We start from the raw sequence: 70,316 nt of genomic DNA on the forward strand, positions 1-70,316 counted from the left end.
CCGGCCGGCTCTGGGAGGCACTGAGGATGTGAGAGCTTTCGGAGGCCTCTGAGAATCTGTTTACTGTCTGGTCTGCTCCAGCTTCCTCAGCCTACTCTTCCGTGTTGTCCCACCTCTGTTTCCTGCCAGAAGATCTTCCTGAGGATTGCTGCTCTCTAGCTGGACAGCAATCGTGGGGAAGGTGACTCGCTGGGTCTCAGCCTGCAGCCTGCCGGGCCACCCCCCCCCCCCTTCTCCTGGGGCTTCCCACTGCCAGAGAGGAGCTACGTTTTGCAGGGTTCCTCTGAGCCCCCCACCCAGCCACCAGATTGTTCTTCACCTTTCCTCCTGGTCTTTCTTTGATCTCATCGCGGCAGGCAGGGACATGTCACCGCTGGAAGCCTGGTGTGAGCAATCACGCGCACACAGACACACGCACGCCCCTTTCCCTGTCTCTGAGCCACTGCCTGGCCCTCTGGCCCTGGGCCTGGCCCATCTCTGCACGACCCGGGCCTTCCTCTCCGGGGATGCCCAGTGTGGCCTCTGACACAAGCGAGCTGGGCACTTGGCACGTCTGCAGTGTTGGCCTCCCTCGGGGGCTGAAGGAAGCCCACCCAGAAGGCAGGACCTTCCAGAAAGACGCGAAACCAGGGGCCTGACCTCATGATGCCCCCAGCGGCTGGCAAGGGGGGGTACCAGCTCAGCTGTCCTGGCTCCAGCCCAGTTCTCTCTTCTAGATTCTACCCCTTCCCTGGATCCCCTCCAGGATAAGCATGGCATGGCGATAGAGGATGGCAGGGGAGGGAGGGGGTCTCTCTCCCAGGACCTTGCTCAGGTCATTCCCTGGTTCGGTGCCTCAGTTTCCCCCTTGAGAAATGATGCCCATGCTTCCAGGGTTAGGAAGGTGCTCAGCTTTTGGAAGTTTCCTGAGCAAACGGGAAGAAACCCAGTCACGTTGAGTTCCCTTGCGGCCAGAAGCTGTCCGCCCCGCCCCACCCCAGGAGGCCTTGCTAGTAGGTGAAGCCGGGCCAGCAAGGCAGGGTCCTGCAGGATGAAAGCTCAGAGAAGCCAGGGCAGGAATAATAATGATAATCATCAGCCTGGCGTCCTAACCGTCCAGGAATGCGAGGCCCCACGCCCTGCGCGCCTCACACCCCAGGACACTCCACGGCTCCTCTCCCTTCCTTTTATTGCTTCGATCCCACCCTCTGCCATTCCCAGCCCAACCCATCTGGGTTCCCAAGGACGGCAGCCCATCCACCACCCAGTTCCCTGGGAAGATTCAGCCCAACCAGGCCCGAGCCAGCGGCCGGGCAGGCTCCAGGCTTTCCCAGAGAAGCAGGGTGCCTGCCCCTGGCCTGGGGCGCTTTCCCACAGACCCATCTCTGTCTGGCCAGTGTGAGGTCCAGGAGCTTGGCCCGTGCCAGTACAAATCTGAATCCAGGTCCTGGCTGGGCCACAGACTAACTCGTCGTCGTCGGGCCCTGAGTAAGTTTTGTTTTGAATTGCTCTGGGTTCACCGCCTCACCTGCCTCACACTTTCCAGGCTTCTCGTCACTCACTGAAGATAAACTCTGGACCGCGAAGTTTCTTTTCTTTCTTTAAAAAAGTATATGTTTTTATTGATTTCAGAGAGGAAGAGAATGAGAAAGAGAGAGGGAAGGAGAGAAAGAGAGAGAGAGAGAGAGAGAAACATCAATAATAAGAATCATTGATTGGCAACCCTGGGCATGTGCCCCAACCAGGAATCGAACCGTGACCTCCTGGTTCATAGGCTGACGCTCAACCACTGAGCCACGCCGGCCGGGCAAGTCTGTTTCTAGCCCACCTTCCCGACCCCACTCTTCTTCTTCGCCTTCTGCACGCCAGCCGGAAGTGTTTCTCACTGACGGTCCTACATCTCCCGTGCTTTTCCATTCTGGGGCTTCAATCCTTCCCTGGGAGGCCATTGCCTCCATCTCCACCTGGCCAGGCTCCCCGCCTCCAAGGCCCCGGCCAGAGGTCAGCACCTCCATGACTGCCTGACCCTCATCCTTGGAACGTCGGCGTCTCTTGGTCTGGATCTCTCAAGCCCACATGCGGTGCTTATGAGCATAGTTCTCCTTGCCCACTGCACCACCAGCGCGCCGCCAGGCCTTGTTCATGGCTGTGTCTCCATGGCGCCTAGTTTAGCATCTGTACACGGGGCACGTGCTCAACAAATTCGTGTTGGACATAAATTGTGGCATCCTATTAACTTCCCCACATACGTGTGCTTTGAAAAAGTAAAAATAAAAACAATTACTTTTTAATTTGTCCAATTCTTTTTTGTGGTTGTTGTAAATCCTCACTCGAGGATATTTTTTCCATTGATCTTTTTTTTTTTTAGAGAGAGAGAGTGGGAGAGAGAGGGAAAGACAGAGAGAAACATTGATGTGGGAGAAACACATCGATTGGTTGCCTCCTGCACCCACTCAGGCCAGGGAGGAGCCTGCAACCAAGGTACTTGTCCTTGACTGGAATCGAATCCCAGGCCCATGCTCTATCCATTGAGCCAAACTGGCTGGGGCAAAAAGAAAATAATTATTTTAATGTAAAATGTTATGTGTGTGTGTTTTCCCCAGCTTCTGCGGTAGCGGGTGAAGGTGGCAAAGTTTCCGGTGAAGGCGTGCCCCCACGGCATGGCCCCTGGGCTGACACGTGGAATGCTCTCCTCACTCGTCCCTGGTCCAGTCTGACCTTGGGCTCTGTCTAGCAGGAGGTGCGCTCTGTCCTCCTCAGAGCATGGCAGTCCCACCCTTGGGGGCTTCAGTTTGTTTAAGCTCCAGCAGCCTCCAGGCCCCCTAGGACGCACCCCCCAGAAGGCCCCTGGGTTCCTGTGGGGGCAGAGACGAACGGTGGATGTGTTTAGAACCTCGCACCTGGCTCCTTGTGAGAACCCTGTGGAGCGGCATTCTCCACTGCTGCCTGAGAGTGTTTTTAATAATAGTAACAATAACTTTGGCAACGCCCTGTATTTACTTAATACTTTTCTCCAAGGAGCCCAGCTCTCCATTCCCTCATTTCCAGAAGGAAGAGAAGGACCAAGGCGATGAAAGAGAGCCATTGCGGCCACACTCTAGAATACAAGCATCCTTTGTTTGAGGAGGGAACTGCAGTACATGGTATTTCAGATGCAGAGGCCTGATAAAGTAGGAAACCAGTTCCTTCCCTGGGACCCAAAGCCTGTGACTAAAGAATGTTTTGCCCAAATCAAATCCTGCGTGAGATGAGAGCTCCCATCCTGAGCAGTTACATCTCATCAGTCATAAAAGTTGAGCAGGCCCCCTTAATATATTATTTACAAATTGTGTGCATGGCCTACTGTCATCAGTATCTCAAGCACAGTGTACACTCTGGGTGAGGTTTACTTTTTAAGAATGATGGAAGTGCAAGTTCACGTTTCAGATAGTTGCCTTGGTCATTAAAAATGACAAAAAAAAGGTTGTGGTCGTCTTCATGTGAGACCTGATCAGATGGCCACTGTTTAGACCTCAGGGTGGGGCTGATGAAGAGCTCGTGTGAGAAGCCAGAGCAGGAATTGCCCTTTTTTCATGAACTAATGCTTGCTGAATTTGGGTGACCCTTAATCTGCAGTTTTCTATGCAGGAATCTTCATATATATACATATATATATACATATACATATACATATACACACATATATGTATATATATAAAAGCCAAGCGACCAGAATGACAGAGCGACTAGAATGACTGGTCACTATGACATGCACTGCAGCAGGCAACTGGCCCGATAGCCCCCCCAACCTCCCACAGCATCTTTCCCCAGCTGGCCTGGCCCCCGATCGGCCCCCCACCCCAGTCGGGAGCGGGGCTGGCCAGTCAACCTCCCACGGCCCTTCCTCTGGCCAGCCGGTCCCCAATAACCCCCCATCAGGGCAGGCCAGCAGGACCCCACCCATGCACGAATTCGTGCACCAGGCCTCTAGTATATAAATATATATTTTATTGATTTCAGAGAGGAAGAGAGAGGGAGAGAGAAATAGGAACATCAATGATGAGAGAGAATGATTGGTCAGCTACCTTCTGCACGCCCCCTACCAGGGATCGAGCCCACAACCTGGAATGTGTTCTTGACTGGAATCGAACCCAGAACCCTTCAGTCTGCAGGCTGATGCTCTATCTACTGAGCCAAACCAGGTAGGGCATGCAGGAATCTTCTTAACCCCATTATTCATTTCGTGAAGGTGAATTTAGGTCAAGTTAGATAATATCCTGTATAATAAAAGCATAGTATGCAAATTGTCCCCTCGACCGGGAGTTGTCTGGGAGTTCGACCAGGGGCGGGGCTGGCTGGGAGAAGGGAGGGAGGCCCTGGCCGGCAGCCGCTAGGGACCCTACCAGTGAACGAATTTCGTGCACTGGGCCTCTAGTCCTATATAATAGAAGGCTAATATGCAAATAGACTGAACGGCAGAACGACCATTCGCTATGACATGCACTGACCACCAGGGGGCAGACACAACGCAGGAGCTGCCCCTGGTGATTAGTGCGTTCCCACAGGGGGAGCGCTGCTCAGCCAGAAGCCGGGCTCACAGCTGGCGAGCGCAGCGGAGGTGGCGGGAACCTCTCCTGCCTCCGCAGCAGGAGAACATCCCCCAAGGGGTCCCGGACTGCGAGGAGGTGCAGGCTGGGCTGAGGGCCCCCCTCCCAATGCACGAATGTCGTGCACCGGGCCTCTAGCGGTCCATAATGTCATTGTACCAGGCAACGTATATTGTGACACTTTGCAATTTTCTAGCCATAAACAGAAGAGGGAGGGAGCCCTGTCCACCCTCTGGGGCACGTCCAGGCGCCCCTCCAGGACACTCCACCTGCCACACGTGGCCCACGTCTCAGCGTCCATCCACAGGTTAAAATCAGAGGACGCTTCCTTGACTCATCCAAAAGGAGTCCTCATTTCCATCACGGTACCTACCATTTCTGACATCTGCAGGGCCCCCCTGGCTCTCTCAGCCACCTCACCTCACCTCTAAAACCCTCTCTATAAGGTCCACTGACCTCCCTCCATTCTCTGTTTCCATGAGAGACACCGCTACGTGCTCCATTACCCAGACCAGAAGCCACAGAGTCCGTCTCGCTCCTTCCTCCCTTCGCGGCCTGCGGAGTCCTGGGACAACCCCTAAGCCCAGTTTCCCTGGCGCCTTCCAAACGCTGAAGGCAGAGAAAGTTGCTCCATCCCTCTGCACCCCGGCGCTGGGTGTGGGACTCGCCTCTGTTCCGCTGACATGGGATTGTTTAGTTGTTGGGATCCTCCTTAAGATCCTGGCTCCTGAACGCGTGAGCCGGTGTCTTATTTCTCTCTGTACCCTCCTTCCTCCGCGCCCTCCTAGTCTGGGGGCAGGTGGGGAGGGGGGCACACTCTCTGTGAAGGACGGTTGATTGACCCGAGGGGTTAGGAGCTTCTTTCCCACCCACCACCTGCCCTGGCCCCTACTCCACCCCCACTAGCTAACAGTTAAAAAGCGACTGGAAGTAACAGCTACTGGATGTATTCACTCGCTGAATCCTCACCACAGGCCATGAGCTCAGCGCTCCTGGCATCTCCACTTTACAGATGGGGAAACCGAGGCACAGGGGAGTTGTGTGATGGTCCAAGGTCGTGCAACTCGTAAGCGACAGCGTCAGGAGTCAGACTGGGCGTCTTGGACCCAGAGCCCGGATGCTAACCTGTGACAGGGTCAGTGCTGTGCCCCCGCCTTCAGCCTTCTCGCTGCTCTCCCTTCCACCCCGGGGTGGCTGCTGTTCCCAAGACCAGCTGAAACCCTTCCACCCTGCCCAGGGCTGAGGGTCTGCTGGCTTAGGACTCTCCCCACCCCCTCGCTCAGAGAGAGCGGCAGGCTCCCTTCGGTCGCCCGCACCTCACTGTCCTGGAGGGAGGCCCTCTGACTGCACACTTCATTCCTGGGCCAGGATGCCTCGAGGGGATGGGAATCGGGGCTCAGTGGGCCCGAGTCATTTCTCTGGGAGGACCCGCCTGAACCATGCCCATGACCCCACTCCCGGCCCAGCAGCCCCTCAGGCACCTGGAGGCCGCTCCCTACCTGGTCTACCTGCTCAGCTTCCGGCCATTACTAACATCTCCTCCTTCTCAGAGGCTTTCTGTCTAGTCTGCCTTGCCTCCCCACACTTCCTTCCTGTTCTGTCTCTTTACACCCCAACTGGGTATTTTTAACCTGAGGTTTCCACTCCTCTCGCTGTCCAGTTGGACCTGGGTGGGGCTGCGTGTGCGCTGGAAGGGCTGGGAGCGGCTGGCCAGCCTCGAGGCTACAATTTGTGTCTCTCGCTGCTGGGCCCAGCCTGGCCCTCACCCTTACCCGTCTGTTAAGCTGGCCCTTCTCTGCTTCTGGAATAAATGCCCTAAAGCAGCTGTGGGCTGAGGCTTTGGAAACGGCCTGTAGGGAGCTGAAGCCCACCTGCCCCTCCCCAGGTGATTGGACCTGGAACCAGGTGAAAATCAAGGAGTCCCTGGAACAGCCCGGGGCCATCTCTCGGTCCACCGTGCGGCCCGCATCACTGATGCCCTTTGGAGCATTGGGGGGCTCCCAGGGCTGCTGCTTCCTGGTCTGCAGTCTTCTCTCAGCTCCGGAGCTGAGGCTCAGAGAGCTGGGCACTGCCCCCCCCCCCCCCCCACCTGCCTTACCTTCCCGGAGGTCTCTGCTACCGGGGCCTCCTCCCCGGAACCCGGCCCACCGGCTCTCCACTCCGCCCTCACCTGCTGCTCTCTCACCTCCACGAGGCTCAGCTTTGCCGCCTCCCAGGTGCTTCTCAGAGAAACTTGTGTATGAAGCTGCAGACGGGCCTTTTAGAGCTTCCGAGTTCTGATGGTTTGTGTTTAGGTGGTTTTTTTTTGTTTGTTTGTTTGTTTTTGTGCCCAGCTTTCTGAACAGTAGCAACTAAAGAAGTTGATATCCGAGATTTTTCTTTTTCCAGCAACTGACAGTGACTCAAGGCGGCTGCTGGGCCCGGGGCTAATGTTCCCTAAAGTCATTGATGATCCTAATGATCTCCCCAGGCCGGGAGGGAGGCGCCTGCCGCGCTGAGTCACCGCAGAGGATTCAATATGCTCAGCGTTGTTTTTATGTTGACTGTGTTTTCAAAAAAATTCTAATTCCTTAAACAACGGGCGAACCCTGTGTAATGTATTTAGTAACTAACTGATGGGAGAGCAGGGACCTGATTTCCCATGGGCCTCGGGGGCCTTCAGGACTCGTGGCCCAGACAGAACATCTGCAGCTCTCACCTCCACCTCCGCCCCAGCCACACCTCGGCTTCACCCTTGTGACTGTCCCCACCCCTCCCGCCTGGCTCAGCTGCCAGTGTCCCAAGTAGCATGCCTTCTGGCCCCACTGTGAGCTGTGACTGCAGCCCTGTCCATCTCCCTTGGCCCCTGGCACTCCTTTTATTTTTTTAAAATATATTTTTATTGATTTTATTTTATTTTTTAAATTACTTTATTGATTAAGGTATCACATATTTGTCATCAACCCCCCTATTTTTATTGATTTCATAGATGAAGGGAGAGGGAGAGAGAAAGAAACATCAACAATGAGAGAGAATCATTGATCAGCTGCCCCCTGCATGCCCCCCACTGGGGATTGAGCCCTTAACCCAGGCATGTGTCCTTAACGGGAATCGAACCTGGGACCCTTCAGTCCGCAGGCTGATGCTCTATCCACTGAGCCAAACCAGCTAGGGCCCTGGCACTCCTTTTGGAGTTGGTCAGCCCTTCAGTCTACAAACACTTATTGGGTGTTCCCAGGAGCAGAGAGCAGCCTGCTGGGCGGGTGCTGGCTCAGGGGCAAAGGCTCCCACCACAGACACCCAGAGAGCGACACGACAGCGTCAGGGCTCCATCTCAGAAGCGAAGGAGGAAGGGGCCCCACCCAGGGTGGGGTTTATCAGAACAGGTTCCCCCCACGAGAGAGACCTGGGCCTCCCTGTGCTTGTCAGGAAGGCTGTCCAGCTGGGCAAATAGGGGCAGAGAGCTGGGGAGTCTACCCAGGGTGGGGCCCCAGAATTCCCCCGCCACCTCTGCCAGGAAGCTGCCTTGTGAATCCTGGGCTAACTGGGCGACCAGCCCCAGCAAGGAGGAAGTGGACTGGCTTCCTGTTTGTTTGTAAATCTCAGAGCAGCATTGTGTGGCCATGAACACCAGCTACTCAGAGCACCCTTGGGCTGAGGCAAGAGCCCCCGAGAGCCCGTCCGTCCGCCCACCCAGTGAGCCCTCAGCCAGCTGGGAGATGCAGGGACTCCATCCCAGGGCAGCCACGCTGGGGGCGCTAGCCTGGGGGAAGCCAGGCCAGCTGGGCAGGGACAGGAGGTGGAGGGATGACTTCCCCAAAGATGCCAGAGCCACACATCCACAATAGGAAGCCTCCGGGCAGCTCCGGGGGCTCAAGCATTGCCCCCTCCCCACCCCGAGGGCTATTTCCTAGACCCCTGGGTCCCCCTGTTTTGCCTTGGAGGGCAATCTCGTGCAGAGATCACTGGGCCCCTTGAACAATCGGGCAGCATGCATTGTGGTTTTGTTTGCAACAGCGAACTACATGAAAACCACCAACAGGTTTGCAGAAGCCGACCGGTGATAACAAAACATGATAGCTCCATCCCAGGGAAAGGGTGTAGCCATTAAAAAGAATGGGGTGGGCCCGCCGGCGTGGCTCAGTGGTTGAACCAAGAGGTCACACGGTTCGACTCCTGGTCAGGGAACATGCGTGGGTTTCAGGCTCGATCCCCAATGTGGGGCGTGAAGGAGGCAGCCGATCAATGATTCTCTCTCAGCATTGATGTTTCTACCTCTTTCCCTCTTCCTTCCTCTCTGAAATCAATAAAAATATAGTTATAAAAAAAAATGGGGTGTCCCTGGCCGGTAAGGCTCAGTTGGTTGAGCGTTGTCCCATGCACCAAGAGGTTGTGGGTTTGATTCCCAGTCATGGCACATGCCTGGGTTGCAGGCTCCATCCCCAGTAGGGGGCGCATCCATGTTTCTCTCTATCTATCTATCCTTCTCCCTTCCGCTCTCACTAAAAATCAATAAAAACATCATATATATATATATATATATATATATATATATATATATTTTTAAGAATGGGATGGAGCCCTAGCCAGTTAGGCTCAGTGGATAGAGTGTCGGCCTGTGAACTGAAAGGTTCCAGGTTCAATTCCGGTCAAGAGCACATGCCCGGGTTGTGGGCTCGATTTCCAGTGGGGGATGTGCAGGAGGTAGGTGATCCATGATTCTCTCTTATCATGGACTAGAGGCCCGGTGCACAAAATTCGTGCACAGGGGTCCCTCAGCTCAACCTGCACCCTCTACAATCCAGGAGCTCTCAGGGGATGTCCTACTGATGGCTTAGGCCCACTCCCTGTGGTTCTCTGCTCTCTGCGGAGCCTAGGGGTTTCGCTGCAGCCATGGAGATGAAGCCCCCATGCCCTGCTGTCTGCTCTCTGCCTGCCGCCGCCATGCGAAGGAAGCCCCAATGCCCTGCAGTGTGCTCTGTCTGCTGGGCCGGGGGGTGTTCCCACCACCTCTGCGCTAAGGAAGCCCCCAAACCCTGCTGTCTGGGCTCTGTCTGCCGTGTCTGGAGGCAGATCCAGCTTCGCCCAACCACTGCAGCACCCGTGGAGTGGGAAGGCTGGATCCGCCCCCTCTGGTGGACAGGCCGACACTCCAGCAGCAGGGCTGAGGGGACTGGGCGCTGCCATCTTGTGGCTATGGGGGCCGCCATTTTTGTCGCAGAGTGATGGTTAATTTGCATATTACTCTTTTATTAGATAGGATGTTTCTATCTTTCTCTTGCTCTTCCTTCCTCTCTGAAATCAATTTAAAAAAAAAAAGAATGGGATGGATTTGTATGTGTCATTGTGGCGACATGTCCAAGATGTTTTGGTCAGTGAAAACAGCACGGTGCAGAACAGTGCAATCCCTTTGGTGTCAGTGATCAGAAGAGTGGGGGAATGTTCACAGAGGCGGAGAGATGCATGGACTGCGGAACGCCTCACTTTTTTCTGGAAGGAAATTTACGCAACCTAACAGCGGCTCCTCTGGGGGAGAGGAACCGTGGGAGAAAGCGGTGAGAAGGCTTTCACTTTTCATTGTTTATCTTTTTGTACTATTTGCATTTTTTTTAGTGATGTTTATATACTTAAAAAATAGTACCTGTGGGCAATGGCATTATGATTCACTCTGTTCTACTCTTTACATGTCCCCATTATTTACAAGAAAAAAGCATTAGATCACAAAGTGTTATTTTTAAGGCTTAACGAATCGGGCAGCGTGCATTGGCAGGATGAAACAGGGTAGAGAGAGGCTCACGCCTTCTCCAGGAAAACTGATGGGAGGAGACCGGGAGAATGCTTTGCTTTAAGGTCTGTGCACGTCGGTAACAGACAGAATAGCCAGTTCTACGCTCCAGTTTGCGGACTCCTTATGGCAAGCGTTTGAGCTGTCTCTGGCTTCCTTCCAACCACGCCTTTCTCTGTCTCTCTCTCCATTTCACAGCCTCGTCATTTACGTTTAGACTCGAACCAAACAACAAGGAGCAGAAATCTGAAGGAGGAAGGAAAACAATGCACTTCAATACACGGGACCTGCTCACCTGGCATTGGGACTAAGTTGTTCTGGCCTCTTTACGAAGGCCCTGCGTCTGACTCATCTTCTAACGCCCTGAAGCACATACCCCAGGACTGCACACAGTAGGGACTCAGTAACCAATCACTGGATGAATGAATGGACCAGCTTGTTTACACAACACTTGTCTTTCTAGGTCTGTTCATTCGTCAAGAACATCCACAAGATGCCCGGCCAGCGTTGCTCGGTGGTTGAGCTTCAACCTTTGAACCAGGAAGTTGAGGTTCAGTTCCCAGTCAGGACACATGCCCAGTGGGGGGCATACAGGAAGCAGCTGATCAATAATTCTTCTCATTATTGATGCTTCTATCTCTCTCTCTCCCTCTTCCTTCCTCCCTGAAATCAATTTTTAAAAAAAGGATGTTTATATCTCTCTCTCCCTTCCTCTCTGAAATCAATAAAAAAATATATTTTTTAAAAAAGAGCATTCATAAGATGCAAGGTCAAGTCTCCCCCAACTGCCTGGCAGCCTCTTCCATTTAATTTTGTTCCTCCTAAATGTTATTTTTAAAAATATATATTTTATTGATTTTTACAGAGAGGAAGGGAGAGGAATAGAGAGTTAGAAACATCAATGAGAGAGAAATATCGATCAGCTGCCTCCTGCACACTCTCCACTGGGGATGTGCCCGCAACCAAGGTACATGCCCTTGACCGGAATCGAACCTGGGACCCTTCAGTCTGCAGGCCGATGCTCTATCCACTGAGCCAAAACCGGTTAGGGCCTCCTAAATGTTTTAAAGAAATTAGAAAAAAAACCTCATGGGGCTTTAGAAAGAGAATCTAAAGTCTCCTCTGCGTCTTATTAATTCACTAACAAGTGGGTGAGCTCCACAAACTGACCTCAGGTCTGCCAAAGCCGAGGACCCAGTGCCCTGGGGTAAGGAGGCGTTTAAAGCTACACTGGGTGGCAATCTCCCTTGCGAAGCGAGTGGTTAGCACCAGTTTGGCTGGTGCTTGGGCCAGGACAGTGGTGTATTTACAGCCACCGATGCCCAAGGGGTTCTATATCAGGAAGTCACCCCGACCTGTTATCCTAGCGCTGGCTGCTGACCTCCAAGTCCCTTCCCTGGGATCTTTTTCTGAACATCCTGTGCTTGTTGACGGCCTGGCACCGGCAGCGGCAGGCAGGCTGCTGCCACCTGGTGGAGAAGTGAGGCACAGCCTTGCGGGGCTCAGTCTGAGACTCGAGAGAGAACAGGAACCTTGGAGCACAGCTCCCAGGACAGCTCTGCAGCCCTTCCTTCCGTTGACAGCTGTGACCAAGGTCCTCAGGTAAGACGGATACACTCCCCGCTGCTCTGGCTGTAGCAGGGGAGGGAGGGACTCCCCGCTGGACCTGTTCGCACCCCTCCGAGATCAACTGGCAAATAGCTGGTAGACCTACCCCCTCCATGGAAGGATGGGGAGCTGGGGACCTAGAGAAGTAAAGGGACTCGTGTAAACAGTGACACAACAAAGGCTGACGCGCAAACCCCTTGTACAAAAAATCACTTCGGGGTGATCGGCCAGTCCGTACCCTGGACCTCAAATAATGACTGAACACAGCTTACGGAATGCCAGGTCAAGCTACCTCCCTCGAGACATCGGGGCTCCTGGGGAGGGGACCCCAGAGCACAACCCCTCCTGCATCTTCTCGTATGAATGAGACCAGGTTCAGACCCTTGATGGGCCTTATGTTTCTTCTCAATAGCTGGCATGGTATCAGGGACACACAGATGCCCACTGCCATCTCAGGATGCCCGAGAACTTTTCTGGTCCCTGACACTGGGGAGAGGCAGGCCGCTCCCTGGGACACAATAGGGAAGAGAGTGAGAATATTGGAGCATCTACGTGCTAAGCCCTGTGCTAAGCATTTTCACATCTGTCATGTCATGTACTCAACAACACTGCGACGTGGGTATTCACGTCCTTAGTTTTTTGAGAAGAAGAAGAAGAAAAAAAAGATGTTTGAAGTATTTAAGGAATTTACCCAAGTTCTCCCAAGCTAGTAAGTAGCAGGGGGCAGGGTCAGAATCCAAACCCCAATCTTTCTAACTCTAGAACCCGTATCCTTTCCACTAAACGGAGGTGCTTTATGGAGCGAGAAATATGGGACGTCCATCCCAACTTGGTGTTGCACAATGTCAGCAAGGAGAGCTGTTGTCCTGGCTCATAGGTCGATGCTCAACCACTGAGCCATGCCGGCCGGGCTTATTCTTCTTTTATTTTCCCAACCATTTAAAAGGGTAAAAGCCGCCCTAACTGGTTTGGCTCAGTGGATAGAGCGTCGGCCTTCGGACTCAAGGGTCCCAGGTTCGATTCCAGTCAAGGGCATGTACCTTGGTTGCGGGCACATCCCCAGTAGGGGGTGTGCAGGAGGCAGCTGATTGATGTTTCTCTCTCATCGATGTTTCTAACTCTCTCTCCCTCTTCCTTCCTCTCTGTAAAAAAATCAATAAAATATATTAAAAATAAATAAATAAATAAAAGGGTAAAAGCCATTGTCAGCTATATAAAAACGAGCGGAGGGATGTACGGGGCCTACAGCTCACGTAGTTGGCCAATCCCTGACCGAAGCGTTTGCAGCTCATTCAGCCAAACATAGACAGTCCACGCCTTTCCCCGGTCCTGGCTTTTCTGGCTAACCCAGGTGGTTTGCCCTATCCTCCACGGAGGACTCGAGTGGAGGGTGCTGGGAAAACACCCTCCTCCCTAACCACCCGTGTCGCAGGCGAAGGCGTTCTTCCAGCTGTACGCTGGCTTCCCCAGGCCCAGTACATTTCCGTCCTTCTCTCTCCAGCTCCGTGCACCGGGCCTTGCCAAAGCTCCCAGCCTCCGCCGGCCGGGGCGGGCCTCATCGCTCCTTTTCTGTTCAGTTCTCAGACCCAGTGTTGCCAGAGTTCCAGAGCCCATGTCCTTCTCACAAAGGGAGACTTATAGGCATGGAAAGCGAGGAGGAGGTCAGCCAGAGGTGAGTTCCTGGAGAGGAGGGATTCTCAGTTGGGCCTGGGACAGGGATGGAAAAAAGGGAAGAGAGATTGTAGCAAGTATGTGTGGTGCCAGGTGGGTACTGGACTTATTGGGGTGACCACTTGGTAAGGTAGACAGATGTCTAATCACGGTATACCTGCAACCGACACAATGTTGTATGTCAACTATAACTGAAAAAAAAGTTCCTAAAGAGGGGGCGGAGAGCCCTGGCCAGGGTGGCTCCCTTGGTTGGAGCGTTGTCCCGTGCACTGAAAGGTCTCCGGTTCGATTCCTGGTCGGGGAACATGCACAGGTGGCGGGTTTGATCCTCGGGAGAGGTGCATGCCAGAGGCAAGCGATCGATGTTTCTCTCTCACATTGATGTCTCTCTCTCTCTCCCCCCGCCCCTTACTCTCTCTCTCTCAAATCAATAAAATATATGTATTTTAAAAGTGTGTGTGGCCCTGTCCGGCTTGGCTCAGTGGATAGAGCGTCAGCCCGTGGACCGAGAGGTCCCAGGTTCGATTCTGGCCAAGGGCACATGCCTGGGTTGCGGGCTCGGTCCCCAGTAGGGGGTGTGCAGGAGGCAGCCGATCAATGATTCTCTCTCATCATTGATGTTTCTATCTCTCTCTCCTTCTCCCTTCCTCTCTGAAATCAATAAAGAAATATATTTTAAAAAAAAAGTGTGTGTGTGTGTTGGGGGGTGGGAGAGGGGGTGTTCAGGCAAAAGCAGGAGAGACTGAGCTGTGGGCAGCTGACAGTGAGGGGCCAGTCCACACGCAGAGCCCATGTGAAGGGAGAGAGTGATGAGACTGGGGTCAGGGTGGGACTTTAGTGGAGGGTTGGCCTGCTAGACCCTGAGAACCCAGATTCTGAGTAGGTTGAGGTAACTTCATGCAATGGCCTTGACTTCCAGCCCTCATTTGTAACCTCAGTCCTGTACTCTCTAGTCCTTCATCTATTCATTCGACAAACATTCAGTAATCCCCCATCGAGAGCCAGGCATGTTTGGCGTGTTAGGGGAAAGAAGAGAAACGGGGAATGAATGTTGAATCGCATACGTGTCCTGCACTCCGGAAATGTAGAGTAGGGGAGAGAACACACACATACCTACAACCCAAAGAAGATAGCGCCTAGTGCTTCATGGGACTGTGGTCAAGGAGTTCAGGCGCGGGAGAAGCAATGGACAGGGGAGCAGGGGACGCCAGAGGGAGTTCTGTGGACAGAAAGGATTTGAGCTAGGACTTAAAGGGGAGGGGACATTGGAGTCTGTGCACCTGGGGGAAGGGCTGTCCAGGATGAAGTGACAATGAGCGAAGGCGGTGCAGACAAGGGCAAGGCACTCATTTTGGTGCTTGTTTTCAGTGGGGGTGTCATTGGCATTATTTGGGGGCGACTTTTCATTGTATGAGTCTGCCCCATACCAAGGAGGTCTTTTAGCATCCCCGCCACCTCCCGTCCCCTCACCTGATGCCGGAAGCCACAGCCTCTTTCCACTTGCATTTTCCAACAACACTCCCCACTCTGAGGGAAGCGTTCGATAGGTTTGTGAAGGCAAGCAGTGACATGGAAAGTTCGACTGGAAAATTAGCAGCCCGGCCGCGGAGGGCCTCAAGTGCCAGGACAAGACATTTGCGCTTTATTAAGCAAGGAGTGTCCGCTGAGACCCTGCAGAGGGAGGGACCACGATCTGCTTTAGAAAATGAAGTTCGGAGCAGGATGAACGGGAGGCCTCCAGCAACCTCTCACCCAGGCCCCTTTCAATCGGGGCGGGCTGCCTTACCCACAATTACTGGCGGAGGGCAAAGGTCAAGGGAGGTCCCATCTGCACATCCCTGCAGATTGCTGGAATGTCCTATTAGAACTGTATTTGCTACGTTGGGATTTGACTCATATCTCCTTGTCTCTCCCTGTCTTTCGGATCAAGCCACTTGGCAGTGACCACGATACAAACCCCCCCCCCTCCCCCACCATTGGTCCACACGGGGAGAATGTGTGTAAAACGAGAAGAAAAAGGGCAACCCTCTGAGGGTTTTCTCTTCCCTCCCTGTCCAGGGTCCACTGCCTGCTTAGGAAGCAACCCGGTGGTGCCTGAACAAGGGAACCATTCAGCCTGACCAAAGGAGAGGGGAAGACCCTCCCTGCCCGCCCCTTCCCTGGCCAGGGCAGGACAGGGATTCTGATCCCCGGCCCAGAGGATCCCCAGCTGATAAAGGCTCATTGTGGCAGCTTCTGGAGAAACCCAGAGGCCGTTGGGGGACTCTGGGGCTGAGCAGCCAGTTAAGTGCCCTCGAACATTTGTGAAAAGAATTACTACTTAGGAAGTCAAAGCAGAATGAGGCCCCCGGGGCCGCCGCTGGCACCACCCATGGCAAGGAGACTAACAGCAAAACCGGCAGGAGCCGGCCTGACTGCCAGGAGGCCAACCAGAGGCAGCAGGAGCCCAGGAGCTGCGGAGGGCTCCCCTGCGGACACCTGCAGCATGAAACCCAATCGCCCGCCAAATGCAAGAAACACAACTGCTCTTTGACAACGGTCACAGGGAAGAGGGGAGCCTCCTGCACCCCCTCCCTCCAGCCAAGAGTGTCCAAAGCCATAAACGGCAGGAAAGAAAGAAGAACGGCTGCAGAATGGAAGTCGGCCGGGATCCGCTTTAGGAATTACGCTCTTTCTGCTCCAGTCTTGAATGCGTTGAGTCCAGGCACCTCATCATTCCCAGGCCTCGCTGTTCTTACAGCAAAAAACACAAAGTAAGAAGGAAGATCCTGAGATAAACGATGCCGGGGAGGTGGCAGGGAGACGGGCTACATGGGAGGCTGGTGGGAGTATCAGCAGAATGCAGCTTGGGTGGGAGGTTTGCGGTTCAGCCGAGGGTCAGCAGCCCAGAGCACACTTGTCATGGGGGGGGGGGGTGCCTGGGAAGGGTTTCAATCCCTGCTGAGAGGCCCAGGGCGGGGAGCGGGGTGCGAGGATGGGAGAACTCCGCCCCGAGAACTCCCTCTGTGCATGGTCTCCGCCTTGCTCAGCGGACAGCTGGCCCTATCCCTTGGGAGAGGAAATGCAGAATGGAGGTCAGAGACCCCTCGCCTTGGCCAGGTGCAGGACCTGGGGTTAACCTGCGAGCAGAGGTTAGAGCAGTCAGAGCACGCGCCCACTGCACGTCCTCGCTTCCGCTTTATTCCTAACGGGATCGGCAGGGCTTGTCTCTCAGTCGTAGCTCTTTCCCTCCCCACCACCCCAGATGCAAAAACGTGGCCCTCTCAAATGTCATTTCTACATCAAAGCAAAGCAGAACAAGCAACCTCACCTCAGCAGAGCGCCCGAGGCCACCTCACGTACATAAAAACCAAGGCAGAGACGGAGGGCTGTCACACTCATGCGTTTTAGGTCCCGTCAGGGGACTGACGCTGACAGTTGCCGGGCAGACCCCCAACTCCCTGTTAACAGCGGCACCGACGCCTCAGAGGAGGGTCAATGACCCTGTACTCACTGGTGCCTCAGAGCCCATCTCATGCCACACCTCACCTAACACCAGAGATTCCCTTCCGGTTGGGGATGGATGTAGAAGGCAGCCGCGTTTTCTGAAACGCCAGCATTTTCTGCCTTGCTGGCGATTCTGTCCCAGCTGGCCGTCCCAACATGTGCACACAAAAACTGCGGGAACACTCTGTTCAGACGGCATGGCTCCCACCAACAGAAAAACAATCCCAGGAGACGGAGCTGCGAGGCCTGAATGTCATTTATTGACAGCAGTTTACACACATGGGCTTTCTCCCCGAGGCCGTTCCTTCAGAGCGCAGGCACCGAGCCCTGGACGAGGGCGGTCTCGGAGCAGAGCCAGGAGCGCAGCACGCACGTCCCTGGCAGGCACGCCCAGCCCTGCCCGGCAGGATGCAATCCTTCAGATGGAATCCCGCCGGCATGTGAGACCCACGGTGGGGGTGGAGAGGAAGTCTTCCACGGGACTCACAGCTCGGTCCAGGCCTCCTCTCCCCCGAGCCGAGTCCCTCTCAGCTGCAGCAGCCCCAGGGGCAGCGCATCCAGCCCACCCACCTGCACAGGGCGGATCCTTCCATCCACGCCGTGCGCACACCTGCTTCCGCTGGCCTGAGTGAGAGAGAATCAGCCTGATGGTAAGAGACAGACCGCTTCCTCTCTGACCCGCCCGGCACCTCTTCAGCTGGGTCTGCGCAGGAACGGCTGGAAAACGGAGGCCTTGTGCTGGGTTCAGCCGTGTGGCGTCTTCAAACCCTGGTCAACGTAGGGCTGCAGGCTACCGGCTTACTCGGGCTGCCCACTGCGCTTCCCCAGCCCATCGCGCACACGACCCCGCCTTCCTTCTGCCAACTGCCGCTGCCACGGCTGGAGCTCCCGCAGCCCCAAGACAGGAGTCACGCTCGTCTGCACGGGCACTTGGCAACGGTGGGGAGGGAGGTGGATGAAGCAAGTGGGTGCGAATGAGAACAAAAGAGTTTCGTCTGATAAGAGTAATTAGAGATCTGAAGTGATTTTACTTTTATTTCCTTCACGTTAAGCCAATCATGAAATCTCACAGTGATTCTGGGGCAGGGGCAGAAGGAAGGCGATGTTAAGAATCCTCGGGGCTGGGGCCCACGGGGCCGAGCAGGTGCGGGCAGGGCAGGCCTCACTGGGGAAGCTGCAGGAGCACGGACTGCCCGGCCGGCAGGTAGGTGATGTTCCGAGAGCGGGAGAGCTGGTAGGCGATGTCCTCCGCGGCTTCCAGCTTGCGCAGCTCTATCAGGCCGTCGCCCGCAGTAGCGAGCGAGTTTGCGATCAGCTCGGCAGCTTTGGAGTCGCCCTCCGCAGAGATGATGGCTGCCTTCTTCTGCTGCTCGGCCTGAGACAGGGAGGAGGGGAGAGACCAAGGTCACACCTCAGGGCGCTGGAGGGCAGGCCATAGCCTTGAAGGCCCGGGTTGGGCACCCTCACTGATTCCCCAAGGAACTCTGGGTATTTGCCGCCTCCTCCTCCGGATGGAGTCAACAAGCACTGTGAGCCACCCAATCCTCTCCTGTCCTGGACCACCTACTTCTCATCACTTTAGGGATACACTGTCGGCTGCATGAACAACTGTCTTTTTCCAAAGTCTTCATTATTAATAGCAATCTAGTCCGGCCACGCTACTCTGAGCCGGAGCATCCCAGGCCCAGGAAACAGGAGAGAACGTTAGAATCAATGCGCAGGCTCCTCTTTCCCTCCAGTCCCAGGCCAAAGTGGCTTTCTCCAAAACCAGCGTCACTAAGCTGGAGAAGCAGGCGTGTGGCGCTCCTTTGAGCTGCCAGGAACCCAGGCACCCAGGATGAGGTCTCCTAGGCCCGCCATACTCCTATCAATAGGACTGCTATTTGCAATGCACGACCAATAAAATGAACACAATTTGGAAACTGCTAGGCTCTGTGACTACTCACTCAACAAATGTTTACGGAGCACCTAGTATCTCCAGGCACATGTCTAAGACTCTGGAGATAGGCTGTTTATATAAGTAAAAAAAAAGTTCCTGCTCACAGAGTTTACATTCTCTGAAATTAAATGCTTGCCACCCATATGTCCCTCTTCTCCCTCATTTCCAGGCCTAAGGGGTGTTGGATTAGAACAATTTTCAACCTTTTTCATCTCATGACACACATAAACTAACCACTCAAATTCTATGGCACACCTAAAAACGTATTTTTTGGTGATCTGACAAAAAAAAAGAAAAAAAAGAAAGTATAATTTTGATTCATTCACACCAGATGGCTATTGTGTTGGCTGTCATCATTTTCTTATTTGACAATCTAAGGGAAAAGGGGTCAGGGCCCCGACTAAACAGCCAGGCATTGCGTGTTTTAGACTCTGCGGTCCGCTGCTCGGAGATCGCTGGTTTAGAATGCCAATGCCAGAGAACGAGTGGTGGGAAGAAATAAATACACCTTTGCAGAGACCAGGAAGACCGGGCTGTTATGCAAATACACTGTGTCCCATCACACTCTGACACATCTGGATGGACTTAGCGTTTAAACAAACCCGGTGACGATAGAGCATCTGGTGCAACATTTGATCCTTTTCGCTGTCAGCTTTCACTGTGTAACTATGGTTAAAAATGACCTCTCAGCGAAGCTGAAAATATTCCAGGAGAAAAACCTTTTTATTTGTAGAAAGTGTTTTTGATCTTAGGGAAGTGGAGGAAAAAATGGCCCTTCGGTGACTGGGGAGCATAACTTGACTTATCCCTGACGAGCCCCCAAAGACTCTGGAACCAATTGCGGGAGCTCGGTCCCTTCCATCCCTTCCCGTGGTCCCGGAAGGAGAGATGACAGGTGATGAATTTCCAGGCCACCCAGCAAACGGGGAGGCCGAGCGCAGGAGAAAGGGGGAGAGGCTCCTGCCATCTGGCCGAACGCTCACCTTTTCCACCACAAATCTGGCCCTTTCCGCTTCCTGCTGGGCCACCTGTTTGGCTTCTACTGCTTCTGTGAACTCCTTCCCGAAGGTCAGATGCGTCTAGAGGGAGGGAGGGAGCGCCAGATGAGGCGGTGTAATTGCTCAGACAGCGTGGCTGCGAGGCCCTGCGGCCGCCGGAGGGAAAGGCCGGGAATGGCTCTAGCAGCTGGAGGCTTCGCGAGCCAGATCCCCCTTCCCCCTCCATCGCTGCGTCCAAGCTACGTCACACCCCGAACCCTCGGCTGCCCACTGCTCCCGTACATCACGCTGCCACCCTCAGTGCGGCCCTCTCCAGTGGAAAACGGCCCACAGGCACGGACGGGATCTACTCAACGGACCACCTCCCTAGAGAAGGAGACCTGTGGGCCCCAGGACCCCCACCATGACCAGTGCCCTTCGAAGGCCCTTTGAAGCCCCCGGGGAGGCCAGGTGGAGCCCGAGAGGGAGGATGCGGCTGGTTCTCAGGGATCCGAGGGCCTGCTGCTCCGCGCTTATGGGCTAACCAGCCCCCTTCCGTCTCACAGCACCTCCACCACCGAACAGGAAGAGGATGGGAGACCGTGGAACGCACATCAGGGTGTTCCCTGTGTGAGCGCTCTGGGGAAGGGTTTAAAAGAGAGGGAAGGCAGCTAAAGCCATTGCTTAGGAAGAAGGTTTAACGTTCGGATTATCCAGATATTCCCTAAGAACATAAATAACCGAGACTTGGCTGAAGTGACTGTCTCTACTGATGGTGCAAACAGAGGGAACAGATCTCAGACTGCCTAGTGACGAGGCTAGAAATGACTTATTTATCAACTTTTTTATGAAAAAGGAAGAAATCAAGGGAAAAGTAGCATTGGTTTTGCTATCAAATTCTACTGGTTTTATTTCCTCCTCCACTCTCCCAACCTCTGCTTTTTTTTTTTTTTTTTTTAAAGCAGAAGTAACTCAACTTTCCTCCTGGAGAGTCCATCCTAGTCTCACTGCCTTCCAGAACTGTTAGCACTCCTGACTCTTACGCTGCAGCTGTTCTACTTTGCCTGCTCCGTTTCTGGACTCTTGGTCAACGTTTGGGGAGGAAAACGCAATCCTGAGAGATGAGAAATGAAATGTGCAATTAAGGAATAAATTTTCTTTCTGAAAGGGCCAGCTGAGGGCAGCCAATTCCCCATGAAATCTAATTTTCTTCTCACACCTCTTAGATATGGTTTCTTGTGGTCAGCCCACATTTCCCCAGAATGGAGCATGTGGTTAAAGTTTAACAAAAGGCCAAGCTTCTCCTTGGGTTTTTACTGAGCATTTTCTCACAGCCGAGGCGTCCAGGTTAACGGTAAGTGGGAGAGCCTGAGGAATTACTAGTCAGAGGAGCCAAATGGCTGCAGCTTGGAATCTTGCCAGTAGAGGGAGCCCACGGGCCCTTCCAGGGCGGGCAATGGATGCAAGGTGGGGCCGGGCGGAGCCAGGCCCTGCAGCCAGCAAGCACCCGGTGTTGGAGTGTGATGTTTAAACAGCTGCACAGATGCTGAGGGGGAAATGTTGCTTTTGCCTAGCGATGCACAGGAGAACCGAACAGGAAACACTACCTCACTACCTGAACAAATCACTCCAAATGGTTTTTCCCACGAATCTAGAAACATGACCCTCCTCCATCTGAAATGCTATCCCGCCTGTATTGCTTTCTGCCTGTATTGCTTTCCGTCTGACTTACGGCGTTTGGCGTATATAAATACACAGATATGCAGTCTCAGGCCTCGGAGACGTCCCTCACACCCATACCCGGCTTTGGGGAGCAGAACCCTTCGTTTACACTCTATCACCTTTCACTGGGGGTTCCCAGAGCTCACGTCACTGAGCTTCAGACCCTAGGTGTGCTGGGAAATTCCCACGCGTCAGGCTGGGAGGTCCGCGCTAGGGAGAAAGACGATCCGAGTGTTCTCTGGTCTCACCAGGCAGTTTCCTCCTGTGTCCACGGTCAACAAGGCACCACTTCCTGGGGAGCTCGCACAGCCAGTCACAGTTTGGGGTGGTGAAAAAGCTCGTGGTTAGGTTACCCCCATGGGCAGCACCAGAAGTCAAAAGAAACGTGTGTGGCCGGGGTGAGGGAAGAACCGTCGCTGAAAACAAGCCCAAGGAGAGGACCTCACACGGCAAGAAGTTCCCATGCTTTCAAGTCTCACGTCTAGGAACGTGGAAGGCAGGACCTAACAGCGTCTCCCCAGAAATGGAGCCAGGCACCCCAGCACGCACCGGGCCCCTCCCTGCAGGCTCCGCAAGGATCTTACCAAGGACACGTCATCCAGGATGAGCCCGAAGGTCGCGGCTCGCTCCGTCAGGTCGTCGCTCACCTGCCTGGACACCAGCTCTCTCTGGGTGATGAGTTCTCCAGCGTCAAAGCGAGCCTGGTTCCCGGGGAGGGCACAGCAGCCGGTCAGGATGATGAGGGAGCGGAAAAGGAACCAGAAAACTACCAGCCACATCCCAACCCCCCCACTGCCAAGCGCTTCCTGCCCCTCCGTGATCTCTTGGGGGCCACACTCTTCGCCCGGGGCTCAGGCCCGGTCCACTCACCACCACCGACTTGAGGATCTCTGTGGTGATGGACGGCAGCACGCGCTCGTCATAGTCCTCTCCGATGCTGGTGAAGATGCGGGGGAGCTGGCTAGCGACCGGGCGGAAGAGGATACGCAGGGTGATGTTGACATTCTGTAAATCTTCGGGCAGGGAGGGGGAAAATGCTGGACTTAAAAAATGAAACTCACAGTGGCCTTCTAGAGGGCCTCCTACCCCCAACGTGCTACAAATTATCAGGAGAGTTGCTAATCCTAGGGGGCATGGCGCAAAGGTGGCTGGGTTTCTTGGTAGAGAACCCAGCAGAGCACCAGTGAGGAGCCTCTTAAAGGCGTCTGTGTGTCCTGAATGCCCCCGGATATAAGCAACAGGTGCTATGGGGTGTGCGGCACACGGAATGTGTCAGAAAGCAGGGCAATGCTAAGAATTCTAGGGCGAGGCCTGTCCGAGGCCTGGTGCACGTGACCCAGGCCAGGAGCAGGTTTGGAGGGGTGACCGGGGGCTCGGCAGAAATAGTCCACTTTGGACCGAACCAATAGTCCACAGGCCTGGGCCGCAGTCCCCCTCTGCTGGTTACTGATTATCCGACTTCGCTAAGCTTTAGCCAACCTCAACTTAGTTCTCTAAGAACAGGGATGATTTCATCTGACTTCCAGGCACGCTGAAGGAAACGGACAGAGAAGACATACTAACGCGCGGTCAAACGCAACAGAGGTAAGAGGCCAGAATCATCTGCAGCCCACCTCTCCTTCCCCAGGCAAAGGGCCAGGGAGGGAAACACACCTGCCCCTGCCCAGCCGGGCCTGCGCAGAGCTGACGCACGGTCCCAGCCGGCTTGCAGTCAACAAGAATACGGACCAGGCACCCCTGAGACAGTCGAACCAGGCGAGAGAAGGGGGACATGCAGAACACAAGCCCCTGGTCTCTGGAAGTCTCTACCAACAGTTTCGAAGCTAGGTACACGAAGAATCCTTAGAATTACTGCAAAACAGCCGAGGAAGAAATCCCCAAGAGGTGGGAAGTTGAGACCTAGGCTTTTAAGTTCAAGTTCTATGCGTCTCCTTGAACCCCACCGACCTCTGATTTTCTCTGTGGTAATAGGCAAGCCAAGCCCTCACCGGAGGCTCCTTCCTCTCCCTGGCCAGGAGCTAGGGACAGACGATGCCCTACCGGTTTACCCTCCGTCCTCTGCCCGACACGCCGCTCACTCTAAATCCCAGTTCGGATGGAAGCTCCTCGCAGGAGCCTGGCCAACCACTGGTGGGGCCAGCCGCTCTCCTCTCTGCTCCCGGCACACCGCCTAACCTTGGCTCCGGTACTCACTGCACTATACCTGTCTGTTCACATCTCTGTCTCCCTAGCTACAGAACGAAGGCCCTGCTTTAGTCATCTTTGAACTAGCCCCAGCCCCTACCCAGCAAAGCCAGGCACAGTCATAGCAAGCACACATCAGCTGAGGAAGGCATCGAGTGTGACCCCAACACCCACGTGCCCCTCTCTCTCCTCCCGCTGTGTGGAAGCGTGGCTGCTGAGCTGGCACCTGCTACTCCACATACTGCCTGCGCACCTCTATGAACAGGATGGGGGAGAACAGGGGTGGCAATCCGTTTTAGGCTCCGACTGCAGAGCCCATGGCGTGTCGGACACCAGGAGACAGCTCCCAGGGACGTGGGCCTCCGCCTGAGAGGGAACACGGGAGGCCAGCACCGCCGCACACAGAGGCCTCGGAACGTCAGGCCAAGGGTGAGCCGGCTGCGAGGGCAAACAGAGCCGCCAGATGGGTTTATACCGGGATTCTGGGGAACAAGAGCCAACGGGAAGGGTCAACGGAGGGAGCAAGGGCACCCTCCGATTTCTCTCAAATTGGATCACAATGCCACTCCTGAAACAGATCTTTGTGTTTCTTTAAATGTGTGCAGTTGTCTGTGTGTGCCCTAAGTATGTATTTCTTGCTGTGAATCAGGTACACGCTCCAGGGAAAAGATGCTAGGAATTCTTATGTGAAGTTCAACCTCTTCTGGATCCACAGTACCCCTTCCACCCTCTCCCGAACCCACAGGCGAGACTCACCTTTGCTACCTGTGATGACTGGCACGTTACGGGGTCGCGAGCGGCAGTCGAAGATGATCGGTTTCTGTACCCAGGGGATGAGGAAGTGAGTCCCCTCCCCCACCACGATGTCCTGCACGCCACGGAACCGGTCGAAGATGACAGCTCTGTGCCCAGCATCCACTAGGAGGGAGGATGACGACGGGTCAGGAAATTCCTCTCACCCGTTCACCGAAAGAGTCACGCCCTGGCAAGGGTCTTGGTGCTTTCTGTTCATGTCTTAAGTCTCCCCTCTCCTGCTCCACCTTCCCGCACTTCTGGTCTCCAGGGGCTTCTAACAGCTACAAATCTAAGCAATCACTCCCTGTCCCATGTGTCTCCCCAAGGACCTGGCTAATGGGTCCTCAGCATCCTTTCTCCTTGAAACAATTGGCTGCTGATTTTCTGATTAACCACCCCATCCCCAAACTCCCATCAACACATTTCCAGAAATCACCTCCCAAACGTCTAAAACTCCCCCAAGTCTTCACTGTTATCACAGTTCATCCTGGTTCCAATTTACCTCGTGTTCCCAGAAGCAGCACCCCCACTATGAGAACCCCAAAATCCAGGTGTCCCTCTTTCTTTCCAAAAGCTTCTTCTTTTCTAAGGTTTTGAGGGGTTGTAGAGCTGTCTTGTTGAGAAACTGGTGATGGTGATCACTGTCTAATTATTCAGGGATGAATGGCCAAAAAGATCAGAGTGGCCCTAGCTGGTCGCTCAGTGGTTAGAGCATCGGCCCACAGACTGAACGGTTGCGGGTTCAATTCTGGTCAAGGGCACCTACTTCAGTTGCAGGATCAAGCCCCAGTGCCCCAGGACACGTGCAGGAGGCAACCAATCGATGTGTCTCTCTCTCTCTCTCTCTCCCCCTTCCACTCTCTCTAAAGATCAATGAAGAAAATATCCTCAGGTGAGGATTCATAAAACACGGACTCTGACCAAACAACAAACAACAAACCAAAACGATCAGAGGGTAAAGCTGTGCCATGTAAGCCAAGCAGGCTTTCCTGAGCTGCTGCTTTATGGTCATTATCGCTGGTCCAAATGTCTCCACTCTGAAATGAACCCTCCTCTTGTCGGACATCACCTACGTCACACACGAGGTGAGTCCATCTCCTGCTGCCTGCCAACAGTGAAGGTCAGAGAAATCACAGTTGGAGGGGGTCCTAGTTCTGTGGTCGGCAAACTGCGGCTCGCGAGCCACATGCGGCTCTTTGGCCCCTTGAGTGTGGCTCTTCCACAAAATGCCACGGCCTGGGCGAGTCCATTTTGAAGAAGTGGCGTTGGGCCAAAACCGGTTTGGCTCAGTGGATAGAGCATTGGCCTGCGAACTGAAGGGTTCCAGGTTCGATTCCGGTCAAGGGCATGTACCTTAGTTGCGGGCACATCCCCAGTGGGGGGTGTGCAGGAGGCAGCTGATCGATGTTTCTCTCTCATCGATGTTTCTAACTCTCTATCCCTCTCTCTTCCTCTCTGTAAAAGATCAATAAAATATATATTTTTAAGAAGTGGCGTTGGAAGAAGTTTAAGTTTAAAAAACTTGGCTCTCAAAAGAAATTTCAATCGTTGTACTGTTGATGTTTGGCTCTGTTGACTAATGAGTTTGCCTACCACCGGCCTCGTTCAATCCCACTGCTGGACCAGCGAGGAAGCTGTTTGTGCCTCAGGTCCGCCAGCGAAGTGGAAGAACAGCCAGCTCACCCCCCGCCGCCCTGTTCAAGGCTGGGCCGCGCATCTCAAAGGCGTCATCTCTGCAGTGACCCAGCTGCAGCCGAGCTCCTGCTCAGCACAAGGTCACGGCGGGCCGACAGCTCCTGCTGCGTCTTCCCGCGGGCAGGAGAGAACAAATGAGCTCTCCGTTTCAGCGAGACGGCGACATCCTGGCCGTCCGCTGCAGCATCTGGGGGTGCAGCACTGCTTCACATGAACAAGCGCAGCTGGAAACATCCAACCGGCAAGCAGACGGGGAGGCTCCCTGGGAAGAAAGGCTCCGGGAGAACCTCTGGCTAAAGGACAGGGGCTCTGACCACAACATAACCATATGGTGTGGGCCGGCAGGAGGTGAGCCAGCTCGGTCACCCACACATTCACATTCGGCAGCGCTGCCACCTGGGGTGTCCCGTGGGCTGTGCCGACCAACAGAAACCCTCCAGCCAAGGAGCCTCACCGTTGTACAAGGCCGAGTTCACCACGCCTCCCGCAACGGCCAAGGCCAGGCCAAACTTGCCAATGGATTCAAACAGCTTGGCAGCCATGTCTCCTTCTGCTGGCCCCGCTCACACCTAAGAGGGTAAACACAAAACAAGTAAAACGACTTGCTCCCCAAATCCTCAGAGAGAGCGCGCTCTCTGCCACACAATATTCACTTCTCAAGCTGGCGATGGACTCCCCATTCCTGGAAAACGGACGCATCAACTCCCCTGCTTAAGAAGAGGGGTCTGGAGCACTTGGTTAACACATGGGACTAAGGCATGTGCTCGGTGCCCACAGGGAACCTGGCACCACACTAAACCACCCTCCCATCTTCCGGACAAACAGACCCCGAGAGAGGCTGCGTGGCTGGTTCTGTGCAATTTTGGTTTAGGAAAATAACTCAAAGTGAGACAGGCCTGTAAGCCAGGACAAGTGAAATAGGGAAACTGAGGTAGATAGCTAAACAAATTGACAGAGCAATTTGCAAGATACAGAAGGCCACCTCCCTAGAAATAACATCGAGGCCTCAGTTGTATTTCAGCTCCAGACCCAGAAAAGCAGCAAAACCAGGTGGGCGATACCAGGGCCAGCTGCAATGACTAAGGACCCCCGCCCTGGAACTGACCAATCAGTGACCACCACGATCCTGAAGGAGCACACCGAGAAAACGGATGAATATTCTGTTAAAACCCTCCCCTGATACTTCCCCTAAGACAGTGGTTGGCAAACTGCGGCTCGCGAGCCACATGCGGCTCTTTGGCCCGTTGAGTGTGGCTCTTCCACAAAATGCCACGTACCTTAATTAAGTTAATAACAATGTACCTACTTATATAGTTTCAGTTTAAAAAATTTGGCTCTCAAAAGAAATTTCAATTGTTGTACTGTTGATATTTGGCTCTGATGACTAATGAGTTTGCCGACCACTGCCCTAAGATACTTGCCTGCGAGAGAGAAATAAAAGCCTCAAGACAAAGGACCCAGCACATGCTCTCCTTCTGGGGAGCAGCCCCCACCATTCCCTTTCTGCTCTTCTCCCCCCACAGGCATGCATCTTCTGAACCCTAGAGGACCCCACAAGGCTTGCAACCAGGGGAGCAATGGGCAGCAGCCCCTCATCCCAGGCTAACCCCTGTACCTGATCCCAGACCCCCTTTTCCCTGACTTCCCAGAGAGCTAGGGCAGCCCAGTCTAGGCTCTCCTGTTGCTTCTTCTAAGCTAAGCCCTTTCTCGTTCTACTGTCCCCAGCTTTAATCAATGTTCCCTCATAGTCACCTGGACTCATGCTGGGATATTTCTTTCTGCACAAAGTCAAGAACCCACACAGTATGGGCTGGTCCTAGGCAGACTGGCCCAGGGTCAGGTCCTCTTTCCGGGAACTAAAGAATGTGCTACATAGTGATTCCCACAGCAAAAAGAGCGATCGCTAACCTTTGTATCGGAAGATCTTCTGGTGGCAATTTACTTAACCCTCACACCAACCCCTATGAAGTAGATTATTACAGATGAGGAAACTGAGGCACGCCGTGAGGTTACACGAGGAGCCCAGGATCACACAGCTCTTAAGTGGCAGAACCAGGATCAGGACCTACAGGTCGAATTCTAGAAGGCACAGCTCAACTCCTCACCACACGGCTTTTCAACAGCAGCTATTAAGAATGACCTGTTACGGAAGCAAGAGCTGGATGACATCCTGGAACCAACATAACAAAGAATAAGCGGGCAGGTGGGGCTGAGCCGGTGGGGCTGAGCCGGTGGCGGGAGCACGCCGGACCTAACAGAAGCCGCTCCCAGCACTGAACTTCTCAACGCTCCGCCCCACGGTCGCCATCCACTTCAGTCTCAAACCCTCCCTCTTTCCTTCCAGGCCAAAGCTCCCGAGACTACCCTGATCGCTCCTCGGGCATTTAAATATTCCTCTCCCAATGCCAGGACGCCCAGCCCTGACCACTCAGCCTGTCCATTTCTTACTGCTTCTGGATTATTCTTCACCCTGCCCCCATACACGCCTCCCTTACTCTACGCAACTCCAGGCTCATCCTGGGCTCACCCCGTACCCCCTTCCCGCGAGGCGAGCCCACGCATACACGCCGTTCTCCCAAAGTGCAAACGGGGGTGCAGAGAGGGACTGCAGAGCTGCCCAGAAGCGGACCACAGCCGTACCCCTCCATTCTCACCTGCTTCTACTCTGACCTCCACAAGGCTTCCCCAGCCACACATACTGCGCACGCGCCAGGCAGCTCCTCCTCTTCCCCGCCCTCCTTCCAAGATCCGCGCCTCCGATTGGCCGGGAATAGCGCTGTGCATTCTGGGAAGGGTGGCTTTCCGCCTTGTCTTGGTTTCTGGGCTCTCAGCAGATGAACTACAATTCCCAAAAAGCCATGCAACGGCTGACCCACGCTGAAAAGCCTTTTCTCTTTCGTGTTAAACGCCGAGAGGCTGCCGCAAAGCCTTTCGGGGGCTGTAGTTTCTTGGGGGATGAATGCACGTGCCTTTTGATGCTAGGACCTCCTGGTAGATGATGGGCCTTGTAAAAAGTAGCTAGGTCTGCAGCTAGTGGCAGGGCTGGGCTGGGAAAATATACAGCTGATGGAAGCATGGGTGGGCACCTTGGGGAAACTTGTGGTGAAATAACTGTTGGGGTGAGAGACCTTGAAGGAAAACAAGAGGTGATCTTCATTCCACAGCCCTGCCTGGAAACGTCCTAAGAGTCCTGGAACATTGATTACCAGAACCATAAAGAACCTTAGGCCCTGAGGGATGTGGCTCAGTTGGTTGAGCGTCATCTGGTGCACGAAAAGGTCCCCAGTTGGCACATACCCAGGCTGCAGGCTCCATCCCTGGTCAGGGCACATACAGGAGGCAACTGATAGATGTTTCTCTCTCTCTCTCTCTCTCTCTCTCTCTCTCTCCTCTCCTCTTCTCTCTCTCTCTCTCTCTCTCTCTCTCTCTCTCTCTCTCTCTCTCTCTCCTCTCTCTCTCTCTCTCTCTCTCTCTCTCTCTCTCCTCCCCCCCTCTCTCTCCCCCTACCTTCTGTATTCTATTTTTGTCCATTGACCCATGATGAACATTATAGTAACCCTCCCACACACACAGGATACAATCTAAAATTAGGTACTGCATTCATTTCTCATGTCTCTCTAGTCTCCTTTAATGCAAAAAAACTTCCTCAGTCATCCTGTCTTTTATTACATTAAAAAGAAAAAGAAGAAGGATGTTGTTCATTTGGCGTTTGTCTGATGGTTCCTCATGATTAGATTCAGGTTTGGCATTCTTAGCTGGGATACTAACTAAGTGGTGTATGGGCACTAAATTTTTATGAAACCTGGTACATTTCTGGATTCTAGTAGGATTAGATTCTTTCAACTTCTTTTTCCGGTATTTCTCTCCTCTTCTCTCTGTCCCCTTCTTTGTCCCCATTTGGCACAGTCAAATAATCAGAGATATCAAAGGCAGCATTCTTCAGGTGATAGGAGTTTGCCCTAACCAACTGCATTTTTTCCTCTCACTACTAGAATGCAAACTATAATAGCTGAAAGTTTAATTCTATTCTCAGAACATAGAACACTGCTTGACACACAGTGGACACGCAACAAGTATTTGTAGAATGAATGAATAATGAAGGGAGTGAAATTAGTTGGTTAGGCCAGAAAATAACAGGCTGTTCTGGAATCCCACAAGAATGGCCTTAGTATTGTTTGCTTCTATTCTAATCTCACTAGCAGGAATGCTGAAAAACTAATTTTTGTATAATGTTTTATCATTTTAGAGTATCCTACTTGAGCATCATTACAATCCATTGTCCCTATTTTACAGTTAAGGGTGTTGAGGTTCAGAGGCTAAATGGCTTATTCATGGTCACTCATCTAGTTAGAGCTAGACTGGACTGGAACACAGGTCTTCTAGGTTTAAGCCTTATATTCGTTAAACTTTCCTCACATTGTGTCCTGGGAAGCAATGACAATGGGAAAGCTCATGTGACATGAGGACATTGTGTGGACCTATGCTAGTTGTAAGTCGAGAGATGGGGAAATGAATAAGAATAATGATGAGGGAATTTGGGGATAATTGAATTGTCATGAGGCAAAGATTAGGGGTAGAGCAGTATTGTTGCAGCAGCCTTAGGAATGAGTCCAGTCCATTGCTACATAGAGCATTTTCTCCGTCAGCCCATTTCCCCAGTCACAGGTGTGAAGATTAAGTATAAGAACAAATATATCTTGAACACTGTGGGCCAGTTGCTTCATAAATACATAATCTTACTTAACCTTATTTTCATATCACCATTTTGGAAATGAACAAATGAAGATTCAGAAAAGTCAAGCAAATAGCTTACAGTCACACAGCTGATAAATGGCAGATAGGTAATACTGTAGCCTGTACTTTCCCCAGCTGTGGGAATGGGTAATCTGTAAGTAATATGCAAACAAAGGTTGATTCTATTCCTACCTCAATGCCAACATGGGTAGGGTGGGAACTAAAGCAAACCATTATAGAAAGACATCTCTTTTTCTTCCTTTATTTAACACACATATATTGGAGCCTTATCATGTCTCAGATATTACTTTTTAGATTATTGGGTATATGTGTGAGTCATAAGGGACTTTTTGTTTTTTGTTTTTAATTTTTTATTGATTTCAGAGAGAGGAAGGGAGAGGGATAGAGAGGTAGAAACATCATCAATTGGCTGCCTCCTGCATGCCCCCTACTGGGGATCAAGCTCGAAACCCAAGTATGTGCTCTGACCGGGAATGGAACCATGATCTCCTGGTTCATGGGTCAATGCTCAACCACTGAACCACTCTCACTGGACCAGTAAGGGTGGTTTTGACTGCAAGTAACAAACTCAAATGGCTTAAGTAATAAGAAATTACATCAAACTAGAGGCCCGGAGCACGAAATTCGTGCACACGGGAGGGGGGTCCCTCAGCCTGGCCTGCGCCCTCTTGTAGTCCAGGAGCCTTTGGGGGATGTCCAACTGACAGCTTAGGCAGTCAGACATCCTTAGCGCTGCCGTGGAGGTGGGAGAGGCTCCTGCCACTGCTGCTGCATTCACCAGCCGTGAGCCTGGCTCAGGGCTTCTGGCTGAGCGGCGTTCCCCCTGTGGGAGCGTACTGACCACCAGGGGGCAGCTCCTGCATTGGGTGGCTTCCCCCTGGTGGTCAGTGCGTGTCACAGCCACCGGTCGTTTTGCTGTTTAGTCGATTTGCATATTAGCCTTTTATCATATAGGATAATAAATCCCAGGGTAGGGCAGTTTTGGGGTTTTGGTTAATTTAGTGGCTCAACAAGGCCATCCATGATGCAGAGTCTTTCCATCTTTAACTCTGCCATCTTCAGGTATTGACTTTTGTCCTCATAATGGTCCCCTAAAGGTCACAAGATGACTGCAGAAGGTCCAGGCTTAATGTTCTCCCACCACATTCACCAAAGGCCAGAAGGCAGGAAAAGGGCATGTTACATTTTGGGTCCCCTTATCAGAGCTAGGTAAAGTTTCCCAGAAACACCCACCAGACATCCCCTTATGTGTTGTTGAGCAGAGTGTCATCATCTTTCCATTTCTGACCATTGGCAAAAGAAGGACATTGCCTTGTTGGAACTGAACACATCAAGAGTCAACCTTTGGGATTGGGGAGGGACCTGGCTTCTCCTAAACCACATGACTGCCTAAACCATAACAAATCAAAATGGTGTTTTGTTAGCAAGGAACAGGATGGAAAGAATGGATGTTGGAATTGCAACCAACAGAGTCAGCCACCAGGGGTCTATTTTGGACCAGCTGGTCAGTGAGGCCTCTATGAGGAGATGACGGTTAAGGTAAGATCTAAAGCAGTGAGACGTGGAAAAGGTTGGGTGGGGTGGGAGGAGAGCACTCAAGAGGGAACAGCACATACATGTCAACACAGCTAAGGCACAACTGATCGATCTGGCCAGAAAAGAGACAAGGATCCCCTTTTAGATTCAGACAGTTTATCACTTACATAGACACCGAAGAGGGAAGAGTAATCCAAAGTGCCAGCTCCTGTTGGCCCAGGTGTGGGGCGACATGGAATCAGATGGGCCAGATGAGAGCTGCACAGATGTTAGCACTTCCTGTTGCGGAGAAGCCAAGGTCCCGTGGCAGCTAAGCAGCATTACAGTTTGCAACTATGTCCTCAGTGGGGTGAGGACAGAGGCTTTTCCTTAAAGCCTCAGACCCTTTGAGAACCCGGAGGCTTGAGAAACGTCTCACAGCAACTTTCCTGGTCCACGGGAAGTGAAGGGGAAATGGCCGTGCAGCAGCTCTCACGAGGCCCTCTCACAGGTGTTCTGCCAAGACTTACTAGCAGATTCAGCTGGGGTTCCAGCCTTGCCTAAGTGGGCTGTGCGAAGATGTGTAGGGTTGCCAGGTGGAGCCATTTCCCTACAATGCAAAGACCTTGAGGCAGGCCAGAACTTGGTCCATTGAAGGAACTGAATGAAGATGAATGTGGCCAAAGCACAATGGATGGATGAGAGAGTTACAGAGGATTGCAGTAGTGAAACCAGCAAATGCCGGATGTTGCAGGCCTTGCTAAAAAGTTTTAAGTGTAGTGAGAAGCCCCTGAAAGTTTCTAAGCACGAGAGTGGATAATTCCTCCCTGGGGAAAACAACCAACCCCACAGAAAAACCGACAGATCCTGGTCGTTGGAAATCCCCAATGAAAGAGCCCAGGAAGGTCACTCTAGGTCAGTGGTCGGCAAACTCATTAGTCAGCAGAGCCAAATACCAACAGTACAACGATTGAAATTTCTTTTGAGAGCCGAAAACCGACTTCTGCGCATGGGCCACGAAGTTTCAATCACACTGTACGTGCGCGCCCGCACGTGGTATTTTGTGGAAGAGCCACACTCAAGGGGCCAAAGAGCCGCATGTGGCTCGCGAGCCGCAGTTTGCCGACCACTGCTCTAGTGCAATGGTTCTTACATTTTTTGACCTTAGGACTCCTTTATATTCTTAAAAGCTATTAATTAACCCCAAAGAGCTTTTAAAACATGGAATATATATATATAGTATATTCACAATTAAAGTGAGAAATTTAAAATATCTACTTACTCATTTAAAAATAACAATCATAAACTCATTATGTGTTAATATGGTTTTATGAAAAATAACTATGGTTTCCTCAACATAAATATTTAGTGGGAAGAGTGGCATGTTTTATACCTTTGCCAATCTCGGGTCCTTCGTCCATTCTGTGTGCTGTCACAGGTCATGTAGCCTGTGGAAAACTCTACTGCACACTCAAGAGAGAACGAGAGTGAAAAACGAAAGTAATGATTTAGTAGTACCATCAAAATAATTTCTTAAGATATATTTTTATTGGTTTCATAGATGAAAGGGGAGAGAGGGGAAGACAGAAACATCAGAGAATCATTGATCGGCTGCCTCCTGCATGCCCCACACTGGGGATAGAGCCCATAATCTGGGCATGTGCCCTAACCAGGAATCAAACTGTGACCTCCTGGTTCATAGGTCAATGCTTAACCACTGAGCCACGCTAGCTGGGCCCATCAAGATAATGTTGACTTTAAGGGTTACCTGGGCCACTTGTGGAGACCCATTACCTTAGAGTCAAACCCACCACAGGACAAGGACTCATGCACTCATGCACACAAAGCTTCCGACCAGCTTTTCAGTGCTTGTGTTGCTTGGGATACTAATTAGAGCAAGGTTAAGTTGCTGTACCAAGATCCCAAAATACAGAAAGAAAAGATAGAAATTAACTTCTCTTTGTTCCACAGGTCATTTATAGACCACTTTCCTTCCATTTCATTGGCTTGCCGTCCCTTAAAAGATTGTCTTCATCTAGCCATGGGCCATCTGGGTTCCAGCTTGCAGGGAGGGAAAACGGAGGAAACCCAGGGCAGCAATTTCGTTTTAAGCAAACAAGGCAGAAGCAGCACATAAATTCCACTCTATTTTATTGGTTAAAACGTGGTTACATGACCTCATCTAATCACAGAAGAGGCTGGAGAATGTATTCCTTAGCTGGGCAGCCAAGTAGGCAGAAATAAAGGGTTTGGGGACTAACCAGCGGTCTGCAGCGCCTCACTCTCACATACGGACAATCAGACAAGGGACAGAAGTCTGTGGTATGCACTGGAATACTATTCAGCAATGAGAAGAAATTGCTGACACAAGTCGCACTATGAAGGAATCTCAAAACCATTATTCTGAATGAAAGAAGCCAGACACAAAGAGGAAGAATTACATGGTTATATGATTATACTAGAGGCCCGGTGCATGAAAATTCATGCACTGGATGGGGGGACCCTCAGCCCGGCCTGCCCCCTTTCACAGTCTGGGAGCCCTCAGGGGTGGGAGGCGACTTGGCAATCAGGGGAAGGCGACGCCCCCATCACACCTCTGCTGCTGCCACTGCCAGCAGCACAAGCCTCTGCCAGCCCTGGTTACCTGAGCCTCTGGCCGGCCCTGGGCGTCTTGGGGGCTGAGGGGACTGGGGGACTCTGGAGGCAGGTGCGCGGAGCGGCTGGGCCCTCCTGGGGATGGGCCTGGTCTTACCACACACCTGCCACCCCAGCAGGGCTGAGGGGACTGGACGCCACCATCTTGTGGCTGTGGGTGCTGCCATCTTTGAGGGCGGGACATTCAATTAGCATATTCCCTCCTTATTGGCTGTGGGCGCCACCATCTTTGAGGGCGGGGCAGTCAATTAGCATATTCCTTCTTTATTAGATAGGATGATTTTATTTAAATGAAACCCAAGAAAAAACAAATTTAACCCATAGTGTCAGAAGGCAGATTGGTGGGTGCTTGGGACCAGGATATGGTGGTGATTGATGGCAAAGGGGCTCAAAAAGAATTTTCTTTTGAGGGCGTGAGAATTTTCTATATCTTGGTTATTGTGGTGGTTACATGGGTGTAATGATTTATTAAGTTTTATCTAAATACACACCTAAGTAGGTTCATTTTATTGCATGTAAACTATACCTAAGTAACGTGGTTGTTTTTTTTTAAAAAAAAAAAAAAAACACGAAGTAGAGGAATAGCTCCTAAGAGCAGAGGTTTTTGTCTTTATTCACTGCCATATCCCTATCACCTAGAACAGTGTGTGGCACACAGCTGATTCTGCATAAATATTTGTTGAACGAATTATTGAAAACATAAAAAAGCTCTCGGAGATTAAATTGCGATATAAACTTTAAAATAAAAATTCAACAGAGGGACTGGGAGATAAAATTGCTCCCAGAAAAGAAAACAAAAGGATAAAGAGATGGGGATAATAGAAGAGAAAAGCTTAGAGAGTCAATTCAGTTCTGACAGCCTGTGAATAGGAGTTGCAGAAAATAAGAACAGAGGAGGAAGATATGATAAAATAGACAGCAATGAACTGAAGGACCTGGCATTCGAATTAAAAGATGGCCCCAAGTAGAACATAATGAATGAACAAGACTGACAGCAAGAACCATCATCACGAACCTTCAGAACAACGAGGGCAGAAAGAAGAGTCTAAATGCTCTAGAGAGAAAAGAGCTGGGATCAGATGGCATGGACTTCTCACCAGCCCCAACTGCCCCTTAGCGTACAATGAGCCATACTTTCAAATTCCAGGAGAAGCTGGTCTGCTCCCTAGGATTCTGTACCCAGCCAATTGACCAAGTGAGATGCTAGAATAAAGACATTTTCAGAACACAACGTCTCAAAAACTTTACCTCCCATGGACCATTTCTCAGGAAGCTACTTAAGGATAAGCTGCAGAAAAAGAGAAAAAAAAAAAAAAAGAGGGGAAAATTTAAAGAGAAGACATAGTATTCAGGAAACAGAAGGTCCGACTGTGAGCGGCAACAGGGATCTCCAGAATGACGGTCCAGGGGGCTTGTGGGAGCCCACAAGGCGCTCGGACCAGATGGGAGCAGGAGAAAGCACGGACTCAGGAAGGATGTTGCAAAGGAAAAAAAAAATTATGGTTTGAAAATACTGAGAGGAGATTTTAATTTCTGTCAGAGATATGTGGAACTCATTAGCAATAAGTAGATAGAAAACTAAGCAAAATTTAAAAAAGAGAGAGACAACTTTAATTCCGGGGGAAATGATGTTATTTCAAGATAGGAAATAGTGTCATGGTGTACAACGTGGCTCAGCTGTGAACAATGGTTCCATAGGCATAACAATATAAGCACTTAATGATCTCGTAAATATGTTCGCAGCTCTATCGGGGAGATGAGGGAAGAGAGAGCTGATGTGTTTGTGTCTGAGCTAAATCTCCATCTTCCATAACAGGAAGAAAATAAATAATATTTGCAGCTATTCAGTGAATAGTCGTATAAGCAGATGATTTACTAGTTGAAACCTGGTGGGAGATGCTGAAATAAATAGGAGAATTGAAAGTGTGGGTCTCTGGGGCCAGGAATTGGAGTGAGGAGGGAAGGGGCAGGGCCTTCTGTTTGTCTTTAAAGGCCTTCCGGAACTCTTCGAGTTCTTTAACTACGTACATATAGATGAAAATAAAAATTAACGGGTGAAGCAAGAAGGAGGGTACAAAGGAGAAGGCATATACAAGACTATTCGACGAAAGTTGTCTCCCCTCAGCCCGCCACCCAACACACGTGGAGTGTGGGAGACACTGTCCTGGGCGTCTCAGGGCCTCAAGCCTGTGGTTACGTCCACAGGGGCCACCTCGGCAGGGGCCTAGGTCCGTGGTCGCCAAACTGCGGCTCGCGAGCCACATGCGGCTCTTTGGCCCCTTGAGTGTGGCTCTTCCACAAAATACCACGGCCTGGGCGAGTCTATTTTGAAGAAGTGGCGTTAGAAGAAGTTTAAGCTAAAAAAATTTGGCTCTCAAAAGAAATTTCAATCGTTGTGCTGTTGATATTTGGCTCTGTTGACTAATGAGTTTGCCGACCACTGGCCTAGGCAGACCAGTCATTCATGTGTTGGCTCCCTTCCTTCAACACAACTACTGCCAAGTTGCTCTGTGCCCAGCCCGGTGCTGGTGACATGCTCAGAGAAAAGCGACAAAGGCATGGTTCTTGCCTCCCAGGGTCTCCTGGACTTCAGGGTCGAATGCGTGACACATCGAGGGCAGAGTCTGTTGGAGGGGAAAGAGGGAGAATGAATATTGTGTCTGAGTCAGTCCCGTGAACCCATTCTCTCAAGGTCTCCAAGCCTGAGTCCCAGCCAAACCTGTCTCTGAAGTGTCACAGCTCGTGTAAAGGGGGCACCTCCGTTGTAGGGAAAACACCCAAACCTGAGAATCAGGAGGCCTGGGGGGTAGCCCCAACTTTGTCATTCTTGCCAATTCTGTGACCTTGAGCAACGCATTTATTTCCATTTTCTCCGCTGCTCAGTGGGCATGTGGGAGCACACCTCTCCGGTTCAGAGTGGCGCACAAAAGCCCCTCCCGGCTCACGCAAGCTTGGGTTGCTGTTACAATGACACCCGGCCCCGCCCTGTCCCCAGGCAGGACGCCTTCCTCACACAGGAGCCTCGTCGTCGTCTTGCTTCCTCAGAATTGCAGTCCCAGCCAGGAGTGAGGGAAATATTTCACCCTAATTGGATGCCACACACAACTAACGCTTCACACGGAAAAGAAAGGGAAAGGAGGAAAAGGCATGAAAATCGCACCACCTCCCCCGCCCCAGGATTGATGAATAAGCAAAAATCTTCAGCTTCTGAAAGACCACGTGGAAGAAGAAACAGATGGTGTCCTGGCTGTGCTGAGGAAGCCCGAGGAGGGCTCTGACTCACCTCTGCCCTCCAAGAAGGGGGGGAGGGGCAGAGAAAGGATGGTGAGGCGGCTGGAAGCAGGGGGGATGGGGGCTAGTAGAGACCCCAACAGAAATCTGGTCCTGGGAGGTGTTCCCCCATCCCAGCAGAAGCCTGGAAGCACCTGGCACCAGCCACACAGTCTTCTTGATGAGCTGAACACGAGAGGTTCAAGGAGTGTAGACTCCCTGTCCTGCGAGCATGAGGGAGGGGGAGGGGACCGTTAAGCTCCCAGGATGGCAGCGTGGGCTGCTAGTTCCCGCAGACACTTGTTGGGAACCCAGTACACACACACCAGGCGCTGTACCAGACCCTGAGGGAACCAAGGTGAAGTTGGCATGGTTCTGGCCCTGGAGGAGCTCTCAGCTTGACAACGAGCATTTGGACATACCGGGGTGGGATGTGGCTCCCACCTCATCGTAAGCCGTGGAAACACATCAGTCATGGCCCAGGAGTGTGGTCTGGAGAAGAGGCCGTCTTGCTGGGGTCAGGCTTCAGCTATGGTGAGAGCATGTATCTCCTACAGGGGGAGGATTTGTCTGGGAGACTGGTCAGAGGGAACTGAGGTACCATGCTCCAGGGACTCGGACTCACAGCGGGCCTGGGAGCAAGAGTAATAATGCTCCTTCTGGCCGCTAGGAGGAGCCAGTGTCCTCGAGTGGACTGCAGGGCGGTGCTCTCTAGGGAGGGGCAGGGAGCACTCTGTAGGTGGGAAGGATAAGTGTCAGAGGGCATCCGGGTCTCCTCCCCCAACCCCCAAACAACTCCCCTTTGACTCTGGGCTGTCTCTTTGTCGCACACGTGGTGGTGGTGGTGGGGAGTGGGTTACAGGTTCCATGGAAATAGGCAGATTGTGCGTAAATCTAAAACAAATGTATACTCACCTGCCCAACCCAGAGCATGAGCAATGTAGGGGGGTCATTTTGCCAGGTCATTTTACCCATCTGACCCTCAGTTTCCCCACCTGTGAGATGGTTTCTGAGGCCGTCTGCTACGTTTAAGCAAGGATTCCACGACCACGACCACGAGGACCCTGCGGTCCCCCGGTCCCTAACTCTGCCCTTGGCTTTTTCTGCAGGTGCACTCCAGCCCCTGCCCCAATGCAGAAACATTCCTCTGGGATGGGGGAGGTTGTAAGGGGCAGGATCTCTGGGAGACCGTCAAGACCCATGCCTCTCTCTCATTCCACAATTCATTCCCCAGCACAGACCGCGTTCCCAGCTCTCCACCAGACCGCTCCCCCTGCACATCTCTAAGGCACTGCCCCCTCACACACCCCGACTCCATGCTGCTCTTCTTCTGGGGCTGCCCATCTGAGGGGTGGCCCCACCACCCTCCCAAGCACCCAAGCCTGAATCTAGGTATCAACTTCAACCCCTCTCTTCTCACACGTCTCTTTTTCAAAAAGTCCAGACAGGCTTACCTCTCCCTCTCCCTCTCCCTCCACCGCGGCCCTGGTTCAGGCCTGCATTATTTCTTTCCGGAACCGGTTGGTCTCTCTGACTCCAGTCTGTCCTCTCTCTAATCTATCATCTATCTGTGCTGCTGCCAAAGAGCTCTTTCTAAAACACAAATCCGATTATGCACATCTCTGCTTTAAAATCTTGGCCGTAGCCTTGTGGCCAAAGATAAATCCAAAGTCCTAATGAGGCTTCCAAGTCCATTCACGATCCAACCCTTGCTTCCTAGCCCAAGCTCATTTCCCAGCATGCTCCTTGGTTCATCCATACCACACGCCTTCCTAACCCCGGATAAGCCCAGGTCCTTTGGGGGTTATTGCCTTTGCAAACATGGCCCCCTCAGCCAAGAATTTCCACCCTGACTTTTGGTTGGTGAACTGGGACTCCTCCTTGAGCTCAAAGCAGTGAAGCCTTTCCCAGGAACCCCAGGCAGGGTTCCCACCACACTTACGTTTCTGTGATCTGTCCCTCACTAGGCTGCATTTAGTGCTGTATCTCCATATCTCATCAATGCTTAATGTGCGCACGAATTCAGGACACAGATTCGAATGAATGAATGAATAAATATATGAATGGCCTGGGAAATTGCACACTGCTTCCCTCTTTCTCCACTGGAGCCCATTGAGCAAAGGAAAGACAGGAGTTGGTAGGAGAGCAGGCGGGGGGAGGGGAGGGGAGGGAGGCCAGACCAGCCAAGGTCTTGAGGACCAAAATAAGAAATCTGGATTTTAATTTTCTTTTACTGGATCTCCCGTACACCAGCTTAATCAGTTAGCTCATTCTCCTCAGAGAGTGAAGCAGCAGCAGCATCCTTGTCGTTGTCATCATCCGATTTGTTTTCGGTTTGTGTTTGTGTGTTGCTGTTTTTTTGTTTGTTTGTTTGTTTTTTTGGTCTCTCTCTTCACACACAATGAGAACCCACAAATATTTATCTCATGCGGATCTTCTGCCCTCTCTGCTTTTACTTGCAGAGAAGAATTTGAGTTTCCTTCTGGAAGCTCTGAGCCGTCTTCGGAGGCTTTCAGGCCAGGGAGTGACATGATGTGATTTTCATTTTATGGAGATTGCTGTGTCTTCTCTGTGGAGAATGCACGGGAGGGGACAAAGTCGAGCTGGGAGACCAGACAGAGGCTGCTGAAGTGGCACAAACGAGAGATGGCGTCGGCGGGAGGGGTGGCCGCGGAGACAGCGGAAGGCGACGGGTGGGCCTAGTTTAGGAGGGAGGGCGGACCAGATCGGCTGGTGTCTAAGAGGTGAGGAGCGAGAGAGAAAGGGACCTCAGCGGTGACAGTTCCAGGATTTCTATGGAGAAGGGTTTGGGGGGCCGTCATTCTTTGGAAGTGGGGCGAGGGAACTTGCCTAAAAGCTGTGTGCAAAGCAAGCACACTGTTATTTAGACTGTATTCCTTTTTTTTTTTTTTTAATGTTTTTTTTTAATTGATTTTTAGAGAGAGAGGAAGGGAGAGGGAAACATCAATGATGAGACATAACCATCGATCAGCTGCCTCCTGCAACCCCCTACTGGGGATCGAGCCCACCACCCAGGCATGTGCCCTGGACCGGAATCAAACCCAGGACCCTTCAGTCCCCAGGCCCACGCGCTATCCACTGAGCCAACCCGGCTGGGGCTCCACCATACTCCTGCTTGCTTTGCAGGACTTATCAAAGCCTTGGCGAGGTTCTCTGCGGCAGCCCCATTTCCGGCTTCGGGCGCACTTTCCAGCTCTTCCCCATCTCTCCCGCGTCCGGGACCCTGGCAGGTTTTGATGGAGGGCGGAGGCCTGAGAACTGAGCAGAGGCCCAGGCCTTTGTGAGAGGCTGGTGCCGGGGCTGCACCCCCGGGGAGGGGAAAAAGCGAGTGCCTTAGACTTCCAGCTGGAAGAGGCCTCGGCCCCGAAGGTGATAACTGTCCCCCTGGCCTCCTCCGCCCCCTCCCCGGCTCCGCCAGCTGCTGGAGGGGGAGCCGGGGAGGAAGGAGGCCGGGTGATGAAGAGCTCCGCTTGTCAGGGCCGGGGCCAAGGGGCGCGCCCCCGGGGTGACATTTTCTCGCATTGTGTCCTCAGAACAAAAACCGGTCTTATTTGAGGAGTTGGAGCGGGGCGGGGGCGGGGGGCCGAGGCCGCCGAGTGGAATCGTGGCTCCAGGGAACAGCGATTACTCATCAAAGGCCAGGGCAGCCCGCGTCTTTGTGTGCCCTCCGCGGCCCGCCCGTGCCTGGCCACAGGCCCCGGCCCCAGACTCCCCCCGCCCCGAGCGGGGCTCCGACGGGGGAGGGCAGGGGATCGTGTGTGGGCAGAGCGGCTGCAGGACGGTGCGGGGAGGGGTGACCAAGGCGGGCTTCCCGGAGGAAGGGGCCGTGGAGAGGAGCTGGACAGAGGGCAGGCTCGAGGGGGAGAAGGGCTAAGGGCTAAGGGGAGAACAAAGGGGGTGGGTCTCGGGAGACCAGGGGGTGAGTGCGGGGGAGGGGGGGGAGGGGACAGAACCTAAGGTGTCAATTCAGCCCAGGGACGCAGAGCCCTGGAGGGGCTGGGGGAGGGGGCCGCTTCCTGCTACGGAGGCTATTTTGGGGCCTGAATCAAATCAAATCCGCTGCAGCCCCCAGAGCCCCCAGCAGCTGCGCAGAACAGCTGTCTGGGCCTGTGGGCCCAGGGCGCTGAGCGCTGGAACCTCGCTTCCTGCCCCCCCCTCCCTCTAATCTCTCCGGGGCGCCCCGGGGTGTGGGCTGCAAGGGAAGGGGGAAGAGGATGTGAAAGGCTTTGGGCGAGAGGGGCCAGAGAGTCGGAAACCCGGGCTTCAACCTGTGCCTTTCCTCCCCCCGTGCTGTGCTGCCTTGGAGCTGAGGCTGGCCTCTCTGTGTCAGTCATTGGGGTGCTTCTGATACCCGGAAGGGGATCACCCCAGAAGCTCTTGCTTGCCTCCTCGCCCTCCTTTGAGCCCCTACCAGGTATCTCAACAGGCCCAGACAGTCCCTGCCCGAGTCCCCTGCCCAGCTCCACGACACCCCCTCCAGGAAGACCTCCGTGTCTTCTCTTCATGTGTCCCTCCTGCTCTCAAAGGCTCTTTGCCCACACTTACCTCCTTAGGTTGCCTTTGTCTGTTCTGTGTGTGTGTGTGTGCAAACTCCCCCATCACACTGACCCTTCGTTCAGTGAGGGGTGGGGGGCTCTGAGAGTAGGAGGGGACTCAGCAAGGGAGGGAGGGGAGGGCTGAGTCTCTCATGAGATTAGCTGCCTGGCTGGGGTCGACTAGGGCTCCCAAGGGCAGGGCAGCCTCTCTCCCACCGGGACTGGATTTGCTTCTTCCCTCCCCTTGGTGCTGCCTCGGAACACTTGAGTGTTGGCACTCTGGGAGACAGGTCAGCTCAAGGGCAGGCTCCTAATTGCACCAATGGGAGCCCCATGCATGCCCGCCAGAACCCCAGACATGGGTGTATGGGGAGCTTGGGGGGGCACCGAGCCCTCCTCCAGGGAGCCTTCCTGAGATGGGCCAGAGAAGGGCCTCTCCCCTTCGGTCTGCCCTGGCTCAAGGCCAGCCAGTGTCCACCAGTGTGACCAAAGCTGGGATGTCCCCCCGGGGCAGCCCTGTCCCTCAGGTCACAAGCCCATGACAGGGTCCCTCATGCCCATCTTGTGCAGAAAGGGCCCCATTGTCTGGGGGGCATAGCTGAGGGGTGAGTTCAGAGCCCAGAGATGTCGACCACTGGGCTGGCCACCAGCTCTCTGACCACAGCAGCGGGCACTCAGGGAAACCCCGGCTGCTCGTTGGAGAAAGGGGCTGGTGCACACAACACACAGAGCCACAGCCCGGCACAGCCATCCTCCGGGGCCAGCCCGCCCAGTGCCCCCCAACACGCCCAGTGCCCCCCAACACGCAGGCCGCCTCAGGGCAGCCCAGCCGCATGGAGGACAGCCCCCTCCTCTTTCCGCATTCCTGCCGGCAGATGCTCCGTTCTTTCCTTCCCGGAGCCCCTGAGGCAGAATTTCCCCACCTTCCTGCCGGGGCTCCGGACAGAGCGACAGGCCGAGGGGCCGAGGGAAGCGGGCACGTGGCACCTGTCCCCGGGCAGGGCAGCCCTGGAGCCCCGCCCACACTGGGATGAGCGCCCAGGTGCTTTGATCGGAGCGGCCTGTGCTGTGCGGGGCTGCCAAGAGGCACGGAGATGTGCAAACCAGGTGTTTGGCCAGGTCTGCATTCCTGAGCTGGTTTCCAGATCTGAGCCCTCCCCCCCAATGAAATCCTCTCCCCCTCACTGAGCGCTTGGCCTTATGGCAATTCTCTTCTACCAGATTCTCTTTCCTCACTGAATGCCTCCCCTCTCCCACCCCCTCTCTGGGAGAACAGCATCCTTTCCCTCTCCTCTCCTGGGGCCCAGAGGGTGTGCCCTACAAGACAGACCCCCGTAATGCTCGCTGAGACAGGTGGTATGGTCTCCCCACGCCCAACTCCCAAGCACACATACATGCACACGCGCATGCCCACGCACACACAGAGCACCCATCACCACCACCGCAGGGGCCCAGCCTGGGAAGGCCCATCTGAGCAGATCAGGTGGGCAGACTTGGTCACCCGCCATGTCAGCAGGTTGGCCGACGGCTCTTGGCCAGCAGTCTCCCAGGCTTCAAGCAGACCATGAACTGGAGAGAAGCGAGTGGCCGGGAGGTAGTTTTGTAACCAAACCCTGGGTTGAACTTGATTTTGGCCCTGAATCTGAATGGCGTGGGGCCTATGATACAGCCTCCTTGCAGGATCAGTCACACAAATCACTATCCCAGGCCACCCACCCCCAAGCTGTGTAAAGGAAGAGGCCCTTTCCCCACCCCACTCGCTCCCACCAGGGACAGCTCCCCTCGAGTGCCTGGCCTTGGTTGTCAGGAAGTCATTGTCTCTGTCCCACCTCAGTTCTTCCTGCCGTGGCGGTGGCCCCACCTTCAGTGAAGCAGGGACCCTGTGTGTGTGTGTGTGTGGGGGGGGGAGGGCAGGGGTGGACTTCAGGGAGGGAGGGAGAGACCCTCAGACACAGAGACAGAGCCAGAAAGCCCAAGAGGTGGGCAATGGAGAGAGAGGGGATGAGAGGGAGGGGGAAAGAAAGAAAAAGAGCAAATGAGCAAAGACAGGGGGAGGGGGAGGGAGATAGAGGAGACGGAGAGTGAAGAAGTGCTGAGCCAAGAGATGGGAGGAAGGAAGCCATCAGCCCCCTCCCCCGCCCTCCCTCCTTCAGCCCGGCCAGCCAGGCAAAGCTCCAGACACAAATGCATCCCACTGGGTGGAGGCTTCGAGCTGCCCTGCTCCCAGGTCCTCCGGGCTCACCTGGCCAGGGGTGGCCGCTCTGACACCCCTGGAAACAGGCCGGGAGCCCCCCTCTCTGAAGGTGATCCTGGGCATCAAAAAGAAGAAGGCAAACTGCCCAAGCCCCCCTAGGAGGTCAGCCCCCCATTGCTGCCAACCCTTTCCCCCTGAAAGGACTGCGCTAACCATTAGGAGGCCAGGCCTCCTAGCAGAAGTAGACCCCCCTCCCACCCCCCATCTTCCACTTTGCCTCTCGAGTGACTATTTGCTGACTGTCTCTTTCATGTCGCTAATCGCCCAGCCCCATCTAATTGGTAATTAGCCTTGAGAGCCCAGCCTGTGCCTGGCTAATTGCTGTTTGTCTCACCCTCATCTCCGGCAGAGGAGCTGTGCCAGCCGCCGCATGGGCTCTATCCGGGCGCTGGCATCCGTGCCAGGCTCTGTGGAGGTTTCTGGAGCCCCACCCTGCCTTCTTCCAGGGGGCTGGGGGGTAGAGCCTCTCTCAGCAGCAATCTCTGCCCCCAGGGTGGTCCTCAACCATCCTGGGCAGCTGCAGAGTGTGGCCCCAGCTTCCCACCCTGTTCCCACCCAGTTACAGAAGGAGACAGCCACAAGCACGCCACGGTCCCTGATGGGGAATAGAGTCTGGGAGGGCTCCAGGGAGATGTCTGAGCTGGGCCTGGAAGCTCGTCTAGGATTTAACATCAGAGAAGGGAGAAAGGATGTTCTAGGAAGAGGGAAAGGCAGGGCTGCTGGTAACGAGAAGGCTCTAAGGCAGGGCTGTCCGTACAAGGCTGTTCAGGGACCTGGAGGTGGCTGGCCCCGGGTGACGGGAGGGTTTGACATGTGCGTGATGGGAGAGGAGGCTGGAAAAGCAGGCAGGGGCTGGGCTGTGGAGGACTGGCTACGGGTGCCGGGCTAAGGAGCCGGGCTTCCTTCTCCAGGCAGTGGGAGCCATGGAAGGCGATGGAGCTGGGCAGAGATGTCACCTGATCTGCCGCAGGGGCCATGGGAGGATGGGGTTTGGTAAGAGGAGAGACCAGGACAGGGAGACTACGTAGGAGGCTGCTGCTTTGGTGTTGGGGTAGAGAGAGAGGAAGAGGGGGTGAATTGTTTTGGAAGAATCCACAGGGTTTGTGGACCGATTAGGAGTCGTCCATGGGGACCAAGTGCTAAGGGTGGAGTCCACGAAGGCTCCTCCCCTTTCTCAGTAGCCCTGTTGGGCAGCAGGGCAAGGAGCCTGTCGCGTGTTCCCCACGGCTCACAGTAATTTGGGGACCCCTTTTTGGGAACCAATCCTTCTAGTCCCTTTAGGTGTCTCCTAAGAAGAGGGTACGATTGTCACAAGAACAGACACTGGCTGGGCCCTTACCATGGGCCAATCGCGGAGTGCCCGCTCCTCAGAACTTACCTTGTTTCGTGCTCAAATAGTCTTGGGAAGAAGCCACTATTATTATCTTCATTTTTTAGACGACAAAGCGGAGGTTGGGAGAGATTCCGTCACTCGCCCAAGGCCACACAGCTGGCGAATGACTGAGGCTGGCTGCAAACGCAGGTCTAACTTCTCAGCCAGAACTTTCAGCGTAACTGTAGGGCACCTCCCACCCTCCCGTGACAATTATGCCAGGCTGGGGTTGGTTTTATTGTATTTATTTATTTTATTATTATTATTTTTGTTTTATTTATTTGTTTTTTAATGTATTTTTACTGATTTTTTTTACAGAGAGGAAGGGAGAGGGATAGAGAGCTAGAAACATCCATGAGAGAGAAACATCGACCAGCTGCCTCCTGCACATCCCCTAATGGGGATGTGCCCGCAACCAAGGTACATGCCCTTGACCGGAATCGAACCTGGGACCTTTCAGTCCGCAGGCCGACGCTCTATCCACTGAGCCAAACCGGTTTCGGCTATTTTTTGTTTTATTTTAATCAAAACAGCACCAATCAGCGTCTCCCCTCTACTCGAAATCCCCTTCCTATTTAACGGTTCAAATCCTACTCACCTTTTTAAGCCCAGGCAAAGCCTGCCTGCTCCAGGAAGCCATCCTGGATTTTGTAAGGCCCTCCCCACCCCCTGGAGGTCATCTCTGGGGTGAACTTGACTTTGAACCTCATGGTTGTTCTTCTACTCTTCCCGTCCTAGAGCCCCCTAGACAGAGAAGGCCTGCCCTGCGGGAGGTCCCACATGTGCTGCCCACATGGCCCTGGACTCCTCAGGGATGGGTTTTTTCCTCCCCACCCATTGACGAGTGTCCTGGATTCCTTGTTCATCTTTGGGCCACCCTTACTGCCACCCACCCTGGCACTGCACCCCGGGTAAATGCTTGCTCCACGGCTGTGTGCTGAGTGATGCTCGCCTGCCCCAACGGAGGAGGCATCTCTCGCTCACCACACACTCAGGTGGCTCCTGGCTGTCCCCTAAACGCAGGCTTGCCCCTCACACAGGAGGCTTTGCCTTGGTCCGGGAAAGCTGAAGGCCTGAGCTGCTGGTTCTAAGGCAGGCCCAGGGAAGGAGTGTCCCAAAATGTGTGGCGGGGGGGAGGGGGGGGAGAGGGGAGGACTCTTGGGAAGATCGCTTTGAAAAGGGCCACACATGGTTCCATGAGCAAGTCCTGGTGCTTTTATCAAAACCATCAGTGCCATCTTGTGCTTTCTTTCAGGGCCGTTATTCCCTCCGGCAGAGCTGGCTTCATGCCCCAGGGGAAGAAGGCACCAGCGCTTTCCACCCTGCGTGGAGGAGCCTTCGGTGGAAGCCAGTGGAACCGCAGTCAAGTGGGATGGGTGGGCAGATGAGCCCGTCGTCCTGTGACCCCAGTGGGGCCCAGACCAAAGCAATCAGAGCCATGGGTTGGAGACCCCACGGAGGGCAGGATCCTGGGAGCAGGTTTAAAACAGTGTTTTCAGCCAAAACCGGTTTGGCTCAGTGGATAGAGTGTCAGCCTGCGGACTGAAGGGTCCCAGGTTTGATTCCGGTCAAGAGCATGTACCTTGGTTGCGGGCACATCCCCAGTGGAGGCTGTGCAGGAGGCAGCTGATCGATGTTTCTCTCTCATCGATGTTTCTAACTCTCTATCCCTCTCCTTTCCTCTCTGTAAAAAATCAATAAAATATATAAAAAAATAAAACAGTGTTTTCAGTTGTGATTGGAAGACCTGTGGGGTCCTGGGGAATTGGCTGTGGGTACAAATGGGCATCATCCGCCTTCCCCTGTAAGTGTGCCTTCGACCCCGGTTCCCACAGCCATTGCAGACATGAGCTGGCTCTGCCCCTTTCTGCCTGTGCCACCTTGGGCAGGTCGCCGAACGTTTCTGCGCCTCATTGCCTCAGCCGTGGTACAGGGATGATGACAGCAATCACATCTACTTCAAGGTGGGTGTGATGCTTGTAAAACCCACAGCACAGTGGCTGCCCCTGGGTAAGACTTTACAAAATTAGCTTGTAGTATTTTATCCACCTGCTTGTTTTTTTTTTTTTTTAAATATATTTTTTATTGATTTCAGAGAGGAAGGGAGAGGGAGAGAGAGAGAGAGAGAGAAACATCAATGATGAGAGAGAATCTTTGATCAGCTGCCTCCTGCACACCCCCTACTGGGGATCAAGCCTGCAACCCGGGCATGTGCCCTTGACCAGAATTAAACTCGGGACCCTCAGTCCCCAGGCCGACGCTCTATCCACTGAGCCAAACCGGCTAGGGCTATTTGCTTATTTTTAATCCTTGCTAGCCTATCTGCCAGGCGTAGGGAACAGCTCAGCACAAGGCAGGCAAATGCGGAAGATGCCCCGATTACTGGCCCACTTCCTGGGGCGGGCCTCGGGCAGGGAGGTAGAGAAGAGCCAGGTGTCCCATGTCCTGGTCCTTCCGGGCAGCCCCTCAGCCTCCCCACCTCTCAGAACATTAGGCCTTTGAGACATGCCCCCAGCCTGGCCCCGACCCCCCACCCCCAGCCTGACAAAGGGGGCTTCAGAGGGGATGGGTGGCAGGACACAGCCCCCTCTGTGCACAGAAGCCCATCACCAGGCTGGTGAGCCTCAGAGGACACATTCCTCACGGGGCAGGGAAGGACGGGGGGAGGGGGCTGTGCGCTGGTCCCTCGGCCTTGCCCTGACCCGAGGAGGGCTGTCACGGGGGGCCGGGACAAAGGTCCCCTCTTCCCGCTCTCTGTCTTCTTGTCTCTCCCCCCGGCCCCCCGCCCGGGGAACGGTGCCAACAAGGCTCTGTCCCAGGGCCAAGGAGGAAGGCATGAGGCTGAGATGTAGGGGTCACTCCAGGTTTTCATAGAGCACCCATTACATTGTGGGTATAGGTAGAGATCGGGGCAGGCAGCCATCCAGGGGAGAGTCTGCCAGAGCTTGTGAGGGTCCCACAGCCCCGGGGACCCTTGCCTCCTTCCTCAGCCCTCTGGACCATCTCCTGGACACCATCTCCCTCGTTCTCAGTTCTCCTCCCCTTCAGGAGGGCTCCTTGGAGCAATCTGGGAGAGGGGGTGGCTTCGCTCCACTCCACTCCGTTTGAATAAAAGAATTCCACACCTTGTCACAACTCTCCCCTCATCAAGGTCAGTGGCCAAATAGCCATGGCTCTTGCTCTGGCAGGATGAAGAGAGGCCTGAACCAGGAGTCCACCGTCCCCTAATAGCTGTCTCCCCTTGAGCTTTAGCTCACTAGCTAACACGAACTGGGCTGTTACTGCGGGCCAGGTCTTGACACGCCTACAAACCCCCATTAACTCCTCTAACAGTCCTGGGCAGCAGGTACCATTCCTAGCCCCAACATATAAAACGAAGGTGTAGAGAGATTAAACAGCTGGCTCAAAGACTCCCAGAGGTGACGTGACGTGCCCAAGGTCACACAGGTAGGAAGTGGCAGAGCCCGGATTGGACCCCGCATTGGACCCCCAACATTCATGCAACTGAAGCAGCAGCCTGGGAATGACGGCCTAATGCCTGTGTCAGGCCACCTGTGCCGGGACCATAGTTCCTGGACTCCTGCACAGGATGTTGAGGATGAAGGCAATGAGGAGGATAGAAAGTGGAGGCTGACACTGAGGAAGAAGAAGGTGTTGATGAAGAGGCAGGTGATTCTAGGCAATTCCCACTGAGGAGACATTACGTTGTTCAGCCATTCATTCCATCATCCATCTAACGGGCTCTACCGAGGGCGGTGGTAAAGACCATGAGCTCTGGAGCCTGACAGACTGAGTCCAAATCCCATCTGCCATGGCTCACTGTGTGACCTTGAGCAAGTGGCTTCACCTCTCTGAGCCTGAGATCCCGCATCAATAAAATGGGGATGGCAAAAGTATCTGTCTTGTAGGGTTGTTGTGAATAATACATAGAAAGCGGTTTGTATGGTGCATAACATGGAATGAACACTCAATAAATGTTAGCTATTGTTCTTTTACTCCTTGCCAGGTGCGGGGCTAAGGTGCCAGAGTTACAGAAATGAGTGGGACGGCCTCTCTCCTGGAGGGGACTAGTGGAAAAGATAGACATGGACAGACAATGTAATAGGTGTTGGGAGAGGGACCTGTATAAACAGCCACAGGAACACTTACTGTGCCTGGAGGGTTAAGGAAAGCTTCCTGGAGGAGGTGACCTGGTCTGGGACTTGAAGGATAAATAGGAGCCTGTCAGGGAGATGGGCAAAGAAGAGGTGAAAGCCATTCCAGCTAGGGAACAGCATATGCAAAGTGCTCTACTGCAAAGGAAGAATCACCAAGGGAGCAGTGTGTGCCCTGCGGCCAGCAGGGACTGGGTGTGGCTCTAGCATTGGGTGTGGAGTGGGGGACAGTGGCAAGAGGTGAGGCTCTGTACAGGGCCAAGGTTTGTGAGGTCCTGCAGGGCCCTGATGCTCCTCTAAGGACTTTATATTTTGTCTTATAGCTGAGGGGTAGGGAGGTGGGCAGTGAAGGGTTTTAAGTGAAGGCAAGACATGAATGACATACACGACGCTCTCAGTGAAATGGATTCTGAGAATTTAGGTTGGACGTGAGACAGAATTTTTTTTTTTTAATTTCTTTATTGATTAAGGTGTCACATATTTGTCCTCATCCCCCCATTCCCATCCCACACCCCTCCCCTTGGATGCCCCAACCCTCTGTTGAACTTAAGCATTGGTTAGGCTCATATGCATGCACACAAGACCTTTGGTTGATCTCTCCCCCCTCCCCCCACCCTCCCCTATCCTCCCTCTGAGGCCCGATAGTCCGATCGATGCCTCCTTGTTTCTGGTTCTGTTCTTGTTCATCAGTCTATGTTGTTCATCATTTCCCCTAGATGAGCGAAATCATGTGTCACTAGAGATATACTTATAAGAATTGAATGTGCGACGAGCAATAATAGTTATGCTGACAGGCAAATGAATCAGTCTGTAGTGAGTTTCTTTCTGGACCAACAGTTCTTTTGAGAGACAGAATTTTTGATGACTGGGGACCCTTGGGATCTCTCAGAGGGGAAATAGGGAGCCTTTTGTTGATGTTGAAGGAGCAGGTGGACAGTTCTTTGGTGGATATGAGCGCTGAGCACTAAAAGTTGGGTGTTTAGCCATAGGACTCGAGACACATTCTTGAACCTCTCTTCGCATGGCCTGTGGGTAATGGAGAGCCTGCCTGCCTTGGGATGTGGGATGTGTGTGCACTAGTACATGCGTGAGTGTGAAGACACATGGAAGAGTGAAGGAGGCCATGTGTGGACCTGGGAGTGGGGGACCCTCTCAAGAATCCTCTCCTAAGAAGAAAGCAGAGACAGGGAGGGTGAGCATAAGAGCCCCTTGCTGCTCCAGCCTGGCTGAAACCCTTCGCTACCCAGACAACTTGGAAGCACACATCTGGAGGCTTAGCCAGTACAGTGGAAGGTTCTAGAATAGTGACTCTCAAATTTCAGCCTGATTTGGAATCCCCTGGGGATCTTGTTAAAAATGCAGATTCTTGCCGAAACCGGTTTGGCTCAGTGGATAGAGCGTCGGTCTGCGGACTCAAGGGTCCCAGGTTCGATTCCGGTCAAGGGCATGTACCTTGGTTGCGGGCACATCCCCAGTAGGGGGTGTGCAGGAGGCAGCTGATCGATGTTTCTCTCTCATCGATGTTTCTAACTCTCTATCCCTCTCTCTTCCTCTCTGTAAAAAATCAATAAAATATATTTTTTAAAAAATGCAGATTCTGACCAGCAGGCTGGGGTGAGGCCCAAGAATTTGCATTTCTAACCGGCCTTTCTTCCCCCTCCAAGGGGCTGATGTAGGAACCACACTTTGAGTGACAAGGATCTAGAACAGTGGTTTGCCATCCTGGCTGCCCATTACAGTCGCCTGGGGAGATTTTTAAAAGGAAATAAAGGATGCCAGGGGCTCACCCCAGACCAATGAAATCAGAATGTTAGGAGAGGGCCTGGGCATCCATAGTTTTAAAGCTCCCTAGATGGTTACGATTGATTATGATGCATGAAAGAAAAACTGGCCCAGAATGTCCCCATTCAGACTGGGGCAGGGGGCTCAGAACTCACTTCCCAGAGGATAATCTAGAAATAGAATGCAAGTCCCACAGAGGCCTAGCCTATGGCCCTGTGAACAGTATTCCTGGTAACCCCAAAAGGGCAACTGAGGGGTATCCATATCAGGAAGAGGAAGGGGCAGGAAGGGCAGCTGTCTCTCAACTCTGTCCCCACCAGCTCCTTGCAAAGTGGCTTTGTCCAGTGTTTGAGGCACGAGGCTAAATATAGCCTGGGCTGGGGGCTGAATTCAGGCTATTGAGGGGCCAGGCTCTCGGCTGCTCTGCCCGAGGCCCGGGCCACAGAGAGCTGGAGAAGAGGAGGCTCAGAAAGAAGGGCATAGGGTAGGGATCAGGTGTGTGGGCCCTCGCATGGGTTGGGGAAGGCACAACCAAAAAACTTGTATGCATAACCCATGGACACAGACAACAGGGTGGTGAAGGCCTGGGGTGATGGGAGGGGGTGGGCCAGAAGAGGTCAATGGGGGAAAAAGGGAGCACATGTAATACTTGCAACAATAAAGATTAAAAAAAAAATGGGGGTGCAATGTGGGGAAAAAAGGAGAGATCGTCCTCACTTTGTGCTATGGATTGAATTGCATCCCCCTTGGAAATTCATATGTTGAAGCCCTAAACCCTAATGTGACTGTATTTGGAGATATGTATATTTGGCTTATAAGAAGGTCATCAAGGTGAAGTGAGGTCATCGGGGTGGGGTCCTGATCCTATAGGATTAGTGTCTTTATTTTAAAAAGGCACTAGACGGTGCATCCCCTCTCTGCCCCCCTGCACACGTGCACCAAAGGAAAGGCCATCTGCAAACCAGGAAGAGAGGTCTTGCCAGAAACCAAAATGGTTGTTAGAAACCTGAATTTGGACTTCTGGCCCCCAGAACTGTGAGAAATACATTTCTGTTGTTTAAGCCACCCAGTCTGTGCTGTTTTGTTATCGGCAGCCCGAGTCGACTAAGACATCTTGAAAGCATAACCCAGCTGCTCACCCCCTTACTGTCCTTTCATCTCTGTCTCCCAGAATTAACTTCTCTTCCAGCAATTTTCAAAGGACAGTCCTTCCCTTCCCTAAAGGATGCTCCCTCTGGTCTTCCACTCAATGCGCACGAGGAAGTGCTTGCAATTTAGCCACCATCCCTAGAGCTGCAACTAGATACATGGGAAAGAATGGTGCTCAAACCTCCAGCCCACAAAAACACAATTCTCCTCTCATACACAGCCACTCAGGCAGGCAGGCACCCCTGTGGCACACCCAGCAGCGCCGGTGCTCAGCCCGCCACGGTACCAAACCCCACCCCGAGGAGTGTGGGCTCTGTGGCTTGTCCCCACCGGCTTGGAGTGTTTAAGCGGTGAGTTTGCACAGCAGCGAGGCCAGAGGCACATTAAGGATTAACTTCCTGGCTGCAGCCAGCCTGGCTCAGCCTTCCTGTTAGAAGATTCTGTGGGCAGCCTCTGCCCAGAGACACGGCTCTGCAAAACCACAGCCCCCTCCCAGGCCTGCCCCCCCCCCCCCCCAGCGCACCAAAGCCCCCTCTGGCGCCCAGGCAGGAGCTGCTCCTGCACCTCTCGCCAAGGCCCGTCCAGATGTCTTCAAGCAGCTGGCCGGAGCCTGGAGGGTCTCAGGTCGGGGGAGGTCTGCAGAGCTGCGTCAGCCCTCAGCGCTGAGCTTAGCAAAGTCTATTGGCCTGATTATCTTAGGGAGAGCACACCCCACCCTATGCAGCTCCCAGTCTGGATTTGGGGGTTTGGGGAGACAGCTCAGGATTTCCAGAGCCCCCAAGTCTAGAGATGACTATCCCTACCACTCTGGGGCCCCAGGCTGATGGGGGAGACACAGCCCCTGCATTCAGGCCTCCCAATCTGACCAGGGAGTGTAGACACCCCAGAGATGGGTGAGGTGACATGAAGGCAGAACATCAGGGTTGGGAGAGACAGGCAGGGGATGGCTCGGCTGGGCTGGGACCGGTGCTGTGGGGGTGCCGAGAGATCCCGGCGGAGGAGAGGGGGTGGTGACAGGGTCACTGCTGTTTAAGTCACCAGGAGAGCCCCAAAGGCAGGAGTTGTGCTGTCTCCCTCGCAAAGGGCAGGGCCCTCCGCCTTCCGTGTGCCTGCCAGGGCCGCTCCCGTCCTCGCTACCCCCAACTGACAGGGGGGCATCCAGGCCATCTTGGGGTCCAGCCTGTCTCCGAGTAGTGACCCCTCCGACTGGGCCCTGGGTGGTGCCTGTATCGCCTCACTCTGCTCCTCGGAAGCATCTGCCTCGCGGCCCCAAGTTCGCAAGAAAAGCAGCCCCGGGGGTGGGGTGGGGGTGGGCAGTCAGCGCGCGGAGGGGAGAGGGAGCCATTAGGGAGCTGAGTTGCTGCAGGACTAGAGGATTCTAATCGATGGGCTCATGTTATATTTATCAGCCACAGTACTTAGGCGCTGCCCTGAGCAGGACTAATGGCCTCCCCATTGGAGACGCCATTACAGGAAGTGTAGGGGGAGGGCCGGGGTGCTGAGAGGAGATGGGGACCTGGCAAGGCCTACCTCTCCTGGCGACTGCCTCCCCCCACTCCCCCAGTCCCTTCCACAGGCCCCCTGTCCTGCAGGCTGCAGCCATGGAATGTGCTGCAGACTCCTCACTGAATGGGGGGAATCACCCAGAATCCTCATCCAGATGCCACCCAGTCACCCCTCTGCCTGCCCTCCTTAGCAGTCTTTTCTTGTACCTTTTCCGCTCTTCTTGACTGAAGCCACGCCCTTTCCACCTTCTCCGGTCTGAATGACAGCCATGTGAGCCAACCAAGTGGCTCAGCCTTTCCAGAGCCAGCAGTGGTTGCCATGGTGATCTTTCAGGGTGGCGGGTGGAGGGGGGTCTGGATACATCCTGTAACAGCCTTAATTGCTCATTTATTTAGGGCAATTAGTCCCTGGTGACCCTCCGTTCCTTGACCCCAGCAATGACTATTCTCAGCTCACACAACATTCCACCAAGATGGGGTGGGGGCTGGTCCAGAATTAATGGGGAGGGGGGAGGCAGGCTGCTCCCAAAGTCTGAGAAGCTCCCAAAGTCGGGGGATCCATATTTAGAGGTTGAGGATCCATATTTAGAGTTTGGGTGTCCTGTCACTGGCCCCTGCTCCCAGCATGCTCTGGGTGCTCTCTGGCTGTCCATTCATCCCTGCGGGTGAACACACCCCTCCTCTCTCCCAACGTTGGTGGCCTGTGGATGGCTGCACGTCACCAATGGCACCACTGTCCTCACAGCCCGCATCATGGTTGGCTCCTGCATAGCTTGCCCCCCCCCCCCCCCCCCCCAGGCAGCTGGTCCCAGAGCGGAAGGTCTCAGGGGGGCCCTTCCTGTCCTGCCATTGTCCCATCGGGGACCACAAGGCCCCCTCATCCTGGGCCTCAGATCTGTCCTCCTGCACCCTGCTGCCTAGGACTGCTTAGTCCAGACAACTAAAGAATCCCATTGCACAGATGGAGGAAACTGAGGCCCAGAGAGAGGAAACCAAGCCAGGGCTCCTAGGGGCGTAAGAGGCAGAGCCAGGAGCCGGTGCCCTGATCCCAGCCCAGTGCTCAGTGACATCTCCTCCAAGCTCCATGGAGACCACCCGCTCTGGCCTGCCCCTCCTGTCCCTCTTACCCACCGGCAGTCCACCTGCCCGCAGCGCCTCCTGAAGGCCTCCCGTCTCAGCTCCTCAGAAACTCTGGTTCAGACTCGGCTCTTGCTCTTCCAGGCCATAGCCATGTTCCTTGTCCCCTCCATTCCCAGCATTCCCTTTGTGCTCCAGTGTCTCCTCTGATGGCGGGGGTGCTGCTGGGACCAGGTGCGTCCCTATGACTGTACCTGTGGGGACTTGCAGTTCACCCCTCTTTCCCAAAGGCTTCTTTTAAACATCCTATCTAATAAAAGAGTAATATACAGATTGGTCATCACTGCAACACACAATATAGCTGCCCCCATGTGGTTAAAGATCCTGCCCCCATGTGGACACAAGATGGCCACCACAAGATGGCCAGCAGGAGAGGGCAGTTGGGAGGCACCTGGCCTGCAAGGGAGGGCAGTTGAGAGAGACCAGGCTTGCAAGGGAGGGCAGTTGGAGGTGATCAACCCTGCAGGAGAGGGCAGTTAGGGGTGACCAGGCCAGCAGAGGAGGGAAGTTGGGGGCAAACAGGCTGGCAGGGGAGCAGTTAAGCATCAACCAGGCTGGCAGCGGAGTGGTTAGGGGGTGATCAGGCTGGCAGGCAGAAGCGGTTAGGGGCAATCAGGAAGGCAGGCAGGCAAGCAGTTGGGAGCCAGCAGTCCTGGATTGTGAGAGGGATGTCCGTCTGTCCGTTTAGGCCCGATCCCAGGGCAGTCGGACATCCCTCCAGGAGTCCCAGATTGGAGAGGGTACAGGCTGGGCTGAGGGACAACCCCCCGCCGTGCACGAATTTCGTGCACCGGGCTTCTAGTATGTATGTGTATATATATATATATATATTTATATTTATATTGATTTCAGAGAGGAAGGGAGAGGGAGAGAGAGATAGAAACATCAATGATGAATCAATGATGAGAGATAATCATTGATTGGCTGCATCCTGCATGCCCCCCAATGGGGATGGAGCCTGCAACCCGGGCATGTGCCCTGACCGGGAATCGAACCGTGACCTCCTGGTTCACAGGTCAATGCTCAAGCACTGAGCCACACCAGTCGGGCTCCCGAAGGCTTCTTGGTTGAAAGTGGAGGCAAGCTTCTGGGGCCTCTAGGATCAGCCCCCTTAGTTTTCCTTTGGGGTTTGGAACCGTCTTTGTAGGCCACGCTGCACAGAGCCTGGAGATCCTCCTGAGGAAGGGTTGCCCTCTAAGCTGGGAGCTTTTTCTCGGCCCCTTTCCCTGAGTGTACCCATCCGGAACCTTCCTCACCTCCACAAGGGCAGCTGCACCAGCCTCCCTCCTTGTCAGCACTCCTTCCTGGGGAAGTCTTTCATGGGGGAGGGTGGTGTCCAGGGGTTTGGGGACAGGGGGTGGGGGGAGGGTGCCTAGACTCAGCCTTGGTGTCTCCCTGGCTCTGGGACAAAGAGAGCCATGTTGGGGGTGACCTCACCCTTTGGGCATTCTCCTGCTGGACAAAGGTCCTAATTGTTTCCCAGCTTGGAAGCAGGAGGTGGGAGGATGACACTCCGATTCTGGGACCCTCTTTAGAGGCCCTGCACTGCTGGCCGAGGCAGCCTCCGTGTGCGGGCGGGTGAGGCAGGCCCAAGCTGGATGGCAGGGACAAAGCTTGGAAAATCCGTTAAGTCCTTCCTAGGGCCTAACCTCAGTCTTGGGAGGGATGCTGAAGCCCACTGCTCTGAAGTTAAGAAGCAGATGCTCCTGCTTTTCCTGTTTCGAGGGCGGGCGGGAAAGGGGAGTGCTGTCTTTCTGCCTCAGGAAAGCGTGATTTCCAAAGTTTGTTCCCAACAGTTAGGGAGCCTTCAGGTGAAATCTTCCTAGAAGTCTGATCAGCAAAGGTGGCAGCTGATTTGGTTGAGGTGGTAGGAATGGGGGGGGGGGGGTGGTAGGCAGAGACTTCCTCAAACCCTTTCCCCATCCCTCATCCCCACCCCATGGCAGCGTAGTTTGAAAACCACTGCTTTAAGACTGTTTTGCTTCATGCTGCCCCCAAGCATCTAGGGACCAGTCCCCTGCATGTGCTTAAAATCTAGTTGATGAATGAATGAATGAATGAATGAATGAATGAATATCTCCACCCCTCACTTATGTGCTATGAGGTTCACTTAGGGGCCTGGGCTGGGCCTTCTCCTACTTCCCCTCTGCTCTAGACACAGTCAGGATCCTGGGATGTCCATCCCCAGTTCAGGGGCTCCCTCTCAATTATGCCAGAGCCATCCAATGTCCCCTGGTGGGAAGAGCCACAGCAAAGGACATCCATCAGCAGTGCGTGCTGACGTAGCAAGCAGAGTGGGGGCGTGCGTGCGGGGGTGGGCTGGACATTGGTTATTGCATGTAATCTCCCCGCAGCCCGGAAGACATAGATTGAGTCCCCGAGGCAGAGCCTGGAGCAGTGCAGAGCAACGAGGACCTCTCCCCCCACTCCCACTTGCTCCTACAGGAGTCGGGGACCCCGGATTCCAGCCTGGGCTCTACCAGGGAGTGCCGCCCATGGACCCGTGGGCAGGTCACTTCCCTTCTGTGGGCCTTTGTTTCCCCCCCTGTAACCGATGGAGCGGGACGCATGAGACATCCAGGCTCCCTGGTCCTGCGCTGTGCTCCCAGGGCGGGCAGGGGCTGGAGGGGGAGCTACAGAGAAAGGAAGAGACAAGACGCCTGCCCAGGAAAAGGTTCACCAGGAAGTTATGGAAGAGAAGGATGGTGAGACGGAGCCTGGACCATCCTGCCGTGCCCCCTCTCATGTCCTTGGCCACATCGTCGGGCTCTTGGTTTAGCTTTTCTCCCGGGGCTAGGCAAGGCTTCAGTCCTCTTTGGCTCCCTGCTTCATGGTCTCTTATTGCCTTGCCCATCCATGTTCCATACTCCTGCTTCTCCCAGAAAATGAGTCCCCCCCCCCGCCCCCCCCCGCAACACACTCATTCTTTTCTCATCCATCTCTCCCTGTGCTTTCAGGACCACTCCCCCTCCTCCAGGAAGCCCTCCCTGATCTCCACTTCACGCCACTACCCCCTGGCCTGGGTGTGTAACCCCCTGAGCTGACTTCAGTCAAGGTCCTCCTCAAGTGTTGTCATCACCCTTTCGCTTAGAAGCTCCTTGAAGATAGGGACCCTGTCTTTTCATCCCAGAATGACCACCGTCTGGCTCAGAGCAGGGCCTTGTGGGAGGGAGGACACTAGCGACGCAGAGGGAAGCACTCAGTTTGGGACTGGGTGAGGCTGACCTTGTGTGCACTTGGCCCAGCAAACACTTCAGGCCGTCAGACTCCTCCCCGGGCACATGTGCATCCAGACAGCTGGGTGCAGACACATGCACACACACACACCACACCCGCCAGCCAGCACCCTCTCTCTCACTGCAGCCCCTAAAGGGGTGGGATGGAATGTGGGGGAGGCGGTGGAGGCGACTGCCCTCCAGATGTTGTTGGAAATTCAACACGTCCCCTCCACTCCTCCCTCTCCCACTTCCTGCTCCATTTCCCCTAAATATTTACTGATTTTTATTTACATTCTTTGCCCGAGGTGCCCAGCCCCTGTCAGGTCCCATTTACTTGCTCCTGGTCCCTCCTGCCAGCTCCCCTCCTCCTCTCTCCAATCGGAGCCAGTTGTGTGTGGTTGGCAGCAACCTCCTCCAGGCCCACGGGGTGTTGGGGGCAGTGAGCCAGTGGGCTGGTAGCTCTGGGCAGGGCTGCGGTGGTGGTGGTGGTGGTGGGGGGGGGGGCTCGGGGACAGGGCAGCTTGCTCACACACTCCCGCCTGCCCCCAATCTGGGAACACTTTAGCCACCCCCCTCGTTTCACAGGGACTTCTGGAAGGGACTGATGGATGCCAGATGCCAGGAACACCATCACCCAGAGAGGACTCAAGAGGGAAGAAGGAGGGAGAGCTGGGGCAGACTTGACAACAAGTGGGGGCAGTTCTGCTCCTGGCATGATGGGTGGCTACTCATGAGCTGGACACCCCCACCTCCTCCTCCTCTTTACCCCCAGGTGACCAAGGAGCCTGAAAAAATGACTTTTCCACTCCATTCTCAGCCCCACTTACACCCTCTACTGCTCTTAGTTGTTCAACCAGTCTTTATTGAGCACCTACTATGTGCCAGACACTGTCCCTGGTGCTGATGATATATCAGTAAACCAACAGACAAATTATTCTTGTCCTGTGGAGCTTGCTTTCTCATGGGAGAGAATAAGTACATTTTGGAGTATATTAGAAGCTTGTAAGAGCTATGGGGAGGGGCGGGAAGCAAGGTAGAGAATGGGGAGTGCCAAGGGTGGGGGCTGGGGAAGGAGAGCGATTTTATTATTATTTAAATATTTTTATTGATTTAAGGGAGGAAGAAAGAGGGAGAGAGAGAAACATCAATGATGAGAGAGAATCATGGATTGGCTGCCTCCAGCACTCCCCCTGCCCCCCACTGGGGATTGAGCCCACAGCCAGGCATGTGCCCTGACCAGGAATCAAACCGTGACGTCCTGCTTCATAGGTTGACGCTCAACCACTGAGCCACGCCGGACAGGCATGTGCTTTTAAATGACACCATGAGGGCACGTTTCATTGAGAAAGCGGCACTTGAGCAAAGCTTGCAGGAGGTGTGGGGTGAGCTGTGGGACTGTGTAAGGAAATGGTTCCAGGAGGAACAGCCTCAGGAACATGTGTTTGAGGACCAGGGAGGAGGCCAGTGCGGCTGAACAGTGGGAGTCAGGGTGAGTGGAGATGGGAGAGGAGGGCAGGTCTTTGGATTTTCTGAGTGAGGTGGGGAGCCTCTGGAAGGTTCTGAGCAGAGAGTGACGTGACCAAACATATTAATGCCGCAGGGTGAGTCCTGCCTCCCTTGCACTCTTCCCTTCGCCTTGGTCACACCACCTTTCTTTGCCTGCTGCCTCCTACTTCTCAGCTACCCTCCCAGCTGCTTGTGGCTTCTAGGAAGCTCCTCTACTCCAGGGAGCCCTCCAGGATTGCACAGAGGAGCCTGCCTGGTTCTGTCTGGACAGTAGATGTCTCTTGTTTTCTTTCTTCCCTTCCCCTGGGAGAGATGCTATAAAGGGGAGACTGTATGCTTCCTGGGTCAACCCAAGGACCAGAGAGGGCGAATCACTTTTCCAGGGTGTCTCCCCAAATGGCCAGCATTCTGCCTCTCCCAAGCCTTTCTCCTGTCACCCTGAGTTTTTCCTGGATGCTCAGTCTTCCCTTTCCTTCCTCTGCATCCTCCTCCTTCCTTCCAGGTCTCTCCACCTCAAGGAATGACCAAAGCCTCCCACGTCTCTGTTTGGGGATGGGGCTGGGGTGGTCCACTTCAAAGGTAGAGATATACAAGCACTGGGCTCCCCAGGCCAATAACTAGACCGCTGGGAGGGAGCAGCAGAGGCGGGGGCTGTGCCGGGATTCAGTACTGGCATCCTCCTCGGCACCCGGTCCCTGGAGGACAGCTTGTTATGTAGCAAACTCTGTTGTCAAAGAGCGAGTGATTGCTGGCCAAGGAGAGAGCGGGAGGTGTCCTCATGCAGTAGGGCGTGGGATGGTGGTTCTCCCAATGGCCCTTGGGAGTTGACCCCGGGCTCGAAGGTCCTGGTCCTGGCTTGGTTAAGGCCTCACAGGGTGACTTTCCCTCAGGTGCAGCGCTCCTTTGGGCCTCATTCATTCAAGCAGAAAGTATTTATTGAGAGTTTACTGCGTGCCAGGCACTGTGCTAGCCCTCATGGAGCCTGCGGTGTAGTGGGGAGTAAACATCAGTTAAATGGTCCCACGAATGCAGTCGGAATGGCAACCACGGTCAGTGCAAAGCAAAGGTAGAACATGATGCTCTGAGAGTATCCACGCAGCACCTCACCAGCCAGGGGAGCCAGGTGGCTTCCTTAAGCTGCAACCTGAGGAGGTGGGAGAAAAGAACGTATGCAGATGTGGCTGGAGTGCAAAGGGCAAGGGGAATGAGTGAGAGGTGGGCAGCGACTGACCATAGGGGGTCTTCTAGGTCATTTTTATTTATTTTTAATTATACTTTTATTGATCTCAGAGAGGAAGGGAGAGGGAGAGAGATAGAAACATCAATGATGAGAGAATCATTGATCAGCTGCCTCCTGCACACCCCTTACTGGGGATGGAGCCTGCAACCCGGGCATGTGCCCTGACCAGGAATCGAACCTCGACCTCCTGGTGCATAAGTCGATGCTCAACCGCTGAGCCCCTGTGGCTGGGCCAGGTCATTTTAAAACTTGACCTACAAGCAGAGGCAGACAGCTAAGCGTTTTTGGGTTGTGTTGGGGTGGCGGTGACGTGATCACCTCAGGTTGGCTGCAGACCAGGGGTGATGAGAGAGGCGGTGGGAAACCTGTTGGGAGGCGATGGCAGTGGTCCAGGTGAAAGTTGATGCTGCCTTGAACTAGGACTTGGCAGGGGCTCAGTAAGGGGAGGAGGGTGGTGTCAAGGACGACTCCTGGATTCCCGCCTTAGGGTTTCCCACCTGTAAAGAGGAAAAAAGCAGCTCTCCTTTCTCCCGCAATAAGCTTGTGGAGACAGACATTCTCCTCCGGGGAAGGCACTGGGGTGAACGGTGAGGAGAGCATACGAACACTCCCCAACCAGAGAGCTGCTCCTCGGGTCTACCCCAAATCCGCCAGGCTGTCCGAACCCCTGCAGAACCTGGAGAGTAAGAATAGGCACCTGAACTGCAGTGCGCCCGCTGCCAACAGGGCTAGAGGGGTGACGGTAAGAAGCAGGGGCCGGGATGAAAGAGGAGACAGGATCCAGGTGGAGGGCCATGTGCCGCGAGCCGGGAGAGAGGCTATAAACACTTGCTGAGCAGTCAGGATCTGGTGGAGGTGAGGGGTGGTCTCTGAAGCTGGTGCCGGCCCAGGAGGCAGGAGAGCCCAGGTGGAGGGGGCTTCAAAGGAGATTCCGTACTCCGTACCTGCAGAGGGGATGCTTTCCAGAAACCTCCACAGTCTCCTGGGCATCGGCCTGCCTCCTGGAGCCCCCGTGTGTGAAGGAGATTGAGCATGCCCAGAGGGTGCAGGTACAGGAGCTGGGCAGACACCCAGGGAACGTGCTGCCGGGTGGGGATGATCTGAGAAGTGTTTCTGGAGGAGGGGGGGGGTGAGGGGCTGAAGGAGGGGGTAAAAGGAGAAGGGGGGAAGGGGAGCATTCAGAAGGGGTTTGGGAACGGCGGATTTGTCGGTCCTCTCGCTGGCCCAGCTGGGATGTGCTCATTGAAGCTGACAGCGAGTTGGGTGTTGGGTGATATTTCCCACCCCCACCGCCCCATGCAGCACCTCCTCCAGGGTCCCATCTTGCCGTCAGTGTCTAGGCCCCCAGTCAATGATGGTGGGCTCAGCACTCTGCCCCTCACCGCTCGTTCCTCTCCTCCCGCTCCAGTTGCCAGCCCCACTGGCTTCGGAAGATCTGCGCGCTTGGTCCCTGCTCCTCCCCAACTCCAGGGTGACCCCACAGCGAGCACCTACGTGGCCGGTGGTGCAGGGTCTGCTGTGCCTTTGGCTCACTCACTGGCATTTGGGGAAGAACCGGATCATCTTGGTCTTCCCTGAGCACTGCTCCACTCAGAGGGGGCCCCCGGGAGGGACCACCCTCGGTCTGTTAGGTGTGGAAGTTCAAGGGCAGGAAGGATTTCCTGGGCTGCAAAGGGGAACAGCCGAGAGGCTGGAATTCGAGGAGTCAGTTCACAGGCACCCCGTCCTGTGGAAGGCCCAGGGAGGAGAGCCTGGTGGGGGAGGGTCCCAGTCTCAGAGGACGAGGGACCACAGTGACATACAGGCGAACAAAGGCTGTCAGCACCACGCAGCCAGACCGAACATCTGCACCGCACGGCGAAAGCAGCCGCTGGCCCAGGGCAGGCCGTCAGTGAATTCCTGTGGAGAGGAGAGAAACTGTGGTTTCCAGCTCAGTTTTCCACTTGGTTTTCCTGAACGTCTAGTTCCCTGTCTACAAAATGGAGTCGTAACCTCTGTACTTCCTATCTTGTCAGACTGTCACGGGGAGCAAATGGAAGGATGATGGCAAGAGTGCTTTGTAAACACAGCACACAGGCCCCGGCCCAGTACAGCGCCTGTGGCAACTGTCCCTCTCCCCAGACGGACTTCAGGCTTTACAGGTCAGTTCACGTCTTCCCATGTATATTCCATGGGGCTGTTGTGGGCTGTTTATGAACATTTCTTGCAAAAATGATTGTATGTGATGGAATAAGTTTAAGAAAGCTGTGTCAAACATGCTCACCTGGCTGCACGCCAACCTTGCAGGACTTCTCAGAGCCTTCATTTTGCTCAAGTGGAATGTGAATCTCCAAGGGGTGGGAAGCTTCATTAAAAGAGCGTTTTTCAAACGTATTTGGCCCCCAAACCATTTCTTCAGGGGCATCTCTTGGGGCTGATGTGCCCCAGGGCACACTTTGGGAATTATTGCTGCAGCTATGGAGAGTCCCTGAAGGCATTTAAGCAGGGTCAGGGGATCTAACTGGTGTTTAGGAAGACGGTTGGGTGGACGGAGGAGTTAAGACAGAGGCAGAGAAAGCACTTAGGAGGCTGCATCGACAGCTGCAAAAGAGGAGCCGAGCCCCGTGCCAGCCAGGCACCGTGCCAACCACGATCTCTGCCCTCAGTGAGCTTGCAGTCAGGAGGGAGGCTAAGTGATGCAACTGAACCACATCTCTGAGCCAAGAAGACCCCTGATGACTTACTCAACTGGCAGCCCCCGGCTCTGGTTGGCTTCCTCTCCTTTCTCTTTTCAAGAATCAATAAGTAACTTGAGATTAAGTCAAGTGGTGCTTTGTTGCTGTTTCACCCTTACGATCGTTCACCCCCAAAAGTAACATGGGGTCAGCCTGCCATCTCACTGGGACATGGAAACTCAAGTCGGACAGACACTGGGGCGGTGGGGGCTTGCCCGAGGTGGGAATGGGGGGGGGGTGTGTCAATTGGGGACAAAGGAGACATATGTAAAACTTTAGACAATTAAAAAAAAAAAGAAGCTCAAGTCGGGAAACACGGTTCTGAATGGCCATGCCTCGTTGAATTTTAATCTATTGTGCTGTCACCGGCCCAGGCCCTTGGCACTGAGGACGGCTTAGATCCACCTAGCGCTGGGGACAAGCAGGAGTACAGGCACCCTCCCCTCCCCCGGCCTCTGCCCTGTTCCACGCCCACTCTGTCGCTCTAGTTGGGGTCTTTGCCTTCTTTTCCTGGGGCAGGACAGAGGGCCTGCGGGTTCTGTGTCCCCACACAGCCCCGAGTCCTTGTCAGGTGCCGTCGGCCGGCAGAGCCAAAGGGTAAAAGAGGGCACTGCTTCTCACTCAAAGGTATTTCAGGGGAAAGTTTGCCAGTTTAATTGGAAGGGGAAGTATTCTCCCATAGAGCAACATGGATGTGTTGCAGAGTAGAATACAAAACTGGCTACACGTTTAGACACAAAACTGGAGAATCCATCGCGGGGCAGCCACGGAAGGAAGAGCTGGAGGAAGCAAAGCAGAGGCCTGTGCTGGGGACCTGCGCGGAGGCTGAGAGAGAAAGCAGGTGTGTGCTGGGGGCAGCCAGGAGGGAGGGACGTGAGGAGATGAAGGACGAACTGTATTGAATGAGGCCTGCGGGAGGTGGGGGCGAAGGAGATGCATCCCCTGCTCCTTCCGTCTGCTGCCCCCACCTCAGCCCTTCAGAGGCTTCACTGCGATCTGAAGCAGGAGAGGCAGATGTTTCCAGATGAGGCCAGATGCTGAGATTCGGGGAGGGGGCTGGCCCCTTAGGGCTTGGAAGGGTAGGGGGATAAAGGAAGGACAGGAAATGAGCGAGGAAGGAGAGTGATCTCTAGCCAGGGCCTTTATAGACAGGGTCTTGGCTGATTCTCACAGCAACTGGGGAGGCAGGCATTGGGCCCATTTTTACCGATGAGTCAACTGAGACTCAGCACTGTCCTCTCGGCTTCTGAGACCGCCCACCTTCCTGCCTCACCTCCTTACCACCTCTTCCACATTCCCCATGGACAACCTCCCGCACCTTCCCTCTCCCGGTCGCTCCACAGACTTGTCCTCATTTTCCTTGGCCTTGCTCCTCAGGCCTCTCCTTGCCTCCTCCTCCAGGAAGCCTACCCAAGGCTCACTCAGCTCTCTCTTGCTGGACTGTCTGTCCCTTCAATCTGTCAGCTGAGGTGTGTGTTCCACCTGCCCCCTGTCAAACGGGGAGCCTCTTATGAGCTCAGACTGCTCCTCCCCTGAGATCACCGAACTACTGCTCACTCCCAGACCTGCGGAGAAGGGCCGGCTGGTCCCCAAGACCGGCGCCTGGCATGGGAAAAAGTACAAAGGCAACCGCCCAGGGCCCAGATGAGGTGTGAGTCTTGGCTGCATCCCCAGCCCTATAAAGAGAGATGTTAACAACCTCTTAGGGAGCTGGCGAGGGGCGATCAAAGGGGTGGGCTGGGGGCTCACTGCCCAGGGAATGGCTCCTTCCAGGTTCAGGGTCAACACTAGCACCTTCTTTTTGCCCCACCGAATGGAGTAGTATTTCATCCTGGGAGGCTGCTGATTAAAGGAGAGTGGTTTATTGCAGCTCCCTACTCCTCCTTCCGGCCCTCTCCCCAGCAGGGGTCTCCCCTGCCCCCCGTCAGGATCCCCTTGGTCTCTGCCATCACCACCAGGGTCCTCCTCTTCCCCCCTCCCCCAGGACACCCAGTGGCTGCTCTTTTTTTTCTTCCTGTGGAGAGAGAGAGGGTTGGGGTCCTATCGGCTGGGAAACGAGGAGGGGGGAAGGGTGGGAGGTCCAGATTACCTTACAACAACCTGTGCTCCCTTAGCCTAATTGCAAAAATCAGAATCAGTCGGCTCTGCCAGCTGGCTGGTTCAAAACCAGGGTCTCGGAGCGGCTGGAAGGCCTGCCTGGAAGTGGGAAGCAGGGAAGCAGAGGGGCTTTGAAGCGAGCTGAGAAAAGCCAGGCAGATGTGGAAAGAACGTAGGGCCTGCGAGGTGCCTGGGTGGGTCAGAGGGTAAACACGTGGGGGTGGGCGCTGAGGCTGGCAGACCCTTGGTGGGACCAGGTGCTGTGCCAGGCCCATGACCCTCAGAGATGGTCAAGAACAGCCATTATTTTATAGATGGGGAAACAGAGGCTCAAAGACAAACAGGAATTTGCTCAAGGTCACACAACCACAAGTCAGTGGCAGAGCCAGGATTAGAACCCAGGTCTAGATTCAGGGTGGGAGGGGAGGGAGTGCAACAATGAGGTTCTCTTTAATTTGCATATGGTGATTATTCTGTTGCACTCCAAACTCTCCCTGTCCCCCCCGCCCCCCCAATTCTGACAGCAGGCTGCTCCCCTTGCCCTGCTCCTTCCCTGAGCTCTGACCCTCCTGGACCCTGTTCAGTCTATAGAACCCCTGGACTAGCCCTGGAAGAGGATGCAGAAAGGATACCCAGCACCATCCCACTCATTCCTCGGGAGTCTCCACCCCCCAGGCTTTCCCCTGGCTCCTGTCTCTGGCCAGACCATTGATTTTCACAATTAGCTGAATTGCAAGAGCTAGAGCCATCAGTGTGTGCCCGCCCTGGTCCCTCATTCTCCCAGGAGCCACCTCCCAGACAGCTGCTTGTCTGCCCTGAACAGCCCACCCCACCCCCCAAGATATAACTCTTGCTTTTCATTCACATAAAATGCCAACTGTCCAGGGCCCTCGACAAGCCTTGGAATCATAACTCAATAGAGGCACACATTAGAGCTGGAAGGGACTTTAAAAGTGTCATCTGTCCTCTACCCATACCCCCACTTAACATGACACCGAGGCCACAGAAGAGATTTGTTCAAGGTCGCACACTTCCATTCAGAATTGGAAGTCCCTGACTCCAATCTGTTTTCTGGTCCATGGGGTTCTGCAGGTCCATGTGGTTGTGCCGATCAGGTCCTTGCTGCTCCTGATCAGGTACAGAGACCATGGCCAACCCCCAGGATTGCCTTCCAGCACGACTCCTTTAATTGGATGGTTTCAACTTGGGACGGAAGCCAGGAGAAAGGAAGCTGGAGAATAGAGAAAGAGGAGGGAGAGGACAGGCTACCCATCTATCAAACCTTTATTGAACATCTCTGACGTGCCAGACCCTGTCAGGGAAGCTGAGTTGAGTAAGCCATGACCCCGGCCTCTCAGGCAAGGGGGGGGGGGGCCGTCACCCACTAACTGCACTAACTGGGTGTGGAAGTGCTGGGCCAGCAGTTTGAGCAAAGTGCTGTGGGAGCACAGAGGAGGGGCAATTCCTCCTTCCTGGGCAGGGCAGGGGAAGTTTCACTGAGGAGGTGACATTGAACTGATTTTAGAAGGAGGAGTACAAGTTGACCAGGCACAGATGGGAAACGGGACATTTCTGGCCGAGGCACAGCAGGATGGAAGGCTAAGAGGCATGCACACCTTGGTACCTGCTGGGCAAGGTGAGCAATCCCAGGTGGCCAATAGCTCGCTGGGTGTTCAGAGGAAAGTGGACAGAGATGGGTGTAGAAAGGCATGCTGGGACCACTGGTGGAGGCCTTTTGATGCTTTATCTTGAACGTGATGGGGAGCCAAGTGGAAGTGAAGGATTAGATTGTATTTGAGGAAGCACACTGCAGCGGCAACATGGAAGAAGGAGTTGAGGGGGTCGGGGGGTCTTGGAGGACCACTGGGAGAGACCTAGAGTCATCCAGGTGAGAGTCCCAGGGTCTGGGCCACACCACTGCTATGAAGCTGGGGAGTAGGGGTCCAACGAGGGGGCCATGTCACAGACAGACTGGACCAGATTCCACACCCGCGTGTCTGGTTGGGTTGGAGGAAGAAAGAGAGCTGGCTCGGGCAGCCAGTGGCTAACGGTACCTTTTTCAGGGAAGAGGAGTGGGCTGGGCTGGTAAGGGATGATGAGTTCAGATTTCAACACGGTGAGTCAGAGGCCCCTTATAGGACAACTAGGCAGTTGGGTAAACGAGGCTAAGTTCAGGCCAGAAGCAGAGTCATGGGCTCAGAGAGAAGCTGCTTAAGCACTGAGGTCAGTCAGACCTGGGTTCAAATTAGATTTCCATGTTCTTGTTCCCGGACCTTGGACAAGTCCCTAATGCTCTCCAAACCTAACTAATAATCTCACCAATAAAATGGAGAAAGTGACAGTGAGGGTCAACTATTGCAGGAGACTGCGGTATCCCGGTAACCACCCATCACTGACGGGGCCACTGGCCAGCACTGGAGCTGTCCAGGTGAGAGAGGCCAGGGCCACACCACTGGCCAGCCGTTGTCACATGGCATCCACAGTGCCGGCTGCTTTGTGTCTCCCTCCACCTTCTGACTCCCTCTTGCAATCTCTGGTTCCCTTCCTCACCCGCCATTGCTCCACAGGGACTCAGTCCTAACCACTGACTAGTCACAGAGTCCAGCTTTGGGGCTTTAACCTGCCACAAATGACATGAACGCAGAGACCCTCAACGGCTCAGGGAGGTGGCTCTAGGCACTGGCTGGGCTGACAGGTGAGGCCGTTCGCTACCTGGCTGAGCTGGGTCTTTGACAAGCCCCTGCCGGCCGCATCTTCCTCCTGTTGGAGGAGGGCGGGGTTTGGGTGGTAGGGCTGACCTGGGTTATCCGTGCAGCTGGGTTCAGGGCTCATTGGTCATACCACCTGCTAACCCAGGTCTAGCCCTCTGTCCCTGGAGGATGGAGGAAAGGGCGAGGCTACAGGGCACCTAGCAGGTGCTTTCTCAGGTTAAACCAGTCCTGCAGGGTAGGGTGGAGAGGCCTGCCTGGGGGAGGGAGGGGGCTCCCAATGCCCTCACTCCATGCAAATGTATGCAAATGACTTGACTGTC

General features: G+C 54.1%; 1 protein-coding gene across 1 annotated transcript; it reads right to left on the reverse strand.

Moving 5' to 3' along the window:
• Positions 1-18,102: 18,102 nt before the first annotated feature.
• Positions 18,103-29,108, reverse strand: PHB1 (prohibitin 1). The gene is made up of 7 exons (XM_079797334.1): positions 29,061-29,108; positions 26,861-26,975; positions 24,673-24,834; positions 22,603-22,745; positions 22,317-22,433; positions 20,017-20,112; positions 18,103-18,469 (listed from the first exon to the last, which is right to left on the reverse strand). Exons 2-7 carry the CDS (start codon positions 26,946-26,948, stop codon positions 18,257-18,259), a joined length of 819 nt encoding a protein of 272 aa, XP_079653460.1. The 5' UTR covers positions 26,949-26,975; positions 29,061-29,108; the 3' UTR covers positions 18,103-18,256.
• Between the last annotated feature and the right edge of the window lie 41,208 nt (positions 29,109-70,316).

This window comes from Cnephaeus nilssonii (assembly GCF_951640355.1).
Source record: "Cnephaeus nilssonii genome assembly, chromosome: 19".
In the NCBI taxonomy this organism is placed as follows: domain Eukaryota; kingdom Metazoa; phylum Chordata; class Mammalia; order Chiroptera; family Vespertilionidae; genus Cnephaeus; species Cnephaeus nilssonii.

Excerpts from the sequence above, each read along its gene's own strand:
- PHB1 (XM_079797334.1), bottom strand. The coding sequence starts at position 26,948 with ATGGCTGCCAAGCTGTTTGAATCCATTGGCAAGTTTGGCCTGGCCTTG. Across the intron at positions 22,746-24,672 it reads AGTCATCACAGGTAGCAAAG|ATTTACAGAATGTCAACATC; the intron begins GTGAGTCTCGCC and ends CCCTGCCCGAAG. Across the intron at positions 20,113-22,316 it reads TCCTGGATGACGTGTCCTTG|ACGCATCTGACCTTCGGGAA; the intron begins GTAAGATCCTTG and ends CCCTCCCTCTAG.